Source organism: Meles meles, chromosome 15 (genome assembly GCF_922984935.1).
Source record: "Meles meles chromosome 15, mMelMel3.1 paternal haplotype, whole genome shotgun sequence".
Taxonomy (NCBI): Eukaryota; Metazoa; Chordata; class Mammalia; order Carnivora; family Mustelidae; genus Meles; species Meles meles.
The window spans coordinates 35,524,388-35,585,335 of record NC_060080.1 but is presented as its reverse complement, the minus strand read 5'-3'; the positions used below and the strand labels follow the sequence as shown (position 1 = coordinate 35,585,335).

At 49.7% G+C, this 60,948-nt stretch overlaps 1 protein-coding gene across 1 annotated transcript; it reads left to right on the top strand.

Moving 5' to 3' along the window:
• Positions 1 to 5,593: 5,593 nt before the first annotated feature.
• Positions 5,594 to 33,889, top strand: MALL (mal, T cell differentiation protein like). Its single transcript, XM_045979438.1, has 4 exons — positions 5,594 to 5,762; positions 27,406 to 27,573; positions 29,516 to 29,638; positions 32,225 to 33,889. The coding sequence occupies exons 1-4, from the start codon at positions 5,655 to 5,657 to the stop codon at positions 32,285 to 32,287; spliced, it is 462 nt and encodes a 153-aa protein (XP_045835394.1). The 5' UTR covers positions 5,594 to 5,654; the 3' UTR covers positions 32,288 to 33,889.
• The last annotated feature ends 27,059 nt before the right edge of the window (positions 33,890 to 60,948 follow it).

The window sequence follows — 60,948 nt, the reverse complement described above, 5'->3', positions numbered from 1 at the left end:
CTCCCCCCGCCATCTGTGTCTGTCTGTCTCGGTTTCCATCCCTCTGTCTCTTGGGGGTGGGTGGATGTGGGTGTGCGTGTGGGTGTGTGTGTGTTGGCAGGGCAGAGAAACTAAAACCCTGACTTTTTAGCCAGAAGACCAAGGTGAGAGGGGAGGGGAGCAGGGTTTCCTGGGAATTGGAAAGCATTGGAGAAATCATGGAAAGAAGAGAGCTCGAGAAAACGATTCCTTAAAATAGCCCATGAATGCCTGATCTAACCCCAAAACTGACCCTACACAGTGTACTAAAGGGTTTGGAACTGAGCTCCAGGGTCCCAGATTGGTCCCAAGTCCTGGAAGAGCGCACACGTGTGCGCTCGCATGGGCGCGCGCGCACACACACACGCACACACACACTGAGCACATTGGAATCACACTGCAAAACCTTAAAAACATTGGTCAGGGGTTACAGCCCAGAGATGACAAAGAGCAACTTGCAGCAGGAACCTAAGCAGGCATGTGCCTGATAAACCAAAAAATCAACATTTTTGTAGGATTTAAACAAGATCCAGAATCTCCTAACAGTATTCCCAATGTCCAGATATAATCCAAAATTACATGATATTTGAAGACCCAGGAAAATCTCCACATCTCCCAAGGAAAAAGACAAAAGGACAACCAAGAGATAATTCTGGGATGACACAAGAGTTAAAATTGAGACATTAAAGGAACTATTGTAATCATGTTCCAAGAAATACAGGCAAATCTTGAAATAAATAGGAAGATAGTCTCATCAGAGAAATAATACAAAAAGAATTGAATTGAAGTTTGGGGAATAAATACAATAACCAAACGGAAAACATTCATTGCATGGACTCAGTATTTTTCCTCTAAATTCTTTAAAACTTGTATGATAGTTGAAAGCAAAGGTCATAATATTGTCTGGTGGAGTTTGAATGTTTGCATATACACACTACAAACAACAATTGTAACTGGAAAGCAAGAAGGTAAAGTGGACCTACATGGTCATAAGGTTTCTTCCCTCCCTTTGAAGTGGCAAAATATTAATTCTGAGTAGACTTGGAACTTAACTGCGAATATTGTATAACTCCTGGAGCAAACTTCAAAACAAACAGTGCGAAGAGATGTAGTCAAAACTCAGTAGATGAGTTAAAGTGGAACACTAAAAATATTCCCCAAATCCAAAGGAGTGCAGGAACGAGGAAGCGAAGAAATGAAACAGAAAGCAAACAAACAAAAAACAAAAATAAAATGGTAGACCTAAATCCAAACATACCAATAATTCTATTCAATGTAGAGTCTAAACCCATTGAAAGTAGCAGACTTCAGAACGGATTTTTGAAAGAAAAAAGACCCATTTAAATCACGAGCACAGCAAAACCCCTATAAACATAAGTAAAAGGGTGAGAAACAAAATAAAAGTCTTGAAAAAATATGTACCATGTAAACACCAAGTGTGTTATAATACACATGCAGATATCAGTTACCAGCAACAGTACTTGCATACATTGCTGGTGGGAATATAAATAGTTTAAACCACTTTGTAAAATAGCTTGATGTCATCTGCAAAAAACACACACCACATGACCCAGGGGCACCTGAGTGGCCCAGTGGGTTAAGAATCTGACTTTGGCTCAGGTCATAATCTCAGGGTCCTGGGATCGAGTCCTGCATCAGGTTCCACGCTCAGGGGGGAGGCTGCTTCTCCCTCTGTCCCTCCCCCTGCTCATGCTCACTCACTCTCCCCATCTCTCTCAAATAAATAAAATCTTTTAAAAAAAAGTATACATAGATACCCTGAAAGACATGTTCTAGAATGTTCATAGTATTGTTCATAGTATTGTTCTTCATTAGAACCCCAATTGAAAGAACTCAAATGTCCAAAAAAAACCAAAAAGACAAAAAAACAAAAAAACCCTCAAATGTCCAAAAAACAACGGATTGATGAAGTTTACCATATTCATAAAGTGCGACACCAGGCAGCAGTGAATGAGCCACAGCAGGGCACAGTGATGGATGAGTTTCAGAGACCTCAGGCTGAGGAGTGAAAGAAGCCGGACACAAAGGAATCCATTCAAAACCAGGCAAAACCAGCCTACAGGGTTAAGACAGCTTGAGAGCAGGTATTCAGGAGGAGGGCGGGAGAAATGACTGGGAGTCTGGCAACATGCTATGCCTGGGTGGCAGTTTCATGGTCTGTGTGTTTTGTGTACTTTTTCTATAAGGGTATTATGCACCAATAAAAACAATTTTGAAACTATTTTTAAAAATCGGGGTGGAAGTATGAACAGGGGAGGTTCTGTTGTGGAGAGGAAAGAAAGCCAGAAGAGAAGTGATTTCAGGATTAGAATTAGAAAAGTAAGCAAGTACTTACTAAGCATCTGCCATATGCCTGAACTGTCCTAAGCGCACTGTCCTAAGCGCTTTCGTGTGCATCATTCCCTTTAACCCACCCTCAGGAACAAAAGAGAGCGTGGACACCACGATAACAGCAATCAGGAGCGTTGAGGACTATTGTGCGATTTTCAAGATTAATGCCAATCCTCCGTCCAGGAGGTGGAAACCAGCAGACCCTTTGCAGAAGAGTCTGGAAGACCCTCTCCTGCGCCCTGGTGTTTCCCCACAGCCTCACAGCAGACTGCTGACCTTGTCTTCAAGGGCTTATATACCCATAGCCCCAGAGATGCCTCTCTTTACCATGCTTCGCAATTTTATTGTTACTTTAAAAATATTATCTTGCACAAAACTTAAATCTGCTGTATGGCATGGAAAGCATGGCAGAGGTGTCCTTTTGTTCATTTTTCTTTGAGCTTTTCTGTGAAAAAGATTTATTTCCTAATACATTCTCTGATAATATAACCTTTTACATAGAATGTTTAACAGTATGTTGGTTAAGAAGTGTCCTGGGATGTAAGCTAGAAGTATAAAAACCAATCCAAAAAGAAAGAAAGGGGAAAAAAAAAAAAAAACCAAACCCAGCAGGGGGAAGAAGACATGACCCAAGAATCATTTCCAAGAGCTTCCTCGCACCCTGCTGTCCTAGGCAAGGCAGATAGGGGGATTGGGGGGTTGGGGACCGGTATCACGCTGATCACGTGGTCTGATTATCTGAAGCCCTTTGCTGATACTCAGCCAGACCTGATGCATCTGGGATACTGCCTCTTCCTGAAACACATGTCGGCAGGACGGCCGTCGGGAGTGCCTCCTGGAGCGTTCTGTGATTACCTCCTCCAGGAATACGATACAAAAACCAGAACCATTTGAGGAACGCATGAGCTCTCTTCTATTTCTTCCCAGTTGCAGCTGTTCTTACAGCTCTAAACTGCTGTCCCTGCGGGGCTCTGGCTCCCTGGGGTGCATTATGAATCCTGCTATGCTTTGTCAGATGATACAGCATCACTTGGTTATATGTACAATGTTGAAAATGTGCCCAGATTTTTATAACCACGTTTTGTCACATCTTCGTTTTTGTTTTGTTTTCTTTTGTTTTTTTCCCTTAGAGGGAGAGAGCATGAGAGCAGAGGGGAGGAGAGGCAGAGATAAGGAGAGAGAGAATCCCAAGCAGGCTCCAAGCTAGGCACAGAGCCCGATTCGAGGTTCCATCTTACGACCCTGAGATTGTGACCTGAGCCAAAATCAAGAGTTGGTCGCTCAACCGACTGGGCCCCCCAAGAGCCTCCAGGTTCATTTCTCTCTCTCTCTCTCTTTTTAAGATTTTATTTATTTATTTGACAGAGAGAGAGACAGCTGGAGAGGGAGCACAAGCAGAGAGAGTGGGAGAGGGAGAAGCAGGCTTCCCTCTGAGCGGGGAGCCAGATGCAGGGTGGATCCCAGGACCCTGAGATCATGACCTGAGCCGAAGGCAGAGGCTCAACCGGCTGAGCCGCCCAGGTGCCCCCCATCTTCATTTCTTAGTACACTAATTGTCTCAGGAAGTGAAAGTGGCTCAGGCTCTGTCAGCATCTAAGGTTCTACTATTCCCGCTGCTTCATAGATGAGAACTGCGCCCAAGGACCACGTGTTCCTTCGTGCTTTCCCTAAGCTGCTCCCAGGATGCCGTGTTGTCAGTGGTCAAGTCCAAGTATCCTACAGGCCAGAAGCATGTCACGGAGCTTATACAACCTGCAGGAGAGGTGGCAAGAGGTGGGATTCCTGAGGCGATGCCCGCTTAGCTTGAGTTCATCCTGCGAAGGAGGTGGGGTCAGATGGCAGGTGGAATCAGGGCCTCACTTTCCCCCCAGGTCTCCGCGGGCCTGACGGGAGGGAATGACCAGGCTGGCTTGAGGTTTAGTCAGTGTGCTCTTCACCTCTCCCTGCAATGCTTTGCTTTGGGCTTCATTTGTCCCAAACCCCACTCTCTGCCAGCTGTCCCTAGACCAGGCAAAGGCCCAGCTGGCTGTTCCACTGACTGACCTGTTCCCCAGGAGGGCAGGCCCTGGAATGCACAACTCTTGCTTATGAACAGATACTGGCCTCTTGTGGAAGACACTATTGACCCCAGGACGGTGATGCTTCCTACATCCCCTCCTCACAAAAAAGCAACTCCCAGACTGGCCTTCCCCGGGGCTGAAATTGACTATGGAGGGCAGGGAGAAAGAACCCGAATCCCAGACACCCCGAGCAGATTCTTGGGGTTCCAGGCCTTTCTGCAGATGTCAACTCTAAGGTAGAGGAGGAAAGGCCTCAAGTCTCCAGGACCTGTCTTTAGAGTGAAAGGAATTGCTTGGCCACTGGGTCACAGCCCCCCTGAGTGGCCAGCGGGTGGGCGGGAGGCAGGAAGGAACTGCCTGGCCCCAAGCCCAGCTCCTGGTGACACTGACTGGGGGGCGTGGCAGGGAGGAAGAAAGGCTCAAACTTGGGACGGCACCCAGCCAGCTGAGCCCTTCTCAGGTGCCTGCTGGGGTGGACTTCTCCTAGGGAGGGAGAACTCCTCCATCTGCTGTGTGAGCAGAGAGGAGAGGACGGTGGTGAAGGGGATGCAGGGAGAGAAGGAAACACCAGTTTCCTGGGGACAGGAGCTGGAAGCGAGGACGGCTTCTCTCCCTGTTTGAGACAGACGGTGGCCCCCAAGAGTGGAGAAGGAAGGACCCAGGGAGCAGGGTGGGCCGGATTTAAGACCCAGCATCGTCTGTGACCAGCTTTGTGACCTTAACTAAACCTAACAGATTCTCGGTCTCCTCACTTGGGAAAGAGATGATATCGCCTTGAGCGCGGCTGTGGGGAGTTCCAGAGTCTGCCTGTGGATCGCTTAGCTCATAGTGGGTCCTCCAGAAACAATCCTGGTCAAAACAGGTGGCCTTCGCCTAGACTCTGGCCGCAGGAGGGCTGGTGGCTGTAGCTGGCATCCCTGGAGTAATCCGCTCCCAGATTCAAAATTCCTGAGGGGGAAAAGGGTAGAAAGAGATTCCTGCCCTCAGTGCCTCAGTGTCTCTGCCCTGGGAGCCAGGGCCCATTGAATGCAAATCCGAATCGAATCCGCATTCGCGTTTCACTGAGCAGTCTGTTGGCTGCAGCCAGTGGAAGGACCTGCTCGGCTGGAACTTTTTTTTCCCTCCCAGGCGACGTCCGATGGGTGTGTCGGGCAGGAGGTGATATTTGACGGGGCGGCTCGGGCCAGCCGCGCGGAGCCAAGGGCACCAGGCAGCGGGCAAGAGATGGCCTCCCCGGACCTGCCGCCCCCCACCAGCTACGCCCCGCCCGAGGTGCCCCTGGGGGTCCTGCTGTTCTTCACCATCCCCTACGCCTTCTTCTTGCCGGAGCTGGTGAGTGCTGTCGCGTGGGTCACCTGGGGAAGGGGAGGGCCCCCAGGAGAAGCCGGCACTCCCTGGGAAAAGGGGACGGGGCTCTAGCTGCTGTGGTTTCCCATCTCCCCCACCAGACTCACCCGGGGTGGTCCCTAATCCCTCCAGGTGCTCCTCCCAACTCCTGCAGTATGGGGTGGGTTTCCTGCTTCCAAAACAAACCCACTCACCATGGGTGACAGGCAGGCCCCCTGGTGATGGGGGTGGGGAGGGGGCCGGGGCCGGTGAGGGGTAAGGGGGATGTTGCTAAAGTGTCCCGGGTCCTTGGAAAGATGCTGGCAATGGACTTTTCTATGATGTCTTTTCTCCAACTACTTGCTTGTTTCTGCTTTTTCTAAAGTTCAAAAACGGTGGGGGTGGGGGACGGCTCTGTCTTTCCTTCTGAGAGGAGGTCTTACGGTGTTAACAGTCATGTGCGCTGACTTTGAACTTTGACTTAGACTCTGTGCAAGAGGTAGTTTGTGACATCTGCCATAAAACAGTTGTGTGAGCCACCCCCCTGGCACACGGGGACCTGTCACTGTGTGACACTCTCTGAGATGCCCTGCAGCTGGGTTGCCACTCGAACCCCTGCCAGGGGCTGGGAGTGGCTCTTGCATGTGGCAGTCTGCGGGGCTCTGTGGACACAGTGTCCATCTGAGCCAGCCGCCACCACCCCCTTTCTACTCACGGGGACACTGAATTCTGGGGAACCATTCAGGTCAAAGGAGTCTGTTTTGTGTTTTGAACACGTCCTAAAACATCTAGCTTGTGGGCGACAGGCTTACTGGCTCCGAATTTGGCAGTGCTGACCCTGGGCCTGGGAGGGGAGGGTGGAAGGTTGTTCCAGCTTTCAGTCTGATGTGACCAGCCCTCTCTCATCATCTGCCTGAAGGCTGGGACCGAGCGAGTGACCCTGTGGCAAACGGGTTAAAGGGAGCCCATGGATGGCACCAAGAAAGGGACACCAGGTAGTATGCACCCAGCATTTGGGTGGCTCCGGCTGAAACCCCACCCAAGAGGCAGGTTTCTGCCAAGCCTGCCCCCCGAGGGCAGGGAGGAGTGGGGGAAGGCATAAGTACGGGCATCCCGCCAGGCTGATGACATCTGGGTGCTCTAGTGAGTTCTCTGTGCCTGGACCTGGGCGTGTGCCTCACCTCAGAACAACCACATGAATCTCCAGGACTGCGGTTCGCGCCACTACTGCATACTGAGCACAGGCTTTATGCCAATCTTGTAAGCCCCTGGTGGAGGGCCCTGCCCTCCCAGGTTCCCTGAATGCCAGAGACAGATTCCTGAGCACTCCTCCATGGTCAGACTGTGTTTGAGGCAGTAACTGTCCTGGGCTGTGGCATCAGCAAGGAGAGACCATCTGACCTTGTCAAGACAGGGAGGGGTCCAGACCTACCGGGGAGGTGCCAATTTTGGTGCTGGACCTCAAAGGACAGGCTGAATTTCCAGGCTGGGGGCCAAGAACAGGGAAGGCCTGGAGTCCAGGAGAGCCCAGCAGGCAGAAGCCTGGAGGGAAGGGGCTTACAGAACCTGGAAACACCCGGGAGAACCTTGTTGTGATGGGCCCGTCGCCTGTACCCAGCCCCACGAGGCTGGGCTCCGTATGCGTAGTTGGGTGCTCTGGAGCCTTAAGTATCTAGGAGGTGGGGTTGTCACTGGCTCAGTTGTACTCATTTATTTTTCTTTGGAAGTAATTTTAGATTTATAGCAAAGCTGTGTGAATAGGACAGAACGTTCCCATACACTCTTTACTCAGCTTCCCTTAAAGGCCACATCTTGGGCAATACAACTATCAAAATCAGGAAATCAGCATGGATACTTTCATTGATCAGCTGCTCTAATAAACTTCATTCAAATTGTGCTGATTGCCCCCCTCATGTCATTTTTCTTTTTTTTTTTTAAGATTTTATTTATCTATCTATTTGACAGAGAGAGAGATCACAAGTAGGCAGAGAGGCAGGCAGAGAGAGAGGCGGAAACAGGCTCTCTGCTGAGCAGAGAGCCCGATGCGGGGCTCGATCCCAGGCCCCTGGGATCATGACCTGAGCTGAAGGCAGAGGCTTTAACCCACTGAGCCACCCAGGTGCCCCTCATGTCATTTTTCTGGTCCAGTGTCCAGTCCAGGATTCAGCATTGCATTTGGGAGTCTTACCTCCTCTGTCTCCTTCAGTCTGTATCTTTACACTTTTGAAGACTAGAGATCAGTTATTTTGCAAATGTCCTTTCATTTGGCCTTGTCTGATGTTTCCTTATTTACAATTTTAGGGGTTTTTAAAAAAGATTTATTTATTTATTTATTCTGAAAGACAGAGCATGAGTGGGAGGGGCAGAGGGAGAGGGAGAGAGAATCTCAAGTAGACCACACGCTGAGTAGGGAGGCTGACGTGGGGCTCGATCATAGGACCTTGAGATCACGACCTGAGCTGAAATCAAGATTGGGACCCTTAACTGGCTGCACCACCCAGGTGCCTCTACGATTTTAGTTTTAATTCACAAGTGATCCTTATTCATTGTGGAATATTTAGAAAATATATATAGAAGTAAGTATAATCTATACATATGGATAATAATGTAATCCATATTCATGTGCATATACACACATACGTTTGTATTTAATGGAGTTATTCTGTACATCCTATTTTGCATCATCTTTTTCTTAAGTGAGCGTTCCTAGCACAGACTGTAGACTCAAGTATGCCTGCCTCGTATCTGGGGCCAGGGATGGGAGGTAAACAGGAGAGGAGGGAGAATGTCAAGTTGGTTGGTTGATTCTGATCCCACTGAGCAGAAGATACACTGGGCTGGAGAGGAGGGTGAGAATCAGCCTACCAGGAACCTCTCTGTCCCTGGTCACCTGGCCAGCCTGCCCACTGCCGCACACTGGGGCTGACCACGGAGCAGTAGGCCTTGGGGTCCCAGCAGATTCTCAGTCTGGGGGCCTGAGGCATCCTAGGCAGCCGTATGTTTTTCTAAGGACATGATTCTAGAAAGTGGATCCTAAAACCAGGAGCTCAGGCCAAGGAAAAGGGGCCATTAGCAAGTGAAATCCATTCCTGGATTCAGATGTAGTCTGTGAGGGGGGTGACCCAGGATGGACGTTGGTGGTGTCTGCAGGCTCACTTCCCTCCAGCCCCTGCTCACCGAGCTCCCACTGTGAGGTCTGGAGAGCAGCAGGCAGCCGGCTCGGGCTCTTTCGCAATAACGACAGTGACAAACTAGGGTGGCAAGAGGGTCTGCATGTTCCCTACCGGCTCTGCCCCTGGAGCCTGCTCATACAGATCTTTGCCTAAGTTGCTTTATTTTAGACTCTGTAGTGTTAAAATGCACATTTTAAACATTTATTTTGCGGTAATGAGAGATTCATAGGCAGTTGCGAATATAGTTCAGAGAGGTCTCCCATAGCCTTCCTCCACCTTCCCCCAATGGTTTCGTAATGCTTGTCCCATCAAAACCAAGTAACCCATGTTGGTCGGGTATGTCCACCTGTCTGTGCCATCTTCTCACACCACCACTACAATCAAGAGAACTATTCTGTCACCACCGAGATCTTCCTCCTGCTTCCTTTTCACAGTCACCCAACCCCCACCCAGTCTTCCCTCATCCCCTCCAGAACTCCTGGAAACCACTAATTTCATCTCTATAATTTTGTTATTTCAAGAAAGTTATATAAACAGGGGTGCCTGGGGGGCTCAGTTGGTTAAGCGTCCAACTCTGGGTTTCAGCTCAAGTTGTGATCTCAGCGTGCTGAGATCGAGTCCTGTGTTGGGTTCCATGCTCAATTCAAAGTCTGCCTGAGATCCTCTCTCCCTCTGCCCCTCCCCGTGCTCATGCTCGCTCTCTTTCTCTCTCTCTAAAATAAATAAATCTTTTTTTTAAAAAGTTACATAAATAAATGGAGTCACAGAGTATGTGGCCTTTTGAGACTGGCCTCTTGCACACAGCATAATGCCCTTGGCCGTCTGCCCAAGTTGTGTGCGTCAGTAGTTCCTTTGATAGCTGCATAGTATTCCACGGCATGGACATACCATTGTTGGTTTCACCATGGACCCGTTGAGACACACCATGGTTGCTTACAGTCTTTAGCTCTTCTAAATCTAACCCTACGAACATTCACATACATTAGTGTGGGTCTTGCTTTCACCCCTCCAGGAGAGTGCCCAAGTGCGATTGTTGGGTTGCACGCAATGAGTGTATGCTCACGTTTTATTAAGAAACTGACAAACTGTTTTCCAGAATGCCAGCACCATTTTACTTTCCTACCAGCAGTGGAGGAGACTGAGATTTTAACACTAAAATTCATATTTTGTTCAGTTTTCTGTTGAGTTCAGATTTCTCACTTGAAAATGATATTGATTTCAAAACGTAATCTCCAGGTGTGGAACGGTGCATTTTAAGGGGAGAACGGACATGGTGTGTTCCGTCTGTCTTTCATGCGGAGAGTGTGAGAGCCTGCTGGTGCTAGTGCTGGGCGGGGCTGGGGACCAGGTGAGTCACAGCACCGCACGCCTCTCCCTCCACCCCCGGCACCCGCTCTTCAGAGCACACAGGGTGCAGGTGGCTACGGGATGGAGATTGCCTGTGTGCTGTGAGCTGACTCATCAACTTTTTTGTAAGTGGACGGGGAATGCCGAGAGCTGACCCAGGCGACTGTGACCTGGGGAGTGCTATATGAATCAGAGTCCAAGATGTCTTTTGACTTTAATCTCTTCATTAGTTAACTTAATTGATTCGATGTTTATTTAAAAAGAAACAGCTAAGAAGATTTCTAGAGTCAGCCAGTAAAAGGTGAAACAATTCAGACACGCTGGTGTTTAATGTTCTCAGCGTCTTAACTTGCTTGCTCGGTGGCCAGAGGGAAATTCTCTGATTCCCCTAGAAGCTCATTCCAGAATCCTTGAGCTGGGGAAGTTCACCTTTATATTTTACTTAAATCCCCAGCTTCACCTTATTTTTAGCCTGCTTCTTCTTCTGCTCTGTTTATGTGTAAAAGCCTGTCTGAGAGGCATCTGGCGGGCTCAGTTGGTTAAGTATCTGACTCTTGATTTCAGCTCAGGTCATGATCTCAGGGTCGTGGGATCTAGCTCCTCATGGGGCTCTCAGCTTAGCTTAGTGGAGAGTCTGCTTGGGATTCTTTCCCTTCCTCTCCCTCTGCCCCTCCCCACCCTGTAAAATAAATAAATATATAAATGCCTGTCTGAAAACTTCCTGACCCCCCAGACCTGTCTCTGGTCACCCGTGCCGACTGAAGTTATCATGGGGGCTGAGGGTAGACACCCTCCCCTCTCATATCATTCCCGTGCATTGAGTTTCCAAAAGGAGAAATCCTTTCCCCTGCTTTCAGTGTTTTCCATCCAATCCTCCATACTGTGGGGAGGGCTTACCCAAAAGTTAATTCAGTTTACCCGTTTTACTTCATCTTTGTTGCTTTTGTCCCTCCCTTCACACCCCACCTCACCACCATGCAGCTTCCCCCCACCCTGCTCCTGCAGGACAAAGGAGCTAGCGATCTCCAGGCTCAGGGTGCCACTGGTTCCAACTACCATGCTCCCAGGATGCCTCCTGGAAGAGAAAACAGGGGACAGGGAGGAAAGATTGCAGAGCATTGGGGCGCCTGCGTGGCTGCGTGGTTAAAACCTCTGCCTTCGGCTCAGGTCATGATCTCGGGGTCCTGGGATCGAGCCCCGCATCGGGCTCTCTGCTTGGCGGGAGCCTGCTTCCCCCTCTCTCTCTGCCTGCCTCTCTGCCTACTTGTGATCTCTCTCTCTGTGTCAAATAAATAAATAAAATCTAAAAAAAAAAAAAAAAGATTGCAGAGCACGAGGCGGGGGAGGAGCAAAGCCCTGGGAGGGAAGGACCAGAGGGGCAATGTGAGAAGCAGTCAATGTCAACCTCCCTATGTTGCCTGGACCCACACTGACCACCCTGCACCAGCCCCTACCCTTACTCTCAAGGACGCCAGTGTGCCCAGGTTTAGTAACAGAATCAGTCAGTGCAGGGTCAAGAGACTGGCTGTGCTGCTTCATCACTATGAGAACCTGGGCAGATTCCTTAACCACTCTGAGCCGCAGCGATGGAAAGAGTAGCAGTAAAGATCTCATTAGACAGCTCTGGGGGTTCAATAACGACATTTCCAGGAGACAACAGCATGTCCAACCGCTCTAGAAATGTGAGCCCGCGTATTTTATTGTTGTTGGTCGTCTGGACCTTTTCGTAGAAAGTGTGGGTCTCCTGTGAGCAACTTCCAACTGTGAACCAACAGATGTTCACTGAGATGCGAACCTGCACTCCTCTCTCAGGGGCCACAGGAGTGTGAAGGTCTTAAGAAGGGGGTGAGGTAAATCAGGAGCCCCATCTTAAGGGAGCGGCATGTCAACATGTGACGAACACCCCAAGATAGGAATGAGTGAAAAGCCAGGGCGCACAGCCCCAACTGCTGAAGACTCTCAGAGCTCGGGAGTTGTCAGGATAAGCTTACTCAAGGCGGAGTCTTGGTCTTCTTGAATGGTTTGGATTGAGGGATTAGATGTGTGCTGGTCCAGACAAGCACATCCTCTGACCAGGAGGATCACAGAAGAAATCCGGCTGTGAGGAAAGAGGAGACGGCCATGTTTAATCCTATGTATTTCCTCAGTGAGTACTTACTGAGCACCTCCTCGGTGCCAAGCATGGGGATATAAAGACGAAGGCAGACACCACCCCTGCCTTCTGGAGGGTGACGACTCATGGGGCGGAGGGAGACTAGCAGGAGACTTGCGAATGGAGCTGCGCTGTCAGGGTGCTCTCAGGGCACGGGAGGAGACAGAGGCCGCCATGGGTGCTGCGCACAGAGGAGACTCAATACAGGGAAATGTTTCTGCCACCACTGAGAAGCCGAATGAGCAGAAAGGAGATGCTAAAGTCAGAGAAGAAGCACATGAAGTGTTTGGAGTCTAGGGAGGGGGACCAGTGCTCGGGCCTCCGGAGTAAGACCCGCCCGCTGCTTGTCTGGCCTCTGAGTGGGGGGTGCTGTGATGGAGTGGGCACGGCAGAGGAGGGAGACGGGGACCTTGCGGTTGGAGCCAAGTGCTATTGCTGCTGCTGGAGTGATAGCAGGACCTGGACCAGCCAACAGGAAGTCCCCATCCCTCTCCTCCAATTCCAGGTCCCCTCCAGCCCCCCTCCCCTTTGCCAGATCCTAGCAAAAATCCAACTTCTAAGGGAGCTGAGCATTGTGGCTTACAGAGTTCCTGTCCCTGTCGCAGAGCAGACCACGGAAGGGTGGGCTGGAGCCGCGAGACCCTGGGAACGAACTGGCACCATCCCCATCTGCACATTCCCCTCTGCCTGAGTCTGGACTTCTGGTCCTTTCCTTCCCCTGACCATGGCCAAGCCATGCACCGCTTTCTCTGAACTAGCGGACTCTCTCAGTTCTGAGAAGGCAGACACCCAGCTGCAGCTGGCAGGTCGGCCCACCAGGAGGATTTCACTTAACTAACAGGTGCTCCAAAGGAAATAACCCAGGGCCTCCCTGGGTAGCAGGGAGGAGCCTGGCACATTCCGACCTGCTGGAATGCAGGGAGCCCCAGATAAGCAGTCTCACCAGTAAGAAGCGCCCCGCCTGCTGCCGGTGCCCTTCCAGGAGCTTTTGCCTAGAGGACTTTCCCCTGGGGTAAGGCAGATCTGTGGGAGGCAGGAGAAGTTTCTGGAGTGTTGTCCAGATTGGCAAGTAGCAGGAAGCAGGCCAGAATAGGGAGGGGTGGAGGAGCCACACCCAGGTTCCCTGGCCTTTACGGCCTTTACCCCTCTCTTCACTCCCAGCCCCTCCCCTGCACCCTCCCACCCCTGCCCGCCAGCCCTGCCCCTCAGATGTCACCACTAGGTCAGATCTCCCCCGTCTCAACCAGAATAAATGTCCGCTTGGGGCCCACACAGGGCCTGGCCCTATACCCAGGCACCACAGCTACTTAAGGCTTCTTGGGCCCACTCTCCTGCCTCAAGCTATACCTAGAAGGTTCCACGCGGGTCGGAGAGTGGGCCCAGATACCCTTGGTTTGGGACTCCAGACTATATCAAGGGAGCCTGCCTCAGCTCCTCCCCACAGAGGGATTCTCTGAGCTTTGCTTTTCTGCTTCTGTGCTGCTCACAGCCCCCGCCCCCGCCACCATGCCCATCTGTACCCTCTCTTGGCCCAGGGGATGCTGGACGGATGGGGGGGGTGTGCCTAGTGGAACACCACCCTCACTAACAGCATGTGTTTGTCTAGTCCTTCCTACACGCCGGGGAAAAGGCAAAGGAGTAGGAAAACCTCCCAGGGAATCCTCTCCACTCTCTGAGGGAAGATGTAGCTGATCTGGAGAATTTCTCGAGCCTGTGAGGTAATGGAGCAGGAAATGGGAGGGGATGAAACAAATGGGTGTTTGTCTCCATTCTGTCCTGGCTCCTGGCAGAAAATGCCAGTGTGTGGTTGGGACACAGTGGCGGCCCTAAAGTTGTCAGCTGGTGCCACTTGCATGGGAATCAGGCCCAGACAGACAACGAGACTGAGTGGCTAGGGACTGGAGGGCCCAGCAGCCCACCCCCCGCCGCCTCCTCAAGCCAGTAGCATGTACAGACCACCCACTTTGTGCCAGGCTCTGTGCCCTCCACAGGGGACACAAAAACCACAGAGCAGAGTCCATCTAGGAGCTTGGGGCCTGGGGAGAAGGTAGAGGAGAGAGACAGTAACCATGAGGGAGGTCACCAAGTGGTGCACTGGGGATTTTGCTGTCAAGAATGGCTTCCTGGAGGAGGTGATCCTGGTCTGGGTCCTGCCCTGAAAGGTCTGGTCATAGACAAGTGGGGGAGGAGGCTGAGCAGGAGTCAATGAGGACTGGATGAATGAATGGTGATCTCCTTGGGTCCTCAGTGCCTGACAAAGTTCAGGATCATAGCCATTGGTTGCCAGATGTCTGTGGGTTCCTGAGGGAGGCAGGAGGTGGGGGACCTACCCCGAGCCCAACTCTTGGGCTCATCCAGCAACCTTCTGGAAACATGTGAAGGAACACGAGATAAATAACCATAGTGGAAACCAAAGAGAAAGAGACCAGGTGGGAGGGAGCCTGTCCATCAGGCCACCATGGGGACTGGGGAGTGGGATGCATTTATATGCTTTTTCATCTTTTATCTCTTCTTTCTAACTTGTCTAAGGTACACAAGTTAAAAAAAAAAAAGTAGAAACTCTTTTTGCCCTAAAAAGTCTTAGTTTTGTTTTGTTTTTGTCTTAAGAGATAAGAAAGAAAAAGCTCTTTAGACTTTGGATGGATAAGAATGTTTTTATTATCATACTTTCTGTAAATCTCTACTGCTCAGTCAATAAAAAGCTGAGTCCGTGGGGGTGCTGAGCTCTGAATGGGTGGGCGCGGTCCTGGGGGAGGAAGCCAGGAGGGAGGGGAGGAAGGCAGAGGAGGCCCAGCTGACTCACCAGTCCCTCTTGGGCCTTGGCATCCTGCCTCTCCCAAGCACAAACCCCAAGGTAGGCACAGCCTTTCCTTGGCCTGCGGCCAGCCCCGTCCTGAGAGCACTTGTAGGTACCAAGGGCTCCTTATAGGACTCCTTCTGCCAGGAGCGATGGTGGACGAGCTCTGGCCAGCACTATTGTTCCTGGAATGGACCGGATAAGACACAGGCCCTCACCGGAGGCCAGGGGGCCTGGTCCACAATTTCCTGCTAACCTTAAAGCCACAGAGAAAATTCTCACTCTGAATCAGGATGTAGTGACTCAGTGTTTGGAAGTGTCCTTGGTGAAATTAGGGAGCATTGAACACCCATACAAGGCTAGATGTGTGCGGGTACAGGAGTCCAGTCCAGGCCTGGCGCGCTCCCAGGGGTAACTGGGTAGGTCCCTTGGCCTCTCAGAACAGGTTCCCTCCCCTGTACGAAGGAGGGAAGGATTCTTGTCTAGAAGCTTCACAGCCTGCCAGGCCCCAGGTACAGGCCTGGGAGCCACCTCGTGGGCTGTGGACGGCACCTGCATGGGCGCTAGGGTCTCCAAGCTGCTGGCACAGAAGCCCGCCGCCGGTCAAGGTGTCCAGGAGGGCCTGGCTCCCAAGGCGTCCTAGAGGAGGCCAGCACCACCCAGCTGTGAGAGCCCCAGCTCCTCCACACTGAGTTTCTGTCACTGCAGATATGGGACACTCCAGGTTCCCGTCCCTGTCCTGTCAGCAGCGGTTCTGCTCCCTTCCTGTCCCAGGCTCCCGCTGCCCACTGCCCACTCCCCACACAGGCCCCACTGTGGCCCCAGGTCCCTGGTGGGCTCCTGCTGCACCAGCCAGGCTGTCTTCAGCCCTGGGGACAGAGCCATGGAGGAAAGGATGGGCACGGGGGTGCACACTAGCACAGGCAGAGGCCCTTGGCTAGAGGAAGGAAGGCGTTCTGGAGCAAAGGTCTCCACACACCGACTGTGGCCCACAGAAGAGATTTTCATGGCAACCCGGTACACACGTGTGTGTGTGTGTGTGTGTGTGTGTGTGTGTGTGTGTGTGTTGAAACAGCAGATTCAGGATACTCTTTCCCTTTCCCATGGGCAATGTACTCCGGTTTGCTAAGCTAGTCTACATAATCTTTTAATGCTGTTGCTAATAAATGGATTTCACCACCCACGAGTGAATCTCAGCCCACGTTGGGAAGCCCCAGGGCTGGGGATGCTGACCGAGGCTCAGGGAGACCCACCCAGAAGGGAAAGGTGAGGCAGGCTGGGCTTGCTGGGCCCGAGTTTGGTCTGAAGGGCACCGGGAGCCAGTGAGGTGTTCAAGGTGGGGTGAGGTCCCGGGTCCCAGCTGGTCCTCAGCAGTGCTATGACAAGGGCTGTCGCCAGCTCCAGCTGGCTTGAACGGAAGGGAGGGGGACTAAGTCATGTGCTAGGAAGTCAGAGCCCGCCAGCTGTACCTCAGCATTGATTTTTCCGCAGCAGAGCTGTGTTCCCGGGGCCCAGGCTTTTTCTCGCCGCCTCTCTCCTCTTCCATTTCATAGCTCCGGGCCTACTACCAGGCACAGCAATGGCCAGAGTGAGAATAGGGACTGTCTCATCTGGGTCTCCTGAGGCAGAAGGATCCCTTTCCCAGGGGTCTCCCAAAGGCATCCCCCTGGAAGGGCTGGACGAAGTCACACAAGTGTCCCACCCAGGGCAAGTAACGAGCCTAGTGAGTGTCGGAAAGTCACCACCTACACCCCGTTCCTGCCCATATCTCCTACCAGTAAGCCCAGTTGGGGAGTTTAAGGAAACAGTTTAAATGGAGACAACCATCTCTGCAACATTATTCACTGGGGCATCATCTGTGTTGGGGAAACCTGGAGACAGGGGCCTAATGGGGTCCATGATGTTTACTGACTTGACAGAATGTAACTGTGGCTTGGAAAGTGCAATCAATCCTTGGGGCGCCTGGGTGGCTCAGTCAGTTAAGTGTCCAACTCTTGATTTCAGCTCAGGTCGTGGTCTTCGGGTCCTGGGACAGAGCCCTAAGTCAGGGTCTGTGCTCGGTGGGGAGTCTGCTTGAGATTCTCTCTCCCTCTGCCCCTCCGCCCCCACTCGTCCTCTCTCTCTCTAAAAGAAAAATGTACAGTCAATCCTCGTTACCCACAGATTCTCTATTTGCAAATTTACCTATTCACTAAAATTTCTTTGCAAGCTGCAACTCAGTACTCGCAGCGCTTTCATGTGCAGAGCAGCAAGAAGTCTGGGTTGTCTGATGTGCGTGTTCCCGCTTGAGGCTGAACAAGTTGACACTCTCCCTGTTTCCGCGCTCACACTGCAAACAAGTGTCCTTTTCAAAGTTTATCTGGTGCCCTGTCTTTCATTTTGGTGGCTTTTTGTTGGTAATTTTGCTGTTTAAGCCCCTTAGTTAGTGCTGAAGTTCGACTTAGTGTTTCAGCTCAGGAAGGCTGCGATTTATTTGCCTTTCGGCGACAACACACGTTCGATGAGTGTATAGTGCTGTTGGCCAAGAGTCCAGAGTTAGTGAATCAACACTGTATATTAAATGAGGTGTCTTTAAACAGAAACACACCTAAAATAAAGGTGTGTGTTGATCAGTTGTTGGAAATATTGTGGCCAAAGGTTTGTAGGAACCTTAATTCCTCTTTACCCTGGGAGCAAGGGTCTGGTGTTCATGGATTCAGTGTTCAGGCCAACTCTGCAGAACTATCTTGAGTAACAAGAATCAATTTTATTATGAAGCCCTGTAAGCAAAATACAAAATATTAAAAGTAGAATACAAAACTTATGTTCATCATGCTTTATACCTTTATAGAAAATATGTATGCCTAAACACAGGGCTTAGGAGGGAAGGTAACATAACAGAAAATTCCTTTACTGTTACGATTATTTTTACAACCAATTTAAAATCTTCCCATTGAAAACTAGTAACACCTCTCCCTCCTGCCATGTGGTTTTTGTTGGAGTCATTAAAACTGCCGTGGGGTTGAGGCATTTTGAGTTGATGACGTCACACTCCCAAGGGACACTGTCTCCAGCCACAGTGGCACAAACACAGAGTTGTATCTGTTTGAGGTAGTATTTCGTGGGGTCCAAAGCACAGTCCCAGGATGGGTTTTGTCTTGTATTTCCCTTTTATTTTTTTTCATTACTTTATTATTATTATTATTATTATTATGCTATGTTTGTCACCATACCGTACCGTAACCTTCAAGTTCTTAGCAGCTTACTATTCACAACAGTCAAAAAGTGGAAGCAGCCCATGCATTCGTCAATGGACGAAAGACTAAGCAAAACATATATGTGGTATATTCACGTAACGGAACATCATTCAGTCTTTAAAAGGAAGGAAAGTCTGACACAGACTGCAACATGAATGAACCTTGAGGACATTCTGTTCAGTGAAATGAGCCAGTCTCAAGAAGACAAATCCTACACGGTTCCACTCACAGGATCTACTTAGAGCAAACAAATTCACAGAGACCAAATATTGGGACAGGGAAGCACCTGGATGACTCCGTCGGTGAAGCATCTGACTCCTGGTATTAGCTCAGGTGTTGATCTCAGGGATTTGAGATCGAGCCCCACTTCGGGCTCCACGTTTTGAGGAGCCTGCTTACAAAAAACTAAATAATAAATTAATAAATACCTAAATAAATAAATAAGAAAGACAGGGGCTGGGGGGAAGGGGAGACATGGCGAGTGAATGTGCGATGGGCACAGAGTTTTCAGTTGTGCAGGATGGAAAGTATTCCGGACATGAATGGTGGTAACAGCCGCACAGCCCTGGGAATTAACGCCACTGAACTGTACACTTAAAAATGGTTAAGATGGCCAAAAAAAATGGTCAAGATGGTAAATTTTGTTCTGCATATTTTATACAATTTTCTAAAAGAGAGGTCTACAATGGTCAGGAGATGCTGCCTTATACCTCATGGGCCAAGGGTTCCTGAGTGTAAGGCACTATGGATTCCTTCATCCCGAGGGAGCTTTCAGAGAGTCCAGGTTCCCACCATGGGCAAGGCCAGAGCATCGCTTGACAACACCGACCTCCTAGACCTCACTGTCTCAATTTGGGCCTTTCCCTCCCAGCGTAAAGTTTCTGAGGCTTTGTGGGAGAGCCTGTGTTCCGCCAAGTTCCAGGGAAGGGAAGGAGAGGCAGCGCTTCCTGAACATGAAGACAGGTGGCAAGAAGAGGATGGCAGCGCTAGTGGGGAACTCTACCATGCTGAGATACTGCCCAGCTATGCAGAAAAACCTGCCACTGGGTATCGCCCTGGTGCTCCTCCCGGGCTCCCAGCCCCTGACCTGACCTGCCCCGCCCGAGCCCACACCTCCCTGCCCCAGCCAGGAGCCTGGGCCGTGCACATCAGAGACCGGGTCTCCTTTTGACCCTGCGTGGCCTTTCACATGGAGTCATCTCGAGGGCAGCATCTTTCTCTAGAACCTCTCAGGGGATGACATTCCTCTGCCCTGCACATCGGAAGCCTCAGCTACCAGCTGCTCCGTCCAAGTGGACAGTCATCCTCCCCAAAGAACCGGTGGTTCTCCTGACTCTCCCATTAAAAAGTCCTGACCTTTGAAGCCAGCCTCCAACATCCAGCACAGCATCTTCTATCTTTGTAAATGTAAACATTGGAGTTTTTTTTATTCATTTAAACACTCAAAACCCTGTTGAGCAGTTCTCCTGGGAGCCTGGGACATGATTGGTTTATTGGGTCTCAATCTGGAAATTGTGTGTCTATAAACAAAAGCAGATACACACACACACACACACACACACACACACACACACACACACACACACACATTTTCTCCTTTATCTACATAAATCATAGCACATTGGGCACACTGGTCTGAGCCTTATACCATTCTTGAGCTTGTTCCATTTGGTATACAAGGATTTTTTTTTTTTTCATTCTTTTTGATGGCTGCCGAGTGTTCCACTGGGCAGACATAATTGCTTTGACTGGTCCTCTCGGTTGAATATTTAGGATATATCTTATCTTTTCTGTAACCAGCAAGGCTCCAATAAACAATGTTGTACATTTATCGTTTTGTTCCTGTGTGTTATTTACAGGACTGATTCCAAAAAGTGAAATTATTGGATCAAACAATGTGTGTGTTTCGTGTTTTGATTGATACTGTCAAAATAATACAGCAGTTGACGGCACTCTTACTTAACCTGGAGATGGTAATGGATTTCAACCTGGGAGCTGTACGGGGGCTTTGAGGGTCTGTGAGTCCCCAGCTCTGTAGATAAAAATCATGCATGTACATAGGTACATCTTTCTAGGTGACCAAAATTTTCATCAACCCCTCAGAAGGATCTGAGCCCCTGAATGTTCTTTTACTCACCCAGCTGATTGGTCTCCCAGCTCTCCCAGAAGCGAACTTCCCTTCCCTCGGGAAGACTGGCCTTGGACATTTCCTTCTCTGGGTCTTTCTTGGGGAACATTCTCTCCTGTCTTCTGTACCGTTCCATATGGTTATGGCTAATATGACCAACAGTGGTTACCCCAGATTCTCTGTGTGCCAGGAGGACTTAGCTAGTTCTTATAAGAGTCAGATGAAAGCGGTGATCGCCACCTTGTCTGTTTGGTGGACTGCGACATGGAGGTACTGATGAGTCAAGTAACCTGCCCAGCAGGCAGAGCTGGAATTGGAACCCAGAGGGAGGAACGGTACTGCCTGCCCAGCCACATCAACAAGTGGGTAGGATGGGAAACAAAGAGACAAGCTCCAGGGGTTCTCAGACCAAACTGCACCCTCTGGGGAACTTTTAATCTCTTTCACCGGCTCAGGCAGAATCTCTGGGGCAGGATCCTGACCCCAGGGGTTTCTCAAAGAGTCCGGGAGTGACAGGACTCAAAGCACAGCTCTGAGGGGGAGCCCCGGGTACCCATGTCTTTCAGAATCTCCTTATCCCTACCCCATATATTTTGTTGGTTCTTTTCCTTGTGAAGCAGTTTGCAATAAGCATTGGTGGTATAATGATGAGCGCAGCTGCCTTCCAAAATAATAAGCATCCCCTCATCCCAAAAGTGACCCAAACTGGGATTTTCTCGAAGTATCGTTTTCAACCCATGGATTTCAACTTCGTTGCTACATTTCGATCCATGGCTGTCTTCCTTATTTGAAGTTCTGTTGTCCCATCTTTGGTCAGCAAGAGCCTTCTGAATCCTCCTGACCTAACCCTGGGTACCTTTAAAAGTTCTCTCACTGTCTGGTGTGGTAAGATGCTTGGTAAGATTCTTTGCCCTGGCCCTGGAATCAGCATTTCTCCCAGAGCGCCGTCTCGGCACTGCTGCTCCGCTCCTGTATCCTAGTGCTTTAACCAGCTCTCCACACCCAAGGAGCTGTTCACCATTGCTCCAGGGAAGAATCAGTGGCCAAACTAAATGTTAAGCTCCATCCTACCTGAACAGATCTCTTCAAATTTTGAGTCAGCCTTTGGACAATGTATAGACAACTGATCTGTGTTTGTTCATACGAAACAGGTTCTGAGGGGCACCTGGGTGGCTCAGTCGTTAAGCGTCTGCCTTCGGCTCAGGTCATGATCCCAGGGTCCTGGGATCGAGCCCCACATCGGGCTTCCTGTTCCGAGGGAAGCCTGCTTCCCCCTCTCCCACTCCCCCTGCTTGTGTTCCCTCGTTCACCGTGTCTCTCTGTCAAATAAATAAATAAAATCTTTAAAAAGAGAAAGAAAGGAAGGAAGGAAGGAAGGAAGAAAGAAACGGGTTCTGAACAAAGCTGCTCTTGGAATCCGCTCGATCCCAAGATCTTACTACAATCAACCATTCTTCCAGTTTGAAGACCAGCCCCAAACATCTCAAAATATCTCCTGCTCTTGGGAAATACAAACTGAATGTTAAAATAAAAGAGCAGTTTAGCCTGCCAAGAAAATTTGGAAAGCTAAATAAGAGTTAAAAAATAAATAAATAAAGACAACAACTTGAAACTGCCTTACCTATAAAAGAATCCAACCTAGACTGCTCCGGGCAGAAATGAGATAACAAATACTGGGTTTAAATTTACCTGGAGTTTGTCCTTGGCCCTGGTCCCTCCTTCTGTCCAGAAGGTAGAGGGTGTGGAAATAAAAAAATAACATTCCTCTGTGTCACGTGGATTATGCAACACTAAAGCCATTTCAGAAAATTCTCATGCAATTTGAGTAGATACCCAGATGCTCAGAGGCCACCGCCCTCAGCGGGGAGCTCGGTTGTGAGAAGAGGTCCAGAGCTGTCCTACCCCATGTCCTGTGTGACCTCAGGCTCGGGCCCCTCCAGTACTGCATCACCTCACACCCTGTGGTGAGAATTTAGCACCAACGTGTAAATAGTGTACCTTCGGCAATGTCTGCCCAGAGCAGCCTCTGATGGTAGGAGGGGGGCCAGGGCGGACCCCTCTGTAGGCACTGACAAGCACAGTGCCCTGAGCCCCCTGGCCCACCCCCTAGGTCTAGCAGAGGTGAACTGGCAGTGATCAGGGGCAGGAATCAAGTGGCCGCTCTCTGGTCTCAGAAAGTCCAAGCAAGTTAAGAATTGCCGTGGAGGGGCGCCTGGGTGGCTCAGTGAGTTAAAGCCTCTGCCTTCGGCTCAGATCATGATCCCAGGGTCCTGGGATTGAGTTCCGCATCAGGCTCTCTGCTCAGCAAGGAGCCTGCTTCTCCATCTCTCTCTGCCTGCCTCTCTGCCTACTTGTGATCTCTGTCTGTCAAATGAATAAATAAAATCTTTTAAAAAAAAAGAAAGAAAAAATTGCCGTGGAGACTAAATGAGGCCATCTGAGCCTGAAAGATATGCAGCTGTAAAGCACCTGGTGAATATGAGACGGTGGTGGTGTTACCACCGATTCGTTCTAAAGAATGTTCTTTGACTCTCTCCCCACCCACTTTGGTTCAGGCGCCATGCTAGGCACCCAGGGTGTAGTGGAGAACGACCCAGAGCATTCTCCGCCCTCGGAGGTCTGGTGTGAGCCCCAAATTTTACAAGTTCTGGTGCTGTCACTAAATCCCAAATACCATTCGCACGAAGAGCTAGCACTGTTTGGGTGTTGACAGTGCACTGGCAATTTTATGCAAGTCCCAAGTATGGGTAGGGAGGATGCTTGACAGGTGCAGCCCCTGTCACTGAGATCAATACAAAAGAGCCCAGTTTGGGCGTGGCGGGGGGCAGTGGTTTCTGTCCTTTAACAACCGCTCTTTAGAGCAAGCTGCCAACTCATTCACAGTTAGTCCCAGGCCCAACCTAAGATTTCCGAAATTCTGATTATTAAGATCTGGGGAAATGTGTGGGCACCTGGGTGGTTAAGAATCCACTCTTGATTTTGTCTCCAGTCATAATCTCAGGGTCATGAGATCAAGCCCCATGTCGATGGGCATCCCACACTAGGTGTGGAGACTGCTTAGGATTCTCTCTCTCCCTCTCCCTCTGTCTCTGCCCCCTGAACCCAGCTCATGCTCTCTCTCTCTCACTCTCTCTTAAAATAGGGTGCCTAGGCTGCTCAGTTGGTTCAACAGCTGCCTTTGGCTCAGGTTATAATCCTGGAGTCCTGGGATTGAGTCCCACATCAGAGTCCCTGCTCAGTGGGGAGTCTCCTTCTCCTGCTGACCTCTCATGCGCTCTCTCTTTCTCATTCTCTCTCTTTCAAATAAATAAATAACAACAACAATAAATCTTTAAAAAATAAATGAAATAAAATAAATCTGGGGAAATGTGCTCCCAGAGCTGGTGCTTTAATTGGAGTCCAAGCTTCCAGTGGTGTTGTCCAGCCCAGTAAGAGCTTTGTTGTCCCCCTCTTAGTCGATTTTGGCCCCTCATCTCCTGTTCCTTTTCTCTTCTTAAGAACCTACAAAATCTCTATAAATTCAAAAGTGCTTTTCCTCTCCAGGACAACAGCAGTAGAAGCCTCACAGGGGACATTTGTCATATCTCTGTCTATGTATTGTTTATTTGTAAGATGAGAACTGCTAGTCCCATAAAGCCAGGGATATGTTATGAAAATCAGAACCGAACATTGCATATCTTTCAGCTGAGCTAGACAGAAGTTGTGTGGACTTGTTTCGTCCGGCATCATTCCGAAATAAGCTGCCTCCACAGTCATTCAAAACTGCAGAAGCGATACAAGACTGAGGAAATGGAATTATCAGCTATTGAATATGAAATTAATACCAAGAAAAATTAATATAAAGACACCCACACTTCAGTACATGGTATAACTATTGCACAAACCTCAGAACAACCAAGACAGAGAGAAGACTCCCAAAGCAACCAGACACTGAAGGCAGATTCCTCCAGAAGAGCAGCAGGAAAAATAGCAGCTGGAACAATGGAATAATATAGAAGGTTGTAGAACAGTGGGAAAATATCTTAAAAGTGCTGAGAGAAAACAATGATCAGGGCAAAAATAACATTTTTATGACAAACTGAATACTACCAATTGACCTTTCCTAAAGAAACTACTAATGATTGTACTGCAGGAAGAAAGAAAATGAACCCAGGAAGAATATCTGAGATACAAGAATATCTTCATGACTCAAGGCAGGGAAAGATTTCTTAAATTCCATCTGTATGGAATCCGTCTATAAAGGGAAAGATGAGCATATTCAATTACATTAAAATTAAGAACTCATTTCATCAAAAGGCATCATCACATGTGTGAGACACATCCTGAAGGAATATATTTGCAATAATTGTAACAGTCAACGAGATCCACACTATGAGAAAGAATCACTCTGAATCAGTAAGAAAGAGGCAAACCCACAAGAAATTTGTAACCAATAAAAAACAGCTTAAAATGTTACAGAAGATAAAAAACATGAAAGTAAATTCAATCTTTTTTTTTTTAAAGATTTTATTTGTTTGACAGACAGAGATCACAAGGAGGCAGAGAGGCAGGCAGAAAGAGGGAGAAGCAGGCTCCCCACTGAGTGGAAAGCCTGATGTGGGGTTCGATCCCAGGACCCTGGGATCATGACCTGAGCCAAAGGCAGAGGCTTTAGCCCACTGAGCCACCCAGGCGCCCCAGTAAACTCAATCTTATCTGTAATCATAAAAAATTAAAATGTAATTAGATACATAAAAAATCCCAAGGAATATGCCAAATAACAACAACTGCAACAGCAAAAAACCCTTCTTGAACTGATAAGTGAGTTTAGCAAGTTGTAAGATACAATATTAATACACAAAAAAATGATCATGTTTCTATCTACTGGTATTGAACAATTAGGAAATGAAATTTGTAAAAAACGATACTATTGAACAATAGCTTCCCAAAACGAAATATTTAGGCATACATATAGGAAGTGTGTATAGTATCTGTATGCTAAAAAGAACAAAATATTGATAAAAGAAGTCAAAGAACATCTCAATTATTGGAGAAGCATACCATGTTCATGGATTGGAAAACTCATCATAGTAAAGATGTCAATTCTCCCCCCAAACTGATCTATAGATTTAACCCAAAATCCCAACAGATAGATATTGTAGATACAAAAAATCTGCTTCTAAAATTTGTGTGGAAGCAACAGAACTGGGGAAGGGGATGAGCTGTCTCCTGAGATGGGCAGAAATGTGAGCCACCTGCACTGACAACTCTTTTGATTACTGTAACTTTACAGAAAGTTTTAAAATCTGGCAGTGTGATTCCTCTACACCAAGGATGGCTCCTTCTCCCCGTTATTCCAAATCTCCAGTGGTCTCATAGTCCAAAACATTCTCTCTCTCTCTTTTTTTTTTCAAAATTATTTTGTTGCTTTATAAAAGAAAAAATTACCCACTGTGCCATCTAAGAAATAGAACTTTACTACTGTCTTCGGAGGTCTTAGTACACTCATTCCCAATCCCATCACTCTCTCCCTCAGAAGGATCATTTTCAGAAGGTGCTGGGGAGAATAGGTTCTGAGGGATTTGAGGAGTGGCAATGAGTTCAGATTTTGTAATTTGTTGCATTTGAGGAGCCTGAGGGGCAAATGAGGTGCTCAGGGTGCAAAATTTAATAAGGCATTCACCCTCAGGGTCCTGCCAGAGCAGGGTTGGCCCCTGCAGTGGAGTATCTGAATGGAGACTTCCAAGTGGGCCAGTGGATGTGTGGGACTGAAGGCCTGGGATTGCTGGCCTATATGGTGCTTAGATTGAACAGGTGCAAAGATTTAATAGGGTGCGCAGATTTAACAGGAGTGAGAAGAGGGAGAACCGAGGAGGCTCACGGAGACATCCTAAGGAGAACCCAGGAAGGAGAGGAGCCTAGAAAGTCTGAAACAGGGGTGCCTGGGTGGCTCAGTGGGTTAGACCTCTGCCTTTGGCTCAGGCCAAGGTCTCAGGGTCCTGGGATCAAGCCCCACATGGGGCTCTCTGCTCAGCTGGGAGCCTGCTTCCCCCTCTCTCTCTGCCTGCCTCTCTGCCTATTTGTGATCTCTCTCTCTGTCAAATAAATAGTCTTTTTAAAAAAAGAAATAAAGTCTGAAACAAACCAATAACAACAAAACCACTTGGTGCTCCCTCAGGCCTCTAACTGGACATGCTACTAGGTGGACATTTATTTAATTCTTTCCCTGGACTGACCCATATGGGTATAAACCCAGCACAAAAGCAAACAAATGCAGAGTCCAGAGAGAACGGAGAAGTGTTGGTTTCTCCACCAAGGGGATAATAACAGCCTGGACAGGACTGAGAGGTGATCAAACTGGAATGGTATTGCCCAGGGTGTCAGATACTATAACCCAGGGGCCCAAAGCAAATGCCCACAGGGCCAGGCTGGCACTGTGAGTAGGTAAAGGGAGCCAGGAAAAGGAAATAGTATTCCATAGTGAAAGGGAGCAACAGAAAACATGCCACACAATGGCATGGGGTTGGGGATAAAAGGGAGGTGGTCCACTGAGAATGTCAAGTCTTCTTTTTTTTAATTTTATTTATTTATACCTCTATGTTAACCACTTGACTTTTCCAAAAAAAAAAAAAACAACAAAAAAAAAAACAAAACAAAAACTACTCTTCTCCCGGGGTCAGGCTTCCTTCTCCATTTCCCTCTTGTTCCACCTAACTTCACCTGAAGAGCTTTTAACCAGATGGAAGAAAAGAGAGATGCTGTGCATTTAATTTGCTGTGCATTAATTTGCCCTACACGAGCAAATTAAAGTTCTTCTTTTATGGTTTCTTCTTGCAGATATTTGGCTGCTGGGTCTGGATCCTGGTAGCTGCCACCCAGGTAGCAAATCCGTTGCTGCAAGGATGGGTGATGTATGTCTCGCTCACCTCCTTTCTCATCTCCCTGATGTTCCTGTTGTCTTACCTGTTTGGATTTTACAAAAGATATGAGTCCTGGCGCGTCCTGGTAAGAAACGGAGGGAGTGATCCAGACCCTTGTGTTTCTCCTACACTTGATCTTAGCCAAAAGGCTGAGAAGCGATTCCCTTGGGCTTCTCCTGATGTCCATTCTGGGTATTGTGAGGACAAAGGTCCTTCTGGGCTGGGATGGGAGTTGGGCATGGAGGGTAGGGGGCAGGTTGGGACCAGAGACCAGACACCAGGGACCAGAGACCTTGTCATGGGTGGGCCACTATGGAACAAAGGCTTTTTTATCTTAATGCATTTACTAGTAAGTCAGAATGAAAGCACTCCTTTGCCACAGTAAATGTTTCGTTGTATTCCCCTCCATTGTCTTCCTTGTTAGGAATATACATATTCTCTATCAAGCACATCTTGACTCATTTCCCCTTAAGCTTTATTTATGGTTAAATCATTGGAGTTGGATTGAAGGACATGATAGTGGGGGGGAATCACCCCAGTCCTACAGCGATTCCTCTATTCCTTGTGCATTTTATGTGAAAGTGTATATGTAATCCTGCCGAACCAATAATTTTGGTGTCAATTCTTTCATTAACATTACGTCATTAAATTGTTTTCATGTCACGTATCTTGAAAACCATTTAAAATGTTTCTGTATGGAACATTTTAAAACATATACAGGAGTAGAGAACATCACATCATAGACCCTCAAGAAACCACAACCCAGATTCCTGCACTATTAACATTTTCCCACACCTGCTGCACCTAGCCTTTTTTTCCTAAAGAATTTTAAAGCAAACCTAAAACATCATGTTGTTCCATTCTACACACTTCAGTATGACTCCAAAAAAATATGCACACATTCTTATGTCATCATGCTTATATAAACTTATTAACAATCATTCCTCCGTATCACCTAAGAGCCAGGCCATGATCAGATTTACTCTTTACTGTTGCCCTGTTTGATCGGGATCCTCCCAGGGGCCATGCGTTGTCCTTGGCAATCACGGTTCTTGGGTACCTTCAGTCCAGAATGGCTCTCCCTGCCAGTGACTGGTTGAAGAAGGCAGGTCAGCTGTCCTATAGAAGGTCTGATGTTTTGGGTTTTGTTTGCTTCTTCCCAGTGTGATGTGTCTTGCTCCTCCAAGTCCCTGAATGAAATATGGGTGAACTTTTCTGGCAATAACATCTCCAGTGTGACAGGCTTACCCCCCATCAACTATTTCCCTCGTGCTTTTTTTCACCTCTTAATGAGCTTCCCCCGAACTGAGTATCTCATTAGAGATTGTAAAACACCAGTGATGACATTCCTTCCGGAATCGATAACCCTTTTAAATGACTGCCTGACATCCTCGGGTTGAAGGAAGCACGCTGCTGAGCGTTCAGCCCAGAGGCTCAGCCGCTGGAACTGGAGTCTGATAAGCCTGACTCTACCCACTCCATCACGCGCTAGCTGAGCCCCAGTCTCATCACCTGCACATCGGGGTGCCCAGAGCTGCAGCCTTGTGGCGTTAGCTGTGGGAATGAATGAGGCGGCGTGACATACTGTTAGGACATAGCAGGTCTTTGTAATGCTAATGGTTACGAGCACAAGCTCGGAGTTCATCTGGCCTAGGTTCAAATCCTGACTTGGCTCTTTATTCCTAGACCTTGACCTTGAGCTCCTACTTCTTCAAAATGGCACCAATGTTAAGTGGTGCCGACCCCATAGCTGACAAGCTTACATGAGGTACAGGAGGAAAGGCTTAGCACGAACAAGCACTCGGCCAAATGCTGGCTCGGACGGATGTCACTATTGGCATTTATTAATCCACTATGGTTCACTGCATCTCGAGTTTATCAGAAACACTGCAGAAGGAAAGAGCAGGAGTCTGGGGAGCAGGCTGTGCTCTTTGGCCTGCTCCTCCCGGCTGTATGGTACGAGGGGCAAGTGTCCACCTGCTTCCATGCCCCCGTGACGCCGGCCGTGGCCCCCTCTGCCTTTCCAGGACAGCCTGTACCACGGCACCACCGGCATCCTGTACATGAGCGCCGCGGTCCTGCAGGCACACGCCACCATCATATCCGAGATCGAGGACCTGAAGAACTACTTCATCAACACCGCAGCCTCGGTGAGCACGGGACAGAACCCAGCGCCGCTGGGTGGGGGGCACTCTGCCAGAGACTCCATTCTGCCCCTGCGGACAGATGACCCCAAGCCTCAGGCTGACGGGGCCTTGGAGGACAGGAGAAGCTGTGTGTGTATGTTTGTGTGTGTGTGTGTGTGTGTGAGGGTGTGTGTCTGTCTGTATCTCTGTGTGTGTGCTGTATACGTGTGTGTGTGTCTGTGTGTGTCTATGTGTGTCTGTGTCTAGGTGTGTCTGTGTCTGTCTATGTGTGTCTGTGTGTGTGTATGCTGTATGTGTGTGTGTGTCTGTGTGTCTGTGCCTATCTATGTGTGTCTGTCTGTGTCTGTATATGTGTGCTGTCTGTATCTGTGTGTGTCTGTGCATTTATGTGTGTCTGTGTCTGTCTATGTGTGTCTGTCTGTCTATGTGTGTCTGTCTGTCTATGCGTGTCTGTCTGTCTATGTGTGTCTGTGTCTGTCTGTCTATGTGTGTGTGTGTCTGTCTGTGTGTGTGTCTGTGTGTGCACACATGCACATGTCAACAGCCATGTGCTGTTCAGGTTCAGGAGTCATCTCTCATTTTCTGCTTTTCCCGCCTCAGGCTTACTCGCCCATACACCTGCTATACCGCCCTCAGAACCCTTTTTCTAACACACAAATTGGAACGCTTCTCTCTCTCCTATTGAAAGTTCTTCCATGGCCCCTCTGCTTGAGGAACGGAGCCCGAATTCCTCAGCGTGGCCAAATGGCGTCAGTGTCCTTCTATTTCAGTGACGGAAGTGCACGGGGCTAACTGTTGGCTGATGGAATCCAGGTGCCAGGTGGTCCAGCCAGCTGTAGGGAGAGCAGGACCCTCAAGGCCTTAGGTCCACTAGGACCAGAGACTCAGCCGGTTCGCCTGCCTTCCTAGCCAGCGGCGGCCTCTCTTCTCCTGTGGGGAAATGGCGCCCTCACGTGGCAGCTCGCTCACAGCCAGCAGCTTCCTCCTCTAGTAGCCTAACCTTCCTTATTCCCCCCTTGAAAACTTTTCAGAAAGGATCTAACACCACACTGTGGTAAGCCCCAGCAACCAGTCACTGGCACCAGAAAGGTCATGGCCTGTGTCAGTGTCGGGGCTCCTGCAAGGATCAGGAGGCAGGGGGAAGGGGTGGGGCGTGGGGTGCCGTTCTCCACCGTAAGAATGGGGTGCCGGGCTGGCACGAAGGGTGGCTACACGTATTCAGCTGCCTTTGCAGCCCGTCTGCCTCCTTTCCCTCCTCCTCAAACTATTCTAACTCCCCTAAACTCCTGGCTCCGGCAGGATCCACACACCCCCCTTCCACAGTCTGGCCCGGCGCCCTCTGAACTCTGTCCTGCTGTTCACTGTCGGTCTGCTCCAGCCACCGGCTGCCTCCAGCCACGCCTGAACACACGACACCTGCTCTTGCCTCTCCCTGGCAGAGACACCCCGCTCCAGGAGCCAAACCCCTCGCCTCCTTCTGTTCCCTTCTCACCGGCCGACCACCTTCTCTGGGGAAGCCTCGACCTTCCCCCTGCCCAGCAGGCCCTGTTTGTCTCTGGCTTATTTTCTCCTGGGTGCTTATCCCCATCGAACCTGCTACTCTCCTGGTTTATCTTGCTTACTTTTTGCTCCTGCTGCTGGATTGTGAGCACCGTGAGGGTAGATATTTTTGAACGTTTTGTTCCCTGTTAGGGCGACTGTCATTTTTTAAGTACAGCAGGCGCTTGAAAGATGTTTGTTGAATGAGTGAGTGGATGAATGAGAACAGGGTGTGAGCGAACAGTGGGGCGATGCGAGGCTGGCATGGTCACCCAGCCCTGGAAGGCCTGTTAAGGGCAGTGGCCTCTATCCTGAGAAGCAGGGACTCCTCACACACTCCTCACACACATTCAACCATATGACAGGAGCGGCTCGATCACATCTTCCTCTTGGGACAGATTAGAGGGGACGAGGGAGCAGAAGTGGGCCAGTTGAGGCCAGGAGAAGTCTTGGGGAGGGATGACGGCAGCCGAGACAAGGGAGACGTGAACGTACAAGAGATGGTCAGGCGGTACGTGCAGATGAGTTTGGGGATGGCTTTGGACGTGGCGGTGGGGTAAGGGAGGCGTCAGGCTGGTTTCTGTCAGGCAGCGGGATGAGATAAGGGTCCTGAAGACCCCCTGAGCAAGTGAGGCTGGAGAAGAAAGCTCAGCAGTCCGTTCTGGACCACTGAGAGCTGGAGGGTCTCCAGAGTGCTCATGGGGTGCTGGGCTACTTGGTGGACACATGGAGGAGGTCATCGGAGTCCAGACTGGCTGGGACAAGGAGACAGCGAGGGAGACAGGACTCAGGGCAGGGGTGGAGCGAGCCTGCTCTCAGCCCAGGATCAGGAGGACACCTGCGCCCAGGAGAGTCAGAGCCGGAACCCAGGAGGGTGCCCAGGGACGGCAGATATCAAAGAGAGGAGAAGAGAGGAGCCGGCAGGGCAGGGTGTGGGGCCAGCAGGGGGAGCAGGGTCAGGACACGCGACCTCCTGGGCTGCAGGGGAGGGGTGGGGGCGGCCGTTGGCCCTGGTCGTCGCTGACACAGGAGCCTCCCGTCTCCTTCCAGTTCTTTGCCTTCATCACCGCCCTGCTCTACATCCTCCACGCCTTCAGCATCTACTACCACTGAAGCGGCAGGAGCCGGGCTCAGGGTGGGGAAGCACCCCAGCAGCACCTAAAATGGGCTCCCGAAGCTCGTGCTCAACATCGGCCGCGTGGGTGACAAACAGAACATCAGCAAGACCCTCAGTGGGCTGAGGACAGACCAGCTTCTCACACGGAGGGACGAAGTCACACTCTGGCATCTCCGTTTGGACATTTTAATTCATTATGGCGAATATGAAAAAGATTGGGGGGCAGGGGTGTTGTTTGCTTGTTTGGTTGGTTGGATGGTTTGGGTTTTGCCTGGGCGAGTAACTGTCCCTTCTCACAGGGAACCTCACTCTCCTGGAAAACTGGTATCCGATGTCCTCACCCGGGAGAATCCCAGGTCTGCCATTTGTCATACCTGTTTGGGGAATCTACCTCAGCAGTGAGGTTCCCCCAGAGCAAGTTTAAGGGAACACTCAGTCTTGTTTTGTTCAAATCAAAATGGTGCTGCCGATGCCTTCAGAAGAAGACCCACAGACCTTGTTCCTGATGCATGGTCCTGACCTTGTTTTGGAGCGGTGGTCCAAATCCTCTCTCCCATGCCCCCCGGGGAGCTGATGGGGGACAAGCCACACAGCCCACTCCCCCCCATTCCACTCCCCCTTCCCTTCTCTCCCCAGTTTTGGGATGCAAGGAAAATCTTCATAAAAGCAATTTTGAGGATAGATTTGTGGGGAAAATAAGTGACTGACTACAAAATTGTTATGTAGTAAGACCTGGGGGAGGGGTGGAATGCGGGGAGGGACGGCCTGCTTCTCCACAAGTCAAGTCTGTCAGAAAACTGCAAGGCTGCAGGACACCTGTGCCAGGCCTCCAGAAACCTGCCTCCTGAGGACTCGAAGCCACATTTTCCCTCAGAAAAGACCATCAAGGAAATGAGGTAGGACGTTCCAGGCAAGGATTCTTCTGTGGGCTTCTGTTCCACCCTGTGGGACATGTCAGGAGGCCAGAAAGGACTCCTGTCCCAGGGTCCTTGCTCTTCCACATGCCCCCATGGCTCCCTGTGTCCCCCCCGAGTGGTGCCAGCTGCGTTGGGCCTCATTCGGGGAAGGGCTCGCAAACCCCAACATGCAAAGGCCTCCATAATTCGGGGTCATTTTCAAACAAAAGGGTCATTTTCAAACATACAGAAACATAAAATCAAGGTGCTTGATGTCAAAGTAAATGGTTTTCAAAAGGAAGCTGCGCTCTCTGGCCTGTCTTCTTCCATGCAAGGCTTCCAGCCCCCGCCCTCCGTCTGAGCACCGGGCCTCCTGACCCCGGCGAGTGGGACGCAGCCCCACAGCCACACGTGTCTGCTCTAGTTTTGAAATAAACTATTACGGGAAAGGGATTAGTTTCAGCCGATTCTGGGGCTTACAGTTTTGCACCAATTTTTTTGCTGCTCCTGGTGGGGGGTGGGGGGCGGGAACAGGGAGCCACCAAAGAGAAAATTCTGGCTTATTCTTGTTGACCACTCAACTCTCCAACCACCACATTATCTTGAAAAGCCACCATTTACCCCTCATTTTATTGCCTGGGATGATTACTGTTCAATATTTACCGAGTAACTATATCCAAATAAAAGTTGTTTGTACAGTAAGAAGTATTAAATTGGTCACTTTTGTGATGTTAGTTGCTGGAACTGGCCACCATCCCACACATCCTGAGAGCAGTTTCACCCAAACACCCAGGAGAGGATCTGAGGACCCAGCCCACCAGCCTTGCTCCTGGGGCGGCTGCAAGGGAGGCCGAGTTTGTCTCCAGGGCTTGGAGCCTGTGCCATTTCCATTTCAGTAAGGACGGTTTGAGTGCAAGTTCCAGAAACCAAATTCCCAGCTTAGGCAAAGCTGGGGTGCACTAGCTGGGCCTGGGAGGTGAAGAGGCCCCAAATAGACACAGTGGACCCCTTGCCCGGCCCTCTGCGCCATTCCCACTCCTCCTGACAGAGTACCATCCTTCTCGCTTGCCACAATGCAAGGCACCCATCCATGACTCATAGTGGACCAGACCCTGAGCCCCAGCTCCCCCAAGTTCACTACAGTGGCCGTACTGCCCAGCTTTCCAGCACCTCCCAGTCCTGGAGGCCAGCTTCCTGTCTGTAGTGCTCTTCCCAAGTTCAGAGAACCTCTAGTCCCTCATCACTGGGTATCATGGGACCTGGGTACCCAGAGCAAGGCACCACCCCCAGGAACACTCGGCCATTCCTCCAGCCATGGGTCAAATTCTGTCCCTCCCTGCCCCCATGGTGGCGCTGTGTCAGGGCGGGCCAGCTCAGTCCTACTGTTGCCTCCATGTCCATGCCAGACATTATGTTCCCTCCTCCTGGAACACGAAGGCCCTGTCCCTCTTGCACAGGAGAAACCCTTGTTAATCTTGTGAGAGACCTTTCTCACCCCTTAGAGTTAATCACTGTCTCCTTGGGTTGCTTCTGTTCCAGGGGTGAGTAGCCCCATGTACCTCAGGATCTCCCTGACTAGACTATGAGATCTTCAAGGGCAGAGCTTTAGCTCTTGGATATTTTACCGTTATTGCCCTTCCCTCCCCTCCCTGTCTGGCCCCCACCAGTCTCAGTTCTGCCCCAGTACGGTTGACCAAGATGAGGACTTGCAAAGGCCATAGCCAGTCTTCAGGAACTGAAGGCAGAGCTGGCTCCTGAGCCCTCCCTGTCTTCACCTCCAACCCACAGTCTGACATCCTGAGCAGAAAAAGCTGTCCTCTGCTCGGTCCTCTACTCCCGGACTCCCATGGGGCAGTTTAGCTCCTTCCATCCTAAAACCCTAGAACCTCGACCACAGTGAGGTAAGCCCAGTCACTGCCACCAGGGCCACGCCCGCTCTGGCAGGCTGTGGGGCCCCGAGCCAGGTGGCGCCATGTCTGATTGGAGCTACCCGGCTTGGCTGCCTTGCTAGTTCTGAGTCCAGCACGAAGTAGGGCTAATGAAAAGGTTAATGACCCTCTATCAGGGAGTCCTTCTGAGGCAGCTACTCAAACTTGGCCTCCAAAACTGTCTGACCCAAGCTTGAGAGGCACGAGGATTGCGGGCCAGGGACAGCTGTGGCCTTGAGTGTGAGGAGGCAGGGTCCTCTGTATTCTCTGCGTGGAGAACCCTGGAGCTGGGGGCAGCTGCTCTTTGTCGGGTGTTGATTCCTTACATGGGCACGCACTCTGACCTCTGGGAAGAAGGAAATGCCGCGGACAGTTGTCTCAAGGTCAACTCCACAAGATACCTGCCCCGGATCCTGAATTGGGAGATCGTGGAGGGCAGGGAGGAGAGTCCAGAGGATGCTGCTTCCTCATCTTTCTGTGAACTCAGGCAAGGCATGCCGCTGCTTCCGAACCTGTCCTCTCCCTAAGCTGGGATGCGTGGGTACCCCCACACCATAATGTCTAAGGATAACACGTCAAGATGGAGAGAGATCAGTGTGACGTCATGCCAAGGGGAAGTTGGTTCCAGGTCCAGCTGGGTTAAAGTGTTCATACCACCCTGGAGGACTGTCAAGGTGTGTTTATGTCAGGTCATCTCAAGGAGCACATAGGGGAAGGGGCAGCTGTGGGACACAGGGAGAAACAGCGTGGGCAGTAGGTTTGGGAGCCCGCGAAGCCTAATCGTTATGGACTTGATCGAAACTGGCAGGAACCCATGAGACACCCTTGAGGTCACGTCCCTTCCTTCCGCAATGATAGGAAGCAACCTCACCATCATTAAGATGATGGAACTGCTTCTCCTTCCTGAGTTAAGACTCTTTTTTAATGGATAATCATTCAGGAGCCAGTTGGAGGTGAGAAAAAGGACGAAAGCGTTCAGTGCAGTTACCCAGATACGCCACTGGATGGCGTCTGGGCTCCACTCTAATACCCAGAGAGGTCCTGGTGACTGCAGGTGGCCAGTCAGAAGTTGCAGGACCCAGGTGGGATCTTTGGGGAATCTCACCAAGGAGGGAGAAACCGCTCCAGCATGCAACAACACCCACAGTCTTGTGTACGTGCCTTCTCTCTGCCTCAGGCTACTTCGCTGTGTACTGAGGTACGTGCAAAGATGTCCTCAAAGGCCATCTGGAGCCACTTCCTCGTCCTAGGCAGGGGGACAGGGAGGGTGGAAGGCAGAATCGAAGAGGGAGACCCCAAGCCACTTTCATGTACTGAGAGGGCAGTTCTTGCCACCTGAGTCAAATCCTGGGGGTCCCGCCAAGCCAGGCTCCTTTGGTATGGATTGAGGAGACACAGCAGCGGGAGAAGCTGGGATCTTTGGGCAAGGGCAGAGCCCTGCAGGAGCACATACCTTCTGGAAGCAGCCTTGATGTCTGCTTGCAGCAAAAATTCAGGTTTAGTTATGTTGCATGAATTTTTGCTGTACTTCTCCTGCATGCTCAGCCCTGGGCCAAGCCCGCCTGCTCTTAAGAATGTGGGGTGGGTGTGGCAGGGACGGGAGGGCTCATGTCCTATAGGGACAAGGCAGTGACTCCAACTGGAAGTAGAGGGGAGGAATTTATGAGGGGTCACCTAGAAAATGGGACCTCAAGGAAGTTACCAGAATGATCAACTGTCAGCCGCATGCCCTTCCCCGGCCTAGAGCCACCCGGCTGGAGTTTTACAGGATAAGATGCGGCCAGGTGGGGAGGGCAGTTAGGATAGGGAACAGTGTAAGGATAGGTCCCGGAGCTCAGAGCAGCCCTGTTTCAGGAGCCAACGGTAGCCGGGTTGGCTTGTGTGAGAAACGGGCTAGTCATACCTCCCATGTTTTCCAGAAGACAGCCAGATAAAGCAGGGTGCGAATGGCCCCACCTCTGCGGGGAGCTTTGTCTGTAAAGCAGTGGGCCTCCTCCAGGAAGCAGCTGGCTCCGCTCAGGCCTCCAGCGCAGACCATTCCCAACAGACCTGTGTTCTCCGTGCTGAATTAGACCAGAGTATTCTAGAGCTCTGGGTCAAAACACTTGTGTGGCTGAAACCAGCCAGACTCCTGGGATCTCTGACTGGTAAGTTCAAATGAAATATTCGCCTTTTATTTCACGAGTAGAGGTGAAAGGATGCTCTGGAAATAAATTCACACTAAAGCATAAATGGTTACTACAGGCCATTCCTTCTGCTCCTGTTTATTGAGAAGCAGTTGGCCTGTAGTCAGAGGCTTTGATCTGGGCCGTTCACTCTCCTTCTGGCCGCTCTGCCGTGGGAATGAAGTAAGGGGGGGTGGGGGTGGTCAGCGGCCGGGCCCTGCTACACCCTCCTTACATCTTCCCAACCCTTTGCCATCCGGGAACACACAGAAAATAATACAGTTTATTGCACGTTGGGACAAAGTGGGAAATCTACGTGGGGCTTAGTGAAAACATTCATTACACTATCTTTATAGGTACATTTAATTATAATTAAAATAATTTGAAAGTATTAGGGGAGATAGTAAAAGTGGAATTGGTATGAAACATCAAAATAGAGTCTTATCAAAAGAACTCATGCTGGTATTTAGGTACATATTTTTTGGTGTAAGTTTGCTTGCTTGAATAGGCTACAATCAATTCCTGATCCAGACTTTTTTTTTTTAAAGATTTTATTTATTGGGGCTTCTGGGTGGCTCAGTCATAAAGCATCTGCCTTCAGCTCAGGTCATGATCCCAGAGTCCTGGGATCGAGCCCAGCAACAGACTCCCTGCTCAGCGGGAAGCTGCCTCTCCTTCTCCCACTCCTCTTGCTTGTGTTCCACTCTCTTGCTGTGTCTCTTTCTGTCAAATAAATAAAATCTTTTTTTTAATTATTTATTTATTTGACAGAGAGAGAGCACAAACAGGGGGAGCGGCAGGCAGAGGAAGAGGGAGAAGCGGACTCCCCGCTGAGCAGGGAACCCAATGTGGGACTTGATCCCAGGACCCTGGGACCATGACCCAAGCTGAAGGCAGATGCCCGACTGACAGAGCCACCCAGGCACCCCGATCCAGACTTTTAGATGATTCCTCAGTCAAGTGAATGGAATTGTCCCCAAGGTCGGCAGGTGACTGCCCTTCCCAGCAGACACCCAAATGCCCACGTTAGAAGGACTGTACATGAGTTCAGAAATATTTAGTTATTAGGATCTGGGTGTCAAGAAGGACTCTCATCTCTGGAATTTTATGTAAGTAATGTATTAGAGCTCTGGGACCCTCAGATGCTTGTGTGTAACTGCATAGCTGCTTTCAACTTGTGGCTTTACGCAGAAATCAAAGTTCGTAAACAGCGTTGCAACACTTCAAAGAATGTAAAATTCATCATATTTCAAATTCGGTATTTGAAATTAAAAGGCTCAAAAGTGACTTTATGAGACCATTGAAGTACTTCAGAAGGAAAACACGTATATTAAACTTACCAAGACAGTTTAAAGTATGGGAAGGTATTAACTAAGTTTTCAGCTGAAGCTGGATGGTGATCAATGGCCCATGAAAAGTGATTGCTGGCTATACACTAGTACCAGATAATCCAGAATAAAATCAAGAAAACAATTCCAATAGTATAAAAAAAAAAAACACTTGGGAATAAATTCAATTTAAAAAGTACTGGATCTGTAAAGTGAAAACTGCAAAAAGGTGTCGAGATAAAATTTTTTTAAAATTAAGTAAATAAAAGATATCCCATGTTTAATGGGTCAGAAGACTTTATTTTAAAGATTTATTTATTTATTTATTTGACACACGGTGGGGGGGCTGACACAATCAGGGGGAGTGGGGGAGAGAGAGAGAGAGAAGCAGAAGAGAGAGAAGAAGCCCCAATGTGGGGCTTGATATCAGGACCCTGGGATCATGACCTGAGCTGAAGGCAGACGCTTAACGACTAAGCCATCCAGGCATCCCTGGGTCATAAGATTTAATATTCTTTTTTTTTTTTAAGATCTTATTTATTTACTTGAGTGTGAGAGAGCAGGAGTGCAAGAGAAAGCACCAGGAGAGGGGCAGAGAAGAGGGAGAAGCAGACTCCCTGCTGAGCAGGCAGCCTGATGTGGGACTGGATCCCAGACCCTGGGATCATGACCTGAGCCGAAGGCAGACGCTTAACAACTGAACCACCCAGGCACTCCAAGATTTAGTATTCTTAAGATGACAATATTTCCCCAATTAACCAACAGATTCCACACAATCCCTATCAAAACCCCAATGGCAGTTTTGCAAAAATTGATAAGCTGACCCTCCCCAATTCATGTGGAAATTTGAAGGACCTAGAATAAACAAAACAATTCTGAAAAAGAAAAACAAATATGGAGGACTCACATTTCCCAGTATCAGAACTTAATACGGGGCGCCTGGGTGGCTCAGTGGGTTAAAGCCTCTGCCTTCGGCTCAGATCATGATCCCAGGGTTCTAGGATCGAATCCCACATCAGGCTGCCTGCTGAGCGGGGAGTCTGCTTCTCCCTCTCTCTCTCTCTGCCTGCCTCTCTGCCTCCTTGGGATCTCTGTCAAATAAATAAATAAAATCTTTAAAAAAAAGAACTTAATACAAACTATACTAATCAATATAGTCGAGTACTGGTAACGGTTAGACATATGGAGGAAAGGAATACAAGTGAAAATGCAGAATTGAATCCTCAAGTTTATGGTCAACCGATTTTTGACAAGAGTGCGAAGACAATTCAGGAGGAACTCATCTTTTTGACAGACGATGCTGGGACAGTTAGATATCCAAGTGCAAAGAATGAAGTTGGAGCCCTACCTCACACCAGATACAGAAATTAACTCCAGATGGGTCAAAAACCTAAAACGAGAACTGAAACTGCTAACGGCGTATGAGAAAACATAGGAGTTAATGTTTGTGACCTTGGATTAGGCAATGGTTTCTTCAATGTGTCACCAAAAGGACAAGCAAAAAAAAAAAAAAAAAAGAAAGAAAGAAAAATTAGATTTGATGAAAAATTTAAGGTTTGTGCTTCAAAGGACACTATTTAAAGAGTAAAATGACAACTCACAAAATGGGAGAGGATACGTCCAAATCAGGTATCTGATAAGGGGCTTGTACCTGGAATATAAAAAGAACTCCCACCACTCAACAATTTTTAAAAATTCCCATTAAAATGTAGACAAAGGATCTAAATGGAAGAAGATACACAAGTAGTCAATAAGCATGTGTCCAGCATTTTAACTTTATTCACCAGTCCAGAATTGCAAATTAAACTCACATGCTTATCACAAGAATGATAAGCAGATTTGAAATAATGACGACGCCCAAAGCAGGCAGCGAGGCTGAAAACCCAGATCTGTTCTACATCCCTGGTGGAATGTGAGTCAGACGGCACAGCGTTCTGCAAGACTGAACGTGCTCCCTGTATGAGACCTGCTGGCTGCCTCCTGGGGGCTTGTCCCAGAGAAATGAAACCCACATGCACACAAGTGCTCTCCTCAGCTGTATCTGTAATAGCCCCCAACTGGAAACAACCCAGCTGTCCTTCAACAGAAGATGGTCAACTGGGGCGCCTGGGTGGCTCAGTGGGTTAAAGCCTCTGCTTCAGCTCAGGTCATGATCCCAGGGTCCTGGGATCGAGCCCCGCATCGGGCTCTCTGCTCAGCGGAGCCTGCTTCCCCCGCTCCCCTTCTCTGCCCGCTTCTCTGCCTACTTGTGATCTCTCTCTCTGCCAAATAAATAAATAAAATCTTAAAAAAAAAAAAAGATGGTCAAACAGCTGCGGCATGTCCATAACACAGGGTAGGACTCACTCTTGAAAAGGAATGAATTATTGATACAGAATCTTGGAGGAGTCTCTGGAGAATTATGCTGGATCTAAAAAAAAAAATAATCCCCAAATATTATATACTGTAGGATTCCATTGAAATAATACTCTTGAAATGACAAAATTAGAATGAATTAGCGGACTCCGGGGTTAAGGACAGGGTGAGGCAGGAGGGAAGCGGATATAGTTATAAAAGGACATGTCGGGGACCCTCCTGTATGTTGACCCTGGGGATGGATAGACAGATCTACCTGTAATCAAACTGGGTGGAACTAAATACACAAACACACAACACGCACGCACATACTCACGAGCACAAGTCAGCGGGGGGGACATCCGAGCCCGACCAGCAGACTACCAACATGCACATCCTGGTCGCGATATTGTTCGACGTTGTTGCAGGATGTCACTATTAAGGAAAACTGGGCAGAGAGCACACATGATCTCTCCGCATTTTTTCTTACAACCTCATGGGCATCTATGATGGTCCAAAATTATGTTTTTCGTTTTGTTTCGAAGTGTTTTAGGTCAGGAGGCAGGAGGCCTGGGATCCGGCTGTGGCTGTTCCTCTATGAGTCACTTGGGTGACCCAGGGCGGGATACTTCTCTCCCATTTCACTTTGTCTCCTTACCCGGAAGGTAAATGTTTCTACATCCCAAGGCGTCTGGCAGTGTGGACAGTCGAGTCACAGCTGTGGATTTGGCGTGGCCTGAAGCCACGGATGAGAGGCTGCTCAGAACAGACAGGCCCGTGGGAACGTGCCCTATCCCCACAGGGGCTTGGGGTGATGGGGGCGGGAGTCTCAGGGCCAGGCAAGGCACAGGATGAGAGGTGCTGGGGAAGAGGAGTCCCGGCCTGGGAGTCATTCGTGCTGCAGGCCCAGGACCAAGCTAGCCGAGGGGGAGCTGTTCCGTGTTAGGATGGCATGCCTGCTTCCTGTGGGTGGCAGAGAACCCGGCCATGGCAGGAACAGCAGGGAGCAGAGCAGAGAGCCACAAGAAGGCTGCCGTGGTCTTGTAGAGACCAGGGCCCACATTGGCCACACACTTGGCTGAGCTGGCCAGAGTCCGTTTTGGAAAACAGAAACCACATTAGGTATTTCACAGAGAAAGGATTTAATTCAGGGACCTGTGGCAAATGGCTTGAAGGGCTGAAGGAGTAAAAAAGGAGCATGAGAGGTAACCCAGAGATTAGTAACTACAGGAGGTCAGCACAGTCCTGAGGGCCAAAGGGTCACACAAGGGGATGGGGTGACCCTGTAGCCCAGGAGGACATCACTGCTGATCCTGCAGCAGGGGGCTGGCTGCCAAGAGAGAGATCACCAGAAGCCCCTGGTGCCCATAGCTCTGTGTGGCAGCCGGAACCACTTCCCTAGCAGAGGGCAAGAACAGAGGTTCTCCACCCCCCCGTACCACCATCCCCCCACCTTCCAGTGTCCTGCCAGAGCCTACCACTGGCAAACAACAAAACACAAGCAGTCAGGAGACTGGGATATGATGCAGACCAGACAGAGGAAGGCCAGAGACCTGCTGTTTGAGAAGTTTGAGTCTCCGAATACATAGCTTTTTGTTTCCACCTGTGTGCGTGCAAAGACACCACACACACACACACACACACACACACACACACACACACACACGACTCTGCCGTTTACTTCCCTCTGGATGTAGATGTTATTTAGAATACTCCTATTTTTACCTTACTCGACTCCTAGAAGTCACTGGTTTTCTCAAGAAAAAAAAAAAATCTCATTTAGAAATAATAAATTGTAGGCATTTAAAAAATATTTTAGGGACTCCTGGGTGGCTCAGTCAGTTAAGTGTCTGCCTTCGGCTCAGGTTATGGTCCCAGAGTCCTAGGATCAAGCCTCTTATCAGGTTCCTTGCTCAGGGGGTGGTGGGGGGCAGTCTGCTTCTCCCTCTCCCTCCCTCTGCTCGTGCTCTCTCTCTCTCTCTGACAAATAAATAAATAAAATCTTTAAAAAAAAAATCTGTCAAAAAAAAAAAAATCCAAGATGTAAAAAGTGAAATGAAATATCACCTGGAATGCTGCTAGCCGTGGGTGGTCAATGTTAGTATTTTAGTACAGGCGCGCCCTTCCTGGCTGTATTTGTAAATGTGACAGGGTGACAATGGGGTCTTGGCATGTCCGTGGAGAGCAGACGCTGCCAAGAATCCCCACGACAGGAAGTCCAGCCAGCCGGACTCACCAAACGGGTGCTCTGCTAGCTACTATTTGTCCGTTGCCCACTTTGATGATGGAGGGAAGGCAGGAGGGTGCTCTCAAACCATCAGGAGAGCTGCCACGGAACTTGGTTGGGTCCCCTGGAGTGCGGGGAGGTGGGCAGCACCAGGTCTGTGCCAGGTCTGTGCCGGGGGCCAACGGGGCGGCGGGAGCCATAGGAGTGGGATCTCCAAAGGGCATGAGAGAACCAGAGAGGCATGAAGACCTCCCCCAGGGGAGTTCAGGGTAGGTGGACAGCCGGCAGCCCAGAGTGAGTTGCAAAGGGCCAGCAAAGCAGGAAACCCTATTGGGGGACAGCAGGTGGAGTCCCCCAGCACAAAGGCACACAGTGAGAGAGTGGCTGCCCAGAGCGGTACCCTCACAGGAGTCTGGTGGCCTAGGATTCTGCCTTTGTCTTCCAGTTCCTCTGTGTACGGGTCCTGGGCAGAGGAAAGGGAGTGAAGGTGGGGAGAGCACAGCTATCAGATGGAAGAAAAGACAAAGTGAGGAAGAGAGAACGTCTCTGCTTTTTCTGCCATGCCCAGCCCTTCCTACCGGTGACCGAAGCAATTGATAAGCAGCCACATCTTAACTCCCCTCTGTCCCTTTAGCTCACTTTTTGGGGCTAGTTCTTACCTGGTAGAAAACCCAGCCGGGTGTCAGGTCATTTCTTAGAGGATAAAGCCTGGCTCCAACCCCCACCCGTATCCCTCCCTCACCTGCTGCAGCCCGGGAGGGGTGACACGGCGGGCTTCTCCCCTCTTCCTCACACCCCTGCTTGCTAACCTAGCTTCTGACCCTCCGGAGGGAATCAGGAAAGAGGACAGAACGGCGGTGGGAAGGACTCTAGGAGCCCCATCCTGTGGTGTGATCTGGCCCTGGCTTTCTCAGGCAGGTGTTTACAGGATTTCTACGGAGATTCCCCACCCCCGCTCCTCCCCACCCTTCAGGGGCCTCACTGTGCACCCTTGCCCGGCAGACCCCACTGAGGAGGACGTGGCTCTGTCCAGTTTGGCTGCTTTCTGGAGAAACTTGGGCTGCCAGCTTCCCCACGGCTCCCAGCCCCTCCATGTGGTCCTCTTCCCGCAGGAGCTAACACCACTCGAGCCCCGTCCCTTGCTGCCTAGCTCCGGACTGGTCCACGGCAAGCCTTTCTGGCAATCGTTTGCCATGACCCACCTGGGTTCCAACATGAAAGCAGACTGGTCAGCCTGTCACTCCTCTCTGGGCTCTTCAAGTTTGAATCTGAAACCAGTCTTTACGCCCCTTATACTTCCAGTTCACAGGTGAAACTCTTCAAACAGGCTCCCGAAAGCCCCTGACTTGATACCAGCCCCCCCCCCCCCCGCCCCATGCCCTAACCTTCTCCCCAACAGCTGAAGAACCAGACTTCCCAACTTCTTTTTTTTATATATATATTTATTTATTTGACGGAGAGATCACAAGCAGGCAGAGGGGCAGGAAGAGAGAGAGGGGGAAGCAGGCCCCCGCTGGGCAGAGAGCCTGAGGCGGGACTCCATCCCAGGACCCTGGGATCATGACCTGAGCCGAAGGCAGAGGATTTAACCCACTGAGCCACCGAGGCGCCCCTGGACTTCCCAACTTCTAAAACAGATGGCACTTGGCCCCTGCTCGTTCTCTGCTCTAGGGTCCAGCCCCTCCCATGACATGCAGCCTCTACTGTCTATGGTGCCTCCAAGGACATGGCCGGGTTCGTACATGCTACACGCACGTGAAGCCAAACGGCTTCACACCGTGTCCACTCCCGGAACATCTTCCCACGTTACTGTGGGTTCACACTGTCGTTTCCACATGGCAGATCCCAGAACCCCTGCAAGGCTGGTAGGTCAAAACCCCCGGTAGGCTGGCTGGAGGCGGCCCTCTGTTCCTGCGACACCTGCCCAGGGGAGAAGCCTCCCCAGGGCCTGACCATGGCTGCCGGCCACTCAGGCCCGCTGGGCGCCTCCACCAGCACCTTCTCTCCCACCCCTGCCCTCTGCTCTGCCGGCCTGTCTCCTCCCTGTCTGTGCAACCACAGCCTAGGCAGGCTCAGAATGAAGACCAGAACTGTTTGAGAATGAATCAAACTCATAATAATTGTTCATGTAAATGCGTGAGTATCTCATGTTCTAGGTGTCTTGTCAAGTTCCAGAGAATGTGGCCTAGTACAGATGGAAACGCGTCATCGATTGAGGTCTGCAATTTTAAGTCAGAACATCTGAAATTTACCAACCGTGTTAAAGTATTTGAGAGAGGTTGGGGCGCCTGGCTGGCTCAGTCGGTGGAGCGGGCGACTCTGGGTCTTGGGGTGGCACATTCGAGCCCCATGTTGGGTGTAGAGATCACTTAAAAATAAAATCCTCAAGGGGCGCCTGGGTGGCTCAGTGGGTTAAGCCTCTGCCTTCGGCTCAGGTCATGGTCTCAGGGTCCTGGGATCGAGCCCCGCATCGGGCTCTCTGCTCAGTGGGGAGCCTGCTTCCCTCTCTCTCTGCCTGCCTCTCTGCCTACTGTGATCTCTCTGTCTCTGTCAAAATAAACAAATAAAATCTTAAAAAAAAAAAATAAAATCCTCAAAACAAAATATTTGCAAGAACTTAAAACACATGGTATTTCTAAATTTAATGTTTTAGGTATATGAGATTTATTTGACTATTCAGGAAGATTTTAGATAAATCAAATAACTGAACTATGTAAAAGGAAAATAAAAACTATCATATTTGTAGATACAATTTTAAGGGCTTAAGGGTATTTAATTATCAAGAAATAAAGGCACCCTTAAAATGGTTGCTAAATAAATGAGATAAAATAGGTAAAATCTAAACATGGGTTGGTTACATTAAATGCTTCAGCAAAAACTAGGTTTTGTGAGTTTCGTGAATTGGATATTAAGTCTGTCAAGCAGATAACTTTGCACCATAAACCTTCGTCACGGATGACAGAAGATGCCAGACAAGAGGCTTCGTGCAGGAGGCGAGCCAGGGGGAGCCAGATTAATACAGCCATGATTAGGGTAGTCAAGAGGACTGATTTCTTCCCCAAAGTCACAATTTTTTCTATTGCTCTTACTATTTCGTTGGGAGGGCTGGCATCACTGATCCTGTTATGTAATAAATCTTCTCTTCGGTTATTTGTAAGGTCGGATGGCCTCGAGCAGGAACTGGGGAGGATTTGCCACGAAGCTCTGAAGCCTCAGCTTCAAGGCCCTTCCGCGGCCATGGGAGGGAGCCCTGGCAATAAGCATAGCTGTGTGTTGGGTACATTTTGCCAACTGCAAGTGTACAAATTGTCATTTTAAATTTGCATGCCTGAGACCAAGAGGCCGCTTTGTTGGGTTGCGGCAGAATCTGGCTGTGCGGTTCAGACAGGGAGCCCCCCAGAACCAGGTGCGCATCCCAGTTCTGCCACGTTCCAGCTCTAAAGCCATCCTCTGGTGCCTCTGATTCTTGTCTTGACAATGGACATTCCAGCAACACTTCCCCGACAGAGCCGCTGTGGGCTAACTTACAACAAGCTTCAGCACAGGGGTCCCTGTGCAGAGGGCACGGTTGCGGCTGTACAGTCCAGTCAAAGGGTGGAGGTTCTGCTCTTGTGTATTAATCAGCTCAGGCCACTAACCAAACCCCAGAGACAGCGTGGCATAACCAGAAGACACTAATGCCTCACAGTTCTGGAAGCTGGGAAGGCTAAGATCAACGTGTCCGCAGTTTCGGTCTTTGGAGAGGGCTCTCTTCCCGGCTGTAGACGGCTGCCTTCTCTGTCCCATGTGGAAGAGAGAGAGGGAGCCCTGGGCTCCCTTCTCATCTTCTAAGGATATGAAGCCCAAGGTGTGGCCACACCCTTATGACCTCAGCTAAACCTTATTCCTTCAGAAGTCCGCACTCCAAATGCCACACGAATTTTGGGGAACACACCTTGGCAGCTGAAGGCCTCGTGGAGGGTGAGCATGGGGTGAGGGGACATGCAAGGAGCGAGATCTCTGCTGAGCAAAGGCGGGAAGAAGAGAAAGCGGAAGCAGGCCCGGAAGATACCCAGGCCGTGAGACAGACACCAGAGGAGGCCTCCTTCAGTCAGGAAAGTCCTCTATGACCCCACACTGCTGTATTTGGCTCCCATTGTGGGTGAAATAATGTCGCAAATGAGTGTGTTCCGTCTGGGCCCTGAGGCTCCTGCAGGCTCCAGCCTGCTTCTTGGAGGAGCTTGCAAGAGAGACAGGGTGTGGGGAGTGGAGAGGAAGCGTCGGCCAGGGGAAGACAGGCCAAGAGGGTTCTATCAAGCAGGGAGAGATGGGAAGGCTCTCCGGATCACAGCAAGGGCCTGGGGCTCTCCTTGAGTAACCACTCATATGGGATGGGCACCAGACAGGAAGGACTTCCCTCAGCACCCCGAGGGGAGGTACCCCGAGCCTGCTTCACGGGTGAGGGGGCTGAGGCTTAGTGGAGCGCAATGACTTCCTGCAGCAGTGGCCTTGAACTCATGCTATGTGACCTCACAGTGCCCGCTGAGGGCCAGTCCCTTAGCCCTCTTGAGTCCCTGCCCCATAACCGCCGCACACAAACCTATCCACCCCGTGAGTCCTGCCACTAGATTGCGCCCTCTCCCGAGCTCTGCCTCTGGTGCTGCGGAGTGTGGGAAGCTGCAGGGGTGGGGACCCAGCCCTCCCCCGAGTCACTCAGTCCTGCCCTGGGTTCACTGGGTTCCAGGCCCACCGGTCTGGAGCAGACGGAGTATTAAGGCACCCGGTGACCAGCGGCCCAGCCCAGCACGGGCCGGTGATGGCCAGTTCCTTTCCAGTGGAGGAGGAATAGAAACACAGCTCACATTCCAGGGTCTGCAGCCAGGCTGTAAAAGCTGGAAGCTATGAGCCACCCCACCCCTGTGCATACGCAGTTGCTCCAGCTGTCAGCCTACTGGCTGCCGGGAGGCCAGAGGCCTCCTGCCTGGGCCCTGCAGTGGGGGAAACAAGAGGATGGATTCATCTGTGATTTGCCTGAAGGCCTTGGGCCTAACTCCATGATGCCATCATTAGCTTGGCCTCCTCCTTTTTTTCCTCTGATAAATGAAATTTTATTTATCTTTTTTTTTTAAGATTTTATTTATTTATTTGACTGAGAGAGATCACAAGTAGGCAGAGAGGCAGGCAGAGAGAGACGGAGAAGCAGGCTCCCTGTGGAGCAGAGAGTCTGACTTGGGGCACGATCCCAGGACTTGAAATCATGACCTGAGCCGAAGGCAGAGGCTTAACCCCCTGAGACACCCAGGTGCCCCGATAAATGGAATTTTCAGAGAGGCTGTCCAGCAGGATGCAGGTGCCTCATTGGTCCAGGGCTGCCCTGTGCTGAGCACCAGGCACATCCATCCCCCACTTTATGAGCTGCACCAGCCCCACTTTACAGATGGCTGGAGACTGAGGCTCAGGAGCCAGGTAATGGTTCAGCCTGCCTATGTCCCACTGGCCACTGCAACCGCTGCCTAAGGCTTTGGATACCCAGGATGGTGGCCGGGGGTTGGGAGGCGCGAGAGGAGGAGGGGGAAAAAGAGGGTGGGAGCAGGCTCTGCATTCTGGGTCAGATATGGATTTCAACCAGGCTCTTCTTCTTCCCTGGTGTGTGGGCTTCGGGAGTCACTGGCCTCTCTGAACATCACTTTCATTATTTATAGGATGGTTGTGAAGGTCAGTGATCATGGGTAGAAAGCCCCTGTGTCCTTAATATGTGCTCAGTAAAGATCCGTTTCCACCTTCTAATTCTCAGAAGGGGAGGTGAGACATGGCTTTCGACACCAACTTCTCACACCAACAACCTCCCTAGAAGTCATGGCCCCCGAGGGAGAGCCCCTAACCACCAACCAGTGCACAGCTGAGTTTACTCTGGCCCCAGGACAGGTCACCAGGGCCTCACCCCTTATAAAACTCCCCTACTTCCTGTGTGCAGTACCCCCGTGTGGTCTAGAGGTCAAGCCATTGGTGCTCAGGGCTTAGACCTTCTTGGGCCTTCAGGTCTTCACTGACAACAGAGAGGACATTCCCCTCTTCTGTAGTTTCCTCTTGTGTGGTTAAGTGTGGGTACCGAGGCTGAGCTCTCCCACTGCTGGGATGACCTGTGACCCATCTTAGCGCAGCTGAAATCCAGGTCCTGTCAGACAGGGGATATCCTTCCTAGTGGACCATACGTGCCTTTCCAGGTCTGGGTAGCCTCCCGATGTATTTATTCTCCCCAGTACCCTCCAGTGAGATATTGGGGTTTCCTGGATTTTTTTGTATAAATGGCACAACAGACATACCCAGAGACCGGGAACCCATAATTGCTCTGAGTTCCTTGGTGTTGTAGAGTCAGGGCCCCTGAAATGCGTAGAATCATACAGTATGAACACTGAATCAGGCTGCTTCTCAGTGCAAGGAACTGAACCCCCAAACCAAAATGGCTTAAGTTATAAGAAACTTAGTGCCATAGCTCGCCTAATAAAAAGACTGGAGTCATGCACCTCGGGGATGATTAATTCTGGAGCTCAACCACATCTAGGTCAGCCTCTCTGTTGTTTCCATGCCCCATTATCTCAGGGAGGCTGCCATAGCTCCAAGCATCATATCTTCAATAATAAGGTCCAAAGACATAAAGAAATCACATCACAGGAGCATCCCGTTGCCGTAGAAGGCCTGAAACTAAGGCTTCTTATCACGTGCCACCTTGGCCTCTGGTGAAACTGGAAGGGGCATCAATGGCCTAACTCCTCACTCCCTCCCCTAGGGACCTCCTAGCCAAACAACCCTCCCAAGCTGGACCCAGCTCCAGCTCATCCCAAGTATCAGGCGTCAGTTCCAAGAGAATGAATGGAAGGACTCCAACATCCTCCCCCACCCCAGGAGACCTCCCCTGCTAGAGAGTGAGCTCCATGAAGAAGGGCCTCCGTTCTGTCCAGTGCAAACTTCCCAGTGCCCACAGCCACGCCTGGGAAAGAGCAGGGGCTCCGTAGATAGGAGTGGCATAAATGTACAAATGAACAGGACAGTGAATTTTATAACGGACAAGGGTTGTGGCACCTGCCCAGGCCTGAACTAAGAACTGGGAATCGCTTGACCACGATTGACCCAGACCAGAGCTTCCCATCTAGTGCGTTTCAGTGAGCAGGTCCCACGGGTGCTGGGACAGTCCTCCCCCAGCCCTGGAAGGGGCCCCGGCCACCTGCACTAGTTGTAACACAGAGTTTTATGTTTTTTATTTTTTTAATGCTGTCTGGAGCCAGTTTTGAGGTCCTGGCTCGAGGCTGGCCAGCTACCTTCAGCAGCTAAGACCCCTACTTCTGTTCTGGGACTTTCCCACTACAGACCCTACATACATCGCCCTAATTCCCAGGTCTGCAGACCAGACAAAGGGACACAGCCCTTCCACTGTCCTTTAGGTATTCTCAGACTCCTGAGAGATAATTCAATTTAGCCAATCCATAGGGAGCCCAAGAAAGCTCGCTATCCCCACCCCACTAGCCACCCATAAGCCGCCCTCTGAAGCTCCAGCCACTGGTTATCTTGGCCCCGGCTGCCAGCCCCTGAGCGGCCCTGCCCGGCAGCCTGCTCTCGTTTGAAGCTGTAAGTAACAGAGTCCGTCTTTCATCGGAGTGTCTCTGTGCTGTGTCCACCATCAAAGGAAGCTTTACATCTTCGGGAACAATGGGTGCTGTGAGCAGGATGGCGTGGCCGGGACGGCTGGCCCGTGGAGACTTTGGTTGGGACACTGCTCTGCGTGGATTCTTTGGTTCCAGACCAAGGTGAGAGGAGGGGCTTGGGACGGAACTCGAGCTCGGCTGTGAGCCGTGGCTGCCACTCTGTCCTTCCCCAGACTTCCTCAGCCTGGGAATGCTGCTAATGACGGCGCTGAGAGACCAGACTCCGGCCCTGACTCCCAGCTCAGGCAATAGGTCCCCTGGGCCACGCTTGCTCTTCCGGCTGCGGGTGTTCCAGTGTGTTTCCAGAACAGCCCGTGTGGAGTAGAGGTCCCTTCCAGGAGCTGGTCACTTCTTCGGTGTCGTTTTTCTTTATTAATATTTAGCGTAGAACCCTGGTTTGTCTGTGTGTTTCGGGGACCCCTGTGGAAGAAAGTGTTGGTTGGACTCCCACCAAAATGAAAGAAAAATCGGGTGCTGGGTCTCACTGTCAGTTTGTTTCCAGGGGTTGGGAGGCGGTGCAGGCTACCTGTCCCCTCGCTGTCACCTGCCCCCCAGACCCTCAAGGGCTTGTGGGTCACGCCTTTTCCCCACCCCAATTCCTGCCACAGTTACCCAAGTACTTAAATTGCAAGTCCACTGGCCAGTGTGCTGGGACCCCAGTAAGTGCCCCTGCCTATTAACATATAGAGGGACTGAACCTCAGATGGAGCAGGTGGGGGAGGGGGCCCAAGTCGCTGGTCCGGGACAGGCTGCTATCCACTCCCCTAAGTGCAAACCCTGATCTCTGGCCTCCCCTCCTCTTTCCTTAACCTCCTAGAAGGTTCAAACTAGCAGTTATCAGAGACTAAAAGTAAAAAACCACATTTTAGCCTTCTAGAAGCATCTCTCCAAACCCCTGCCAAAAAAAAAAAGAAAAGAATAGAAACAAACAAACTTGGACCCAGGTAGAGGAGTGTGTGTGTGTGTATACATATATATATAAATTTTAATATTTATATAATTAAATTATACATTTATATACACACATATGTATAATTAAGTGGAAACAAAGATCCATAGTCTGACTCTATTGAAAATCCAAGATCTACTTTAAAAATTATGTAACTCCTCTTGGGAACTGTGAGTAGCAACCGTCTTTTCAATGGCAATCTGAAACCCGATCTGTGGGCCTTGCTGTACCTGAATAATAATAAAATCTGCATTTTAAAACACTGCAAAGGGACACAGTGCCCTTCCGGGACAACCCACGGGGGCACCACAGTGGCTCTGTCATTAGCATGGGTCACAAACAAGATCTTAATTGCGTCCACCTTGGTCTAGCTGTGACATCCCATGAACGACGTCTTCCTTCAAGGGATTCTGTTTTCTTGGAAGACATACAAGTGCAACTTCTTTTAGTCATTTTGGGTTCTGCAGGTAACCTATTCCTCATTTACAAGTTCTACTGAATCTCACTGATGCTGCTACTTACAAATCAGCCTTCCTTAAATGGGGCTGTCACCAACAAAATGTTCTCAAAGCTGTCCAAATGGGGGTGCCTGGGTGGCTCAGTGGGTTAAGGCCTCTGCCTTCAGCTCAGGTCATGGTCCGGGTGTCCTGGGATCAAGCCCCGCATCGGACTCTCTGCTTGGTGAGGAGCCTGCTTCCTCCTCTCTCTCTGCCTGCCTCTCTGCCCTTGTGATCTCTGTCAAATAAATAAATAAAATCTTAAAAAAAAAACAAAAAAAGCTGTCCAAACGAAAATCAGCAGGCACTCCTGTTAGTGCGCTCAGAAATTCCTTCATTATAGACGTTTAGCAACCTCTCTGTACATCTTCTGGGGTCTCTGGATGGCTCATGCTATCCAGAAATTGTCTATGGACTTCTGATGCAAAAACAAACACAAAAACAAAAACTCTGCCCTTCTTAGCTCCATGCTCTGTACCATAAGTTGCTATTAGTAGGTCTTCTCCAGTTTGGAGGTATAAGTAAAAAAAAACTCCGCTTTCACTTCTCCAAGTTTGAGAGTATTGCGTTCACCATTAAAATAATCTTTAAATTTTATAAGAGAGCAGTACACCAAATGCTCTTTGACTCAGGAAAGGATGGGAAGCCCTGGGCCTGGGAAGGGGCCATGGAGCTTATGGGGGCCCAGGACCAGACCAAACTCAGTGTCTTGAACAAAGAAGAAGGCAAGGTAGGGATGGGTGTGAGTAGGCTGCGGCCAAGGTCAGCCACAAAGGACAAACTTGGCTGCTGACCCATATTCACCTTCCTTGCCTTTCTCTGTGTCGGTGCATTTGCCTTCTGCCCTCAATTCCATGTGGCACCTCAATCCCAGTAACCACCTGGGTACCCCCCACTACCTCTCTTTCCTGCGCTCCCTGGGGCAGCTCCTTCCCAGACCTCTCGTGACACTTTATTCAGCGTCAGCCTGGTCAGAAGCACCATGAACTTGCCAGGATAGCCACCTAAGGACAGAGCACTCACGCATTCACAGAGTCAGTCACTCACTCGTTTATCAAAAATGCATGCCCGGGGCACCTGGGTGGCTCAGTGGGTTAAGCCTCTGCCTTCAGTTCAGGTCATGGTCTCAGGGTCCTGGGATTGAACCTCGTGTCGGGCTCTCTGCTCAGCAGGGAGCCTGCTTCCCTCTCTCTCTCTGCCTGCCTCTCTGCTTACTTGTGCTCTCTCTGTCAAATAAATAAAGCTTAAAAAAAGAAACAACACGCATGCCCTACACCTTAAGGATGGAAAAACAACTAAGCCCATGCTTTCCTTGAAAAGTTCCCATTCTCTTCCCATGGGATAATAAATACTTATTGTAGGAGAGATGCCGGGTGAATAAAGTGTCACGAGAGGTCTGGGAAGGAGCTGCCCCAGGGAGCGCAGGAAAGAGAGGTAGTGGGGGGTACCCAGGTGGTTACTGGGATTGAGGTGCCACATGGAATTGAAGGCAGAAGGCAAATGCACCGACACAGAGAAAGGCAAGGAAGGTGCTGGTCCCTGGGCAAAGGACCTATGCGTGTCACATCAGACATTAGGGCAAAATGAGGGCAGACCGAGAGGATTCTGACTGGTCCTCGAGGGAGAGGAAATGTGTCCTGTGCTTCAACAGAGAAAATGAGGATGTTGATCAGAGAATTAAGAAAGCTGGGCAGCATCACGTAAGCAGCACAGATGACCAACCAGAGCTTCGGCAGTTGGGAACGGGGTGCTTCCTGACCCCTGCTTGTCTCCACCCCCAACACACCTGCCAGTCCCCAGCCCAGGACGCAGCTGCTCAGCATCAAGGGTGACTACAGATTAATTCTAATCCGTAGAAACCGCCGAGGATCGGCAATGCTTGATGAGTCCGCCGGCTTCCTGTTTCTCGGATGTTCTCATGATATTACCTTATGGGATCCATTTACTCGCTCCACAGATATTTTGGAGGACTTTCTCTTGGCCAGCATTTTTCCAGGCTCAGAGAACAAGGCAGGCATTCCAGAGGGCAAGCATTCCTTCAACAAGTACATGTTTGACAATTTTCTATTAAAGAAAGTGCCATGAGAAATGATCAGGAAGACCTAATAAATGATGTAGGGAGCAAGAAGCTTCTGGGCTGGGGGGAGCATATTAGGAAAGGTATCGCTGAAAGGAGATCACATGACTGAGCCCTCTGCTTTCACTGTTACTTCTGATTTCTAGGACTCCATCTGCCCTCCTTTCCCACTATTCTTTTCTTTACGGTCCTGCCCACCCTACCCCTGCACAGAGCCACAGTTCCCACCTCTGCTGTTTGAAAACTGGACTCCCTTCTCCACACTGTCAACTCTGTCCATCAGGCCACGGCTGAAGAAAACAAACCCAAGTCATTCTTTTCTTCTACCAGCTGCCCTGACAGACAGACAGAACTCAGGGCCAGGAGCTAAGAATACAGCACCTGTTCCCGTCCCAACCTGTGGGCTTTTGAGCCAAGTGTTGCAAGGTTTTTGGTGACCAGTCACCTGGCTTGTTCCTGCTTTCCAGTGCAAGAAGAACTCGGTGACCACAAAGACCATAGCAGAGTGGAAATATACCCTGATGCCGAAACAAAGCAATCAACAAAAGAAAACTGCTCGGGGCACTTGGGTGGCTCAGTGGGTTAAACCTCTGCCTTTGGCTCGGGTCTTGATCTCAGGGTCCTGGGATCAAGTGCTGCATCGGGCTCTCTGCTCAGCAGGGAGCCTGCTTTCTCCTCTCTCTGCCTGTCCCTCTGCCTACATGTGATCTCTGTCTGTCAAATAAATAAAATCTTTAAAAAAAAGAAAGAAAGAAAAACTGCTCTAAGGTTATAGGAATTAGTTAATATGAATGTAGGAACAATTAAAATGCATGAGAAACTCAGAACAACACTTGCAATATGGTGACCTTTTCCAAAACTGTAAAAATAATAACCACTCGCACAGTATTCAAATTAGAAAAAAAGAAGAACACTATCTCTGTTTGTAGACCACATGATCTTATATGTAAGAATCCCCCCAAAAAGCTGTTAGAACTAATAAACAAATTCAGAAAAGCAGAGGTACACAAAGTCAACACACAGAAATCAGTTGCATTTCCATACACAAACAACGAACAATCTGCAAAGGAAATTAACAAAAGCAATTCCATTTACAATAGCATCAAGAAGAATAAAATATTTAGGAATTAACTTCACCAAGGAGGCAAAAGACTTGTACAATGAAAACTATAAAACATTGCTGAAAGAAATGAAAGAAGATATAAGTAAATGGAAACACCACTTATGTTTATAAATTGGAAGACTTGATGTTAAAATGTCAGTACTACCCAAAGTGATCTATAGATCTCATGCAATTCCTATCAAAATCCCAATGATGTTTTTTGCAGATATAGAAACACCTATCCTAAAATTCGTACAGAATCTCAAGGATCCCCAAATAATCAACAGGTTCTGGGAAAAAAAAGAACAAAACTGGAGACTCACACTTCCTGATTTCAAATCTTATGACAAAGCTACAATAATCAAAATCATGTGCTATTGGCAAAAATACAGACCAATAGACCAATGGGATAGAAATAGAATTAAACCCCTGTTTTATGGTCCAATGATTTTTGACAAGGGTGCCAAGACCATTCAATGGGGAAAGGACAGTCTTTTCAATAAATGGTGCTGGGAGAACAGGATAGCCACACGTGGTAAAATGAAAGTGGATGCTCACCTAACACCATATACAAAAATTAACTCACACTTGATCAAGGATCTAAATGTAAGACGTGAAACCCTTGAAAAAGAACATAGGACAAAACTTCATGACCTTAGATTTGGCAGTGATTTCTTGGATACAACGCCAAAGGCACAGGCAATAAAAGAAAAAAAAGTAGTAAGTTGAACTTCATGAAAATTGTCAAATTGTGTGTGAAAGTCACCATCCACAGAGTAAGAACGCAACCCACAAAATGAGACAGAATCTTTGCATATATTTGATATGTTTGATATCATATATTTGATAAAGAGCTGACATCCAGAACATATAGAGAATTCCTAAAACTCCAACAACGTTTAACAAACTCAGCAAACAACCCAATACAAACACGGGCGAAGGACCTGACCAGACATCTCTCTAAAGATGTACAAACGGCCAATAAACACATGAGAAGATGCTCAGCGTCACTAATCATTAGGAAAATACAAATCAAAACTACCAGGAGATACAATGTCCCCAAACACCTATCGGGATGTCGCTATTAAAAAAAGACCAAAACATAAGTGTTGGCAGGGACGTGGAGAAATCGGAACCCTCAGACCCTGTAGGTGGGCAGGTAAAAATAGTTGAGCCACTGTGGGAAAGAATATGGTGGGCTCCTCAAAAAATTTAAAATTAAAACTACAGCAATTGCCCTTCTGGGTGTATATCTACCAGAATGAGAAGTAGGGTCTTAACAATACTTTTACACACCCAAGTTCATGCAGTGTCATTCACAATAGCTAAAATAGGGGAGCAACCCAAGTGTCCATCAGAGGATAAATATGGAGAGAGAATGAGGTAGAGGCACACAATGGGATAGTATTGAGCCTTAAGTAGGAAGGGAAGTCTGACCCATGCAATGACGTGGATGGACCTTAATGGCCTTATGCTCTGTGAAATGAGCCAGTCACAGAAAGACAGATATTGCGTGATTCCACTTATAGGAGTAGAGTAGTCAGAATCATACAGCCAGGGACAGCAGGGGCAGTGGGGAAGGAGGGATGGGCAGTTGGTGCTTAATGGGTATAGAATTTTGGTTTTACAAGATGAGAGTTCTAGGGATGGTTTATGGTGCTGGTTGCATAGTGATGTTATTGTATTTATTACCATTGAAGGTAAAGGTTTAAAAATTGTTAAGATGGGGGTGCCTGGGTGGCTCAGTGGGTTAAGCCTGCCTTTGGCTCAGGTCATGATCTCAGGGTCCTGGGATCGAGACCCGCATTGGGTTCTCTGCTCAGAAGGGAGCCTGCTTCCCCCTCTCTCTCTGCCAGCCTCTCTGCCTACTTGTGATCTCTCTCTCTGTTAAATAAATAAATAAAATCTTTTAAAAAATGGTTAAGATGGTAACTTTTATATCAGGTGTATTTTACCACAATTAAAGAAAGATGTTTTAAAGCAGAATTGTTGGACAACTATAACTATGTAAAATAATGAGCACAGGAAAATACTTGACAAAAGGGAGCCAGTTACTGTTCATATAAGTAGCAACACACACTTCCACGCAGTATCACCAGAAGAAAGATGTAAACCTATTTTGTAACTACGAGTGATCTCCAGGGCCGCCTGGGTGGCTCAGTCGGTTAAGCATCTGACTCTTGATTTCAGCTCAGGTCATGATCTCAGGGTCATGAGATGGAGCCTTGTATGGAGCTCCGTGCTCAGTGGGGAGAGTTGGGGGGCAGGGGTGGGGGCAGGTGCAGGCTCAGACGAAGGTAATCACGCCGGCCCTCTGCTTCCCAGGGCCGGAACTCAGAAGATAACCAGACAAGGTTGCAAGGTGAGGGAGAGGACCCAGGCCTCTGAGCAGGTGAAATAAAGCGGGAGGTGAGAGCTTTTCATGAAAGCAAAATGGAGCCTTCTCGGCTGGGCAGCTGCTCGGGACCCCAGTGAACTAGGCAGAATACGAGGGGCTGCTGGATGGCCTCCACGCCACCCCCACAGACCCAAGAATGTGAACCGTCCAGAGCGGGCTGGCTGGGTGACTCAAAACAGGGGAGGCAGGAGAAGATGCCTCCCACTGGCACCCTGTGTCACCTGTTCCATCAGCTGACAGCAGAGTGGGAGCAATGAGGAGAACCACGGGCTGGGTTTCTACTGGACTGAGGGATTTTATTTGTTGCTAAAACTTCTGGGACCTCTTCTAATCTGTTGTTTTTCCTGAGCCTTGTCGGGACCCCTTTAAAAGCTCAACGTTGGCTAGCAGCGACCCTCACACCTTGTCATCCCCCGGCTTCGTTCTCACCTGCTAATGACGGGATTGGCTCTCAGGTCTGAGTTACCAGAATTCACAGCTGGTGGCTCCTGCGGTGCGGTGCGGAGAACAGAAACTTCTATTAACTGAAGAATAAGGAACAGAAACAGCCTCTGGCTATGGTGGTGACTACCAAATGAGCCAGTGAGGCAGGTGGGTGAGCAAGAGCCAGAATGTTCTCTAATGGAATCTGCATCTAGGTCAGGCAGAGAATGTCTGAGAGTGAAGGTACGTGAAAGGCACACACCTCAGTGATAAATCCCAGGGGCATTTTGTGAGCACCGATTGATATCTCAAAGTTCACCTCACGGCAGGCGCCGAGAGGGCACTCGGCACACATTATCTCGTGTGATCCACAGATGGTCCTGTGAGGGAGGGATTACTGTGGCCATTTTACAGACAGGGAAACCGAGGCACAGAAATCAAGCAATCTGTCTGGCGTTGTATAGCGAGTAAATGCAGAAGGGAAACTCTGAACCCAAGTCTCGAGTTCGCGGACTATGAATGGAGGGCGCTCCAAGGTCTCCCGTACGTTGTATATTCAACATGGGACCATTGGGAGGGCGGCGTTTGTGATAAAATGAGGGGCACAGCCCTGACCCTGGCTGGGGCCACCTTTGTGGGAGGCAATACACAGAAGAGAAAGCCAGAGATCAAAGATCAAATTTCAGTAAGTCAGATGCCTAAATGCTCAGTTTCTTCTTGTGGGAAGGAAACCCCAAGCCGGGAGGGCTGTCACAACCAGATGACCTGCAGCAGCCCAAGTGAGCAAAGAACATGGGGTGTTCATCAGCCAGGGAACTCCAGGGGCCGGGAGGCGTGCCATCCTGCCCCTGAGCCTCAGGTGTGCAACCAACTCCGTCCAGCCTGTAGCCCGCTAGAGGTTGGGGCCATTTGGGTATAGAGAGAAGAAAAATGACGTTTCTGGAAGTGGGGAGCTTTGAGATACTGCTCCCAGCTCCGCAGCATACAAGAGTTCGCAACGCGGCAGAACAGAGACCTCCAGACGCCAGCAGGCTGGAGCCCGATGGGCTTCCTGGGATGCCTTTTCCAATGGCAAGTCGGCTTGCTATGTCCACTATTTAAGGAAAAAGTGACATCTCTCTCCCACCCTCAGCCCCACTTCTCCCTCACCCACCCGCGGGGCCCCCAGAGGGAACCACTGTGAAAAGCGTGGCTTCTGACCTTCCTTATTTATCTACACATTTACAAACTTAAGTTTCCTTAAAAGAAAAGACACAGATGCTGCTTCATGTATTTTTCTGCAGTTTCCTCTTTTCACCTCCAAAAAATACTCCCCTGGCTATTTTTCTCAGTCAGCACACAGATGTCCACTGTCCCTTTTCTGGCACTGGCATGGCCTCCTACAGGAAGAACACAGACCTCGTGTGTCTGGGTGACTGGGTGACTTGGTGACTTGTCCTGTGCTGGGTGGATGGGGTCACAACGCCTCCTTTCCCACATGGACAAATGGATCATCCTTTCCCACAGAGCTATCCCCTCTGAGCAACTGACCAGAGTGGGGCTGAGGTGAAGAAGAAGTCGTGTCTCAGAGTAACTGGTAATGCCTGGATCCCAGTCTCTTTGACTTTTTAAAAAAATTTGTATCTATTAATTTATTTGAGAGAGAGAGTGAGTGAGTGGGGAGGAACAACGGGAGAGGAACGAGCAGACTCAGCCGAGCATGAAGCCCCACGCAGGGCTTGATCCCACAACCCTGATGGGGTCTGGGAAGTGATGGTTTGGGAAAAAGGTTGGGTCTGCAAGGTGATGGGTTTGTGAGGAGATGAATCAGGGAGGTGATGCAGAAGTGATGGGGTCTGAGTCATTTCCCATGACCCAATGGCCAGCTCTGCACAGTCAGAACTGGTCCCCAGACCAGCTGGTCTAGTCAGAGAAGAGTCCAACCCTCCACCCCACAGGCTATGGTTGCCGTCCACCTCATCAGCCAAGGCCTTTGCTGCACACATCTGGCACGCATGTCTCTGGGGACTCCTCCTCTACCATCCGGGGGAGGAAGCAGGGGATCCCTGCTCTTTCTTCTAAGATCTTGGCTACTCTGAGTCATAGACCAGTACCCAAGGCAGTTCAGAGCTAGAAAAACAGGTCTGTTTGATGTGATAGGAATCAGTTTACCCAAAGGACACACTTTGTGTCATGGCTAGCAAGTTTAGGAAACCCAATGGAACAACACTGGAAACTAGAAGAGGTTGGGAATAAACAAAAAAGCTCAGTGGAACCTGAGGGTTCATCACCTTTCCAGAAGCCTTCCTGCAGACTTAATTTTCCCTCTCCCTTTCCTCCCGCCACCCTTCCTCCCTGTCTACCAAACACTCACAGCCCCTCCTCTGCCCCAGGCACTGTGCTAAGCACTGGGCACCCAGAGATAAATTAGCAAGTCCCTACTCTTCTCCATAAGACTATTCCATTCTTCTTCTGCACCAAGTTTCACATTCATTTGGTTGAGGTTTTACAGTTTTATTGTGTTTTCTGATCTCATGCTATTCCAGATCTCCAGGGTCCCTGGGCCAATTTTGAGATCTCCCGACTGGTCTCTGGACCCCTGTTTCTTTTGGCTCCGTTTTGAGCAGTGGGTACTGACCAAGGATTCCTAAGACCAAAGAAACATGGGCACCTGC

Coding starts and splice junctions, on each gene's coding strand:
- MALL (XM_045979438.1), top strand. CDS start 5,655: ATGGCCTCCCCGGACCTGCCGCCCCCCACCAGCTACGCCCCGCCCGAG. Junction 27,574..29,515: donor ATGAGTCCTGGCGCGTCCTG/GTAAGAAACGGA, acceptor CTGCCTTTCCAG/GACAGCCTGTACCACGGCAC. Junction 29,639..32,224: donor TCATCAACACCGCAGCCTCG/GTGAGCACGGGA, acceptor GTCTCCTTCCAG/TTCTTTGCCTTCATCACCGC.